This window comes from Heterodontus francisci, chromosome 21 (assembly GCF_036365525.1).
Source record: "Heterodontus francisci isolate sHetFra1 chromosome 21, sHetFra1.hap1, whole genome shotgun sequence".
NCBI classification, from domain to species: domain Eukaryota; kingdom Metazoa; phylum Chordata; class Chondrichthyes; order Heterodontiformes; family Heterodontidae; genus Heterodontus; species Heterodontus francisci.
The window spans coordinates 56,334,208-56,406,296 of NC_090391.1; the positions used below are offsets into that span (position 1 = coordinate 56,334,208).

Here is a 72,089-nt window from a genome sequence, read left to right on the forward strand (position 1 = left end):
AACTGAAAGGTTGATACTGCTTCTCTCACCATAGATGCTGCCAGAACTGCTGAGTATTTCCAGCACTTACTGTTTTTATTACCTACATTTTAAATTGTGAAACGTGGGAGCACTTTTGCATTGAGCAATGTCCCACATACAGTGATCAGATAACTGAGCAGATCATCGGTTACATGAGGGAGCTGGTTGAGGGGTAAATGTAATCCTGGAAACTGGGAGAACTGTAATGTACATCAAGTTTGTGAAATAATCAAAGACACAGCACATTGGTGAAATAACCTGTTACATCACTCACTGTCATTTTATTGCACTTGGTGTAATGGAAACTAAAATATATCTCACATTATTTATCTGGCAACAAGTTCACAGTGTTTTCTATAAAACAGCTGATCTTTGCAGAGAATTCCATTATAATTCATATTTGAACGGCCTACATTGATAACAGTTTCAATGCTCAAGAAACATTTGCATTCTATGGCACGGTTCCTGGGAGCATCTTGCTGATTCGAAAGGCGTTGAATAGTGCCCAGATTTACCCGGAAATAGATATTATATGACGAGAAGTACGAACAACTAGTCATGGTGTGTATTAAATATTTACTGGAGTGAATCTCTTTGATTCATTTGTAATTTAATTCAGACCAATAATCCCACAAACACATCTCAGAATCTTAGTGACAAAGGAGTCATGGGATCAGCAAAACTAGTGAATCAGGGACCAGTGGAACTAGTCAATGGTGCTTGACGGCTGAACGGTTGGTGTATTTCAGTTCAATTGACTGAGATGACTCACCCGTACCGATGACACTTGCATCATTTTCATGTGAGAAGCGAAATGTCCGCGGGTGAAACAGGACAATCCCACAATCGTGTCTCGTTCCCCCGACGCCAGCAATTTTCCTTCCACACTGGACCGGATCCATTCCCAAAGTCAGCTCCTCCCGGGATTGAGTTTACTGCCCCACTCTGAAGGTGTTGACATACCACGTTGGCGTCTTCCATATCAAAGTAGAGGTTACACAGCGTCCACCGCTGGTCTCCATGTAGCACCTCCACTCAGCCAGAGCATCCGTTCTTCCCACCAACGATCGAGGTTCAGGTTTCCCTGTATTGGATACAAATACAGATCCAAATGATTTATGAATCATCCTCCACATAGAAACAGCAAAATAGAAAATGAGTAAAAAAAGAAAGTAGAATTTTATCCAGACGATTAGCTATCCATACTTTACACAAATTATGTATCAAACACACTTGGAATTACTACAGCAACACAAAAGCAGAATATGCGGATGTTGGAGATCTGAAATAAAGTAGAAAATGTTGGAAATACTGAGCAGGGCTAGCAGCATCTGTGGAGAGAGCAAAAGAGTGATGTTTCAGGTCTGTATCCTTTCCTCACAATAATTACTGCAGGACCTCTTTAAGAAGTTGGCTGAAGACTCAAAAGCTAACAGCTCTTCTTTCTAACGTTAATCGATTGTTGGTCTTTATCTCTTGGGAATTAGAACATAAAACCCAGAAGGATGTGATGTTTCCGTTGTATCTGTTGTCGCTTTTGGGCACCGCACTTCACAAAACCATTGGCTTTGGAAGTGGTATCGGACAGAGTCACTAGAATAACAACAATGCTTAAAGCGTTATATTATGAAGACAAGTTGCATAAACTTTGTTTGTGGTAGATCGTGTTTAGAAGGATTAGACCTTATCCACTTGATGTGTTTAAAATGTTGAAGGGGTTTGATAGATGCGCTGTAGAAGATCACGAGAACAAATACAAAACAATGACATTTAGGAACTGCTTTTCTTCATGAGGGATGTGGACATCTCTGGCAGCATTAGCTCAACTTTATTTTCCATTGAAACCGTTGTTATGACCTTCTTCTTGAACTGAAATTTATTGCAGGGGCAATGTTCTTCTGCAAGTTGCAAGGTAGATAGATTTAAGGCAAAGGTTTTAGGCATAGATTGTACCTTTAGCTGCATGTGTTATAAACAGAGTGGGAAGTTTAGAATTTGGTAATTAGTGTGTAAGACTGAAATCTCGCCTTAACATTTAGAATTTAACTTGGAATACAAAAAAGCTGCAAGGCAGTTCATTGTTAGCAGTTAACAGTGTAAGTCAAGTTCGCAGTCAGCAGTCAATCAGATGTGATTGTCCGAACTGGGGTAATTACTGTCAGCTGGAAACTGTCTAAACTGTTGCAACTTGAATGTGCCTGAAAAGGCATAGACTTCATTGCAAGAGGGTTTGAGTACAGGAGCAGGGATGTCTTACTTCAGGGCCTTGGTGAGACCACATCTGGAGTACTGTGTACAGTTTTGATCTCCTTATCTGAGGAAGGATGCCCTTGCCATGGACAGAGGGCAAAGAAGATTTACCAGGCTTATTTCTGGGATGGCAGGATTCACGTATGAGGAAAGATTAGGTTGGCTAGGCCTATAAACTAATGGAGTTTAGAAGAATGAGAGAGGATCTCATAGAAACCTATAAAATTCGAACAGTGCAGTTAGGATGTTCCCGATGGCTGGGGGGTCCAGAACCAGGGATCTCAGTCTCAGGATACCGGGTATGCTATTTCGAACCGTGATGAGGAGAAATGTCTTCACTCAGTGGGTGGTGAACCTGCTTAATTCTCTACCGCAGAAGGCAGGGGAGGCCAAACCATCAAATATTTTCAAGAAGGAGATGGATATCTTTCTTCATGCCAAAGCGATCAAGGGATGTGGGGAACAAAGCGGAACAGGGTACTGAATTAGTTGTTCAGTCAAGATTCTTTTTCATTGTTTGGCAGGCCCGAAGGGCCGACTGGCCTACTCCTGCTCCTATTTTCTAAGTTTCTATTTTTGGACTTCTAGTAAGGCAGAGTGTAACCACAGATTGCAGTGTTAACTGAATACATTATGAACATAGTGGGAAGTTAGAGTTTTTTTTTCTCAGAGTAAGAATTCGGTGCAGAGGGGGAAAAGGAGTTTTTTTTAATTTTTTCGCCGGGAGTGGAAGTTTCTGGCTCAGCCAGCAGTTATTACCCAACCCGAATTGCCCTTGGAAAGATTGTGGTGACACCAGACAAATAGAGGGAAGAAATTGTCAGGTCCGAGTATGAGCGGAAGTGGGTACATTGCAAATAAGTGCGAAGGTAACTGGTGAGTGATTCGTGTTTCGGCGTTAGCTAACCAGTAAAATAGCTTTAAAGCTAAAAAGCAGCGACAAATAATTTTATCTCTAAAATAAAGAGAGACTCCAATTGGCAGAGCAGTTAATTTTCTCTGGATATAGGATGTTGTGGATAACGGAATTATCCCGAGGCAACATTTCTGTGGTAGATATCTCCACCTGGAAACTCTCTGCTCAGGGTCATAGAGCTGGAGTGGGAATTGGAGATACTCCAACACATATGGCAGCAAGAGTAGTATTGGACAGTTTGCTGCAGATTTCAGTCACAACTTGTAGAGAGCCGCAGGATCGGAATGAGGTTGTTGCAGCTTTTGGTGCACAGTAATGGAAATCCAGATGTGATGGAGACCGAGGATATGCAGAAAGTGAATCTATCCAACAGGAACAATGTACTGACTATTTGTGAGGATAAGGATGAAGACTGTGATACATTGGAACAGGTGGAGGAGTGGAGCATAATGTGATACTTTTAAATGATTCAATAATTAGGGTATTAGGAGCCCCACGCAGTATTTGCCCAACTTGTGCGAGGTGAGGGATTTCTCAAATCAGATTGCAAGAATGGAGGGAAAAGATGCAGTCGTTGTGGACCATGTAGGGACCAACAGCACAGGAAAGATTAGGCCATATGCTCTTTTCCGAGATTACCAGGAGCTGAAATACAAGACGATCTCAAGGATTATAATCACTGGATTATTATACAAGCCGTTTGCACATTTGAATGGGGGGTGGGAGGGAACGATTCAGGAGGTCAACACGTGGTTGAAGGTGTTAATGTTGGAAAGAGGTGTTACTTTTCATGGTACCCACCACTTGTACTTGGATATTAAATAACTGTGCTGTTGGAATGTGCTTCACCAGAACCGAGTTGGGATTAGGGTCCTAGAATAAAGGATAAATAGGGTTGTTACAGGAATCTTAAACCAATAAATGGGTGAAGGGAGGCTGGTGGGGGGCGGCGGGAAGGGGTAGAGCACAGTTGGAAATCTAACATAAATAGGCACTACCGGGAGAGGAAAAACTAAAAGATGCAACATTTGAGTAAGACGATATTACGGTTTTACACCACATGAATTTGCTCTGAAAGCAGCAGTTGCTTTCTTGAAAAAAGATTTGTTGGAAATACTGGCAGGCCTCGACGTTTTGGCCATTGTACTCTTCCCATTGCCTGGAAAAACAGCTGGAACTGGTGGAAGCTATCGGTTTATATGTAATGGAGAATTGGAATATGGACAGGATCATACTACTGATAGGTTATTACATGTTCTTGTTCTGGCTGCTATTGGTCTGTTAATGATATTCCTTGATAGGTTGGTATATGCCATTGTTCTTGCTGCTGTTTGATCAGCTACTGTGTATCGTGTCAAGTCAATTCATATTATTGTTCCGGTAGTGGTATGTTGGCTGCAGAGCAGGGGATGGTGTGTCTCTTCAGGAGAGACAACCAGATATCCACTGAGGGACAGGCCACTGTTAGGGGGACTGTATGGTGTTTATAGATCTCCATAGCTTCCCTGATGCAGTGAATGGGACAAGCCTGCCATCGACAAGCAAGCTCAACTTAATGACCACCAAATTGAATGGTCAAATTCTAAACTCATCTCATCTATTCTGGACTGGCGTGCAAGACACAGTAACATCATAATTATAAAAGAAAACAAAAACATGGAAAAATGGGGAAAAGAGCCCAGATTCTCGTGAATGGCAGGGATACAAAGAATAGCAAAGGGTGACAAAATAGATTGCAAGAGCTACAATACTTTTACAATAACTTCTAAAATAATTGTAAGTAAGAGCAATGTGGGCTCATTTAAATGACAATGGTGATATTATAAATGAAAGTATTGAAATGCCGGAAATTATACATAATTAATTTGCAGCAGTATATACATGGACGTCACTTTTATTAAGGTTCATTGTTGCCACAGTCGGCCAAATGCTGCCTTGACGTCGAGGACAGTCACTTTCATCTCACTTCTGGAATTCAGCTCTTTTGTCCATGTTTGGACAAATGGTGTAATGAGGCCTGAAGCTGAGTGGTCTGACAAACCCAGTAGTTTATTGGTAAGTACTGCTTGATAGCGCTGTAAACAACACCTTCCATCACTTTGTTAATGATTGAGAGCAAACTGCTGGGACAGTAATTAGAAAATTGCAATTGTCACACTGCTATTTAAAGAAGGTTAGCGAGGGAATCGAGGGAATTATAGATTGGTTAGCCTGACAGCTGTTGTCAGGAAATTACTAGAGTGTACATTTAAAGATGGAGTGTCTGATCACCTTGAAAAGTTACAGCCAATCAGAGAGAGCCAGCATGGATTTGTAAAAGGTAGATTATGCCTGATGAACCTGGTCAAATGTTTTGTGAAGATAACTAAAGTCGAGGACAGGGGAACCTCAATGGATGTTATTCAGATGGACTTCCAGAAAGCAAACAACAAAATTCCTCTTAACTGAATGTTGGCTAAAGTTGCAGCTCATCGGATTTAGGGCAAATTATTGACTACTTAGGACGTTAGCTAAGTGGCAGGAGACAGACAGCAGGGATAATGGGCAGATCATCTAACTGGCAGGATGTGATAGCGCCGTTCCACAGGAACTTCCACGATTTATTAATGATTTAGATGGCTGGATAGAAAGCCACATATAATTAACATATTAAATGTTGTCATTGAAAACAAATCAACGATATTGTAATCATGTATATTTTAAGCATAAATTTACAACAACAAAAAAAGAGATAAGTGACTTTGTAAAATTATTACAGTATTGGCAAGTGTGCTGTGTCCAATTTGGAATTAAAAAGTTTACAGTACTTTCTAAATGGTGAAAAGCCGGGAGCAGCACAGCGAAAATAGACTTCAGGGTCATGGGCAAGTACAGGAAAGAAAATCAAAACAGCTAATGGAATGCTGGGCTTTATATCTAGAGGAATGGAATACAAGGGGCTGGAAATGATGCTACAGCTAAACAAAAAATCATTGTCAGGCCACATCTGGTGTAGTGTTCAGCTGTGGGCAACAAAAAAATACTGTGGGCATTTCGAACTGGCAAGAAGTATTGTGCGACAAGAACTGGTGAGAAGAGTACTGTTGATCATAAATGATTTGGACTCGGGAAAGGGACGTCCAATTACAATATTCATTAATGATACCAACTGGGACAATAGTTAATATTAAGGCAGGTTGTGATAAAATACATGACGTTAACGAAATTGTAAACGAGTTTAAATGCAGATAAATGTACACTTGTGCATTTGGGTAGGAAGACTGAGAACGCATATTCCTTGGACAATGATAATCTTGGACAATGATAATCTAAATTGCATCGAGGAGCAATGGGATTCAGGGGTACAGATATAAAAATCAATACAATCGAAATACAGGGTAACAAAGCTATAGAAAATACAAAAACATTGAGGTTTATTTGCAGACAGATACATTAAAAGGTGAGTAATACCTAGCACAAGGAAAGATTTGCTGTTCATGGGAGTAGGTTGATTGGGTGCTAACTGGACAATGTTTCCCTGCTTTTCTAGGCAGTATGTAACTGGGTAATTTTCCACCATATCACTTGGAACCTAGTGTTGTAACTCTACTGGATCAGCTTGGCTAGAGTTGTAGCTAGTTTTAGAGCACTGATCTTCAGCGCGACAGCTGTATTGTTATCGGGTCCTGAGCTTTTGATATGTGCTGTGTTCTCAGCCGCTTCTTAATGCTGTGTGCCGTAATCTGCGGAATGGACCAAAAAATAGAAAGCATTTGCGCAGCGGTAGCTCATTGTCATGGATTGTCACACGATAGGTCTCACCTTTTGCCAGTCTGAATAGCTACCTTTGAATCACACTTTGTTGATTGTTTTGCAGCCAGTTTGCTACAGTCTGTCACGATCACCCTTCAAAGCCCTTCGTATGCAATTAATTACCTTGAAACCACATTCACAGTTTTACGTTTAGAAACTGGACAGACAGTTTGTGAGTATCAAGATGCAACAGTCAGCATATAATTATAGAATGTTTACAACAAAGAAGGATGCCATTCAGCCTGTTGTGCCCATGTTGGTAATCGGCATGAGCACCTCAGCTAGTCCTATGCTTCATCCCTTTCCCCATAGCCATGCAAAGAATTTCTCTTCAGCTGCTTGTCCAATTCCATTTTGAAAGCCACAGTTGAAAGTGTCTCCATCAGACTCGCAGGCAGCACATTCCAGAACCGAACCACTCGCTATGTAAGTAAGTTTTTCCTCAAGTCACGTTTGGTTCTTTCCCCATCATCCTGATAACAGTTTCCTCTGGTTATTGACCTTTCTGTCAAGAGGAACACTTCCTCTCTATTTACTCTGTCTCGACCCCTCATGATTTTGAACACCTCCATCAAATTTGCTTGTAGCATTCTCTGTTCCAAGGAGAGCAACAACAGCTTCTCCAATCTATAAATGTACCTGAAGTCTTTCATCCCTTGAACCTTCCTTCTAAATCCTTTCTGCACCCACTCTTAAGCATTCACATTCTACTAAAATGCCGTGTCCGGACTTGGACACAATACACCAGTTGAGGCGAAGCCAGTGTTTCACAAAAGTTTGTCATAACTTCCTTACTTTTGTACTCTGTGCCTATATTTAAAAAGGCCCAAATCCAGTTGCCTTATTAACGACTTTCAGAACCTGCTCTGCTACCTTCAACGATTTGATCCCAAATACTCCCAGGTCATTCTGTTCCTGCATCCACTTTAGAATTGTACGCATGAACTGAGGGAGGCACCTAGCATTAAAAGAAATCATAATGTTTTTAGAGACAGACAAATAGTAAAATGAGGATTGGGGCCGATGAGGGATCAGAAAGGGGATTTACATATGTCAGTCGCGGGCACAGCTGAGGTATTAACTGAATTATTTGCACCAGTTCTTGCCAAGGAAGAAGATGCACTCCAGGTAATGGTGAAAGAGGAGATAATTCAGACACTAGAGTGATTTAAAATTAATAAACAGGATGCATTAGATTTCCCTGATAGATATGAACATTCGAACATACGTATGACCATACGAATTAGGAGCAGGCGTAGGACACTCGGCCCCTCGAGCACGCTCCACCATTCAATAAGATCATGGCTGAACTGATTACAACCGATAACCTACCACACCCTTTCTTATCAAGAATCTAACTCCCTCTGTCTTCAAAAAAATTCAAGGACTCTGCTTCCACTGCCTTTTCTGGAAGAGAATTCCAAAGACTCACGCCCCTCTGATAGAAAGAAATTCTCCTCATCTCTGTCTTAAATGGGCGACCCCTTATTTTAAACAGTGTCCCCTAGTTCGAGATTCTGCCGCAAGGGGAAAAATCCTTTCACAACCACACTGTCAAGGCCCCTCAAGATTTTATATGTTGCAATCAAGACGTCTCTTACTCTTCCAAATTCCAGCAGATAGAAGCCTAGCCTGCCAAATCTTTCCTCGTATAACAGGCCACCCATTCCAGGCTTTAGTCTAGTAAACCTAGATGAGTCTAGTCTGTACTGTTCCAACGCATTTACATCCTTCCTTCAATAAGGAGACCAGTACTGTACACAATACTCCAGGTGTGGTCTCACCAATACCCTGTATAGCTGAAGCATAACCTCCTAACTTTTGTATTCAATTCCACTTGCGATAATTGATAACCATCTTCTAGTTTTGTGAATTATGTGTTGTACCTGCGTACTAACGTTATGTGATTCATGCACTAGGACACCCAGATCCCTCTGTATCTCGGAGATATGCAATCTCGCACCATTGAGATAATATGCTTCTCTACTATTCTTCCTGCAAAAGTGGACAATTTCCCACTTTCCCACATTATAATCCATTTGCCAGGTCTTTGCCCACTCACTTAACCTATCTATACCGTTTGCAGACTCCTTATATCCTCTTCACAAGTTACATTCTTACCGATATTTGTGTAATTAGTAAGTTTAGCAACCATGCCTTCAGTCCCTTCATCTAAGTCATTTATATAAATATGAAAACTTGATGTCCCAGCACATATCCCTATGGCACACCACTCGTTACATCTCGACAACCAGACAATGAACCATTTATGCCTACTCTCTGTTTCCTGCTTGCTAAGCAATCTTCTATCCATGTCAAAAAGAACAAAGAACAAAGAAAATTACAGCACAGGAACAGGCCCTTCGGCCCTCCAAGCGTGCGCCGATCCAGATCCTCTATCTAAACATGTCGCCTATTTTCTAAGGGTCTGTATCTCTTTACTTCCTGCCCATTCATGTATCTGTCTAGATACATCTTAAAAGACGCTATCGTGCCCGCATCTACCATCTCCGCTGGCAACGCGTTCCAGGCACCCACCACCCTCTGCGTAAAGAACTTTCCACGCATATCCCCCCGAAATATTTCCCCTTTCACTTTGAACTCGTGTCCCCGAGTCATTGAATCCCACACTCTGGGAAAAAACGTCTTGCTATCCAACCTGTCTAAACCTCTCATGATTTTGTACACCTCAATCAGGTCCCCCCTCAACCTCCGCGTTTCTAATGAAAATAATCCTAATCTACTCAACCTCTCTTCATAGCTAGCGCCCTCCATACCAGGCAACATCCTGGTGAAACTCCTCTGCACCCTCTCCAAAGCATCCACATCCTTTTGGTAATGTGGCGACCAGAACTGCAGCAGTATTCCAAATGTGGCCGAACCAAAGTCCTATACAACTGTAACATGACCTGCCAACTCTTGTACTCAATACCCCGTCTGATGAAGGAAAGCATGCCGTATGCCTTCTTGACCACTCTATTGACCTGCGTTGCCACCTTCAGGGAACAATGGACCTGAACACCCAAATCTCCCTTTACATCAATTTTCCCCAGGACTTTTCCATTTACTGCATAGTTCACTCTTGAATTGGATCTTCCAAAATGCATCACCTCGCATTTGCCCTGATTGAACTCCATCTGCCATTTCTCTGCCCAACTCTCCAACCTATCTATATTCTGCCGTATTCTCTGACAGTCCCCTTCACTATCTGCTACTCCACCAATCTTAGTGTCGTCTGCAAACTTGCTAATCAGACCACCTATCCTTTCCTCCAAATCATTTATGTGTATAACAAACAACAGTGGTCCCAGCACGGATCCCTGTGGAACGCCACTGGTCACACGTCTCCATTTTGAGAAACTCCCTTCCACTGCTACTCTCTGTCTCCTGTTGCCCAGCCAGTTCTTTATCCATCTAGCTAGTACACCATGTATCCCATGCGCCTTCACTTTCTCCATCAGCCTACCATGGGGAACCTTATCAAACGCCTTACTGAAGTCCATGTATATGACATCTACAGCCCTTCCCTCATCAATTAACGTTGTCACTTCCTCAAAGAATTCCATTAAGTTGGTAAGGCATGACCTTCCCTGCACAAAACCATGTTGCCTGTCACGGATAAGCCCATTTTCTTCCAAATGGGAATAGATCCTATCCCTCAGTATCTTCTCCAGCAGCTTCCCTACCACTGACGTCAGGCACACCGGTCTATAATTACCTGGATTATCCCTGCTACCCTTCTTAAACAAGGGGACAACATTAGCAATTCTCCAGTCCTCCGGGACCTCACCCATGTTTAAGGATGCTGCAAAGATATCTGTTAAGGCCCCAGCTATTTCCTCTCTCGCTTCCCTCAGTAACCTGGGATAGATCCCATCCGGACCTGGGGACTTGTCCACCTTCATGCCTTTTAGAATACCCAACACTTTCTCCCTCCTTATGCCGACTTGACCTAGAGTAATCAAACATCTGTCCCTCACCTCAGCATCCGTCATGTCCCTCTCCTCGGTGAATACCGATGCAAAGTACTCATTTAGAATCTCACCCATTTGCTCTGACTCCACGCATAACTTTCCTCCTTTGTCCTTCAGTGGGCCAATCCTTTCTCCAGTTACCCTCTTTCTCCTTATATATGAATAAAAGGCTTTGGGATTTTCCTTACCCCTGTTTGCTAAAGATATTTCATGACCCCTTTTAGCCCTCTTAATTCCTCGTTTCAGACTGGTCCTACATTCCCGATATTCTTTCAAAGCTTCGTCTTCCTTCAGCCGCCTAGACCTTATGTATGCTTCCTTTATCCTCTTAGCTAGTCTCACAATTTCACCTGTCATCCATGGTTCCCTAATCTTGCCATTTCTATCCCTCAATTTCACAGGAACATGTCTCTCCTGCACGCTAATCAAACTCTCTTTAAATGCCTCCCACATATCACATGTGGATTTAACTTCAAACAGCTGCTCCCATTCTCCATTCCCCAGCTCCTGCTGAATTTTGCTATAGTTGGCCTTCCCCCAATTTAGCACTCTTCCTTTAGGACCACTCTCGTCTTTGTCCATGAGTATTTTAAAGCTTACGGAATTGTGATCACTATTCCCAAAGTAGTCCCCTACTGAAACTTCAACCACCTGGCCGGGCTCATTCCCTAATACCCGGTCCAGTATCGACCGTTCCCGAGTTGGTCTATTTACAGACTGCTCTAGAATACCGTCCTGGATGCTCCTTACAAATTCTGCTCCATCTCGACCTCTAACACTAAGTGAATCCCAGTCAATGTTGGGAAAATTGAAATCTCCTATCACCACCACCCTGTTGCTCCTACATCCTTCCATAATCTGTTTATATATTTGTACCTCTATCTCACGCTCGCTGTTGGGAGGCCTGTAGTACAGCCGCAACATTGTTACCGCACCCTTCCTAGTTCTGAGTTCTGCCCATATTGCCTCACTGCTCGTGTCCTCCATAGTGCCTTCCTTCAGCACAGCTGTGATATCCTCTTTGACCAGTAATGCAACTCCTCCACCCCTTTTACCTCCCTCTCTATCCCGCCTGAAGCATCGATATCCTGGGATATTTAGTTGCCAATCATGCCCTTCCCTCAACCAAGTCTCAGTAATAGCAATAACATCATACTCCCAGGGACTAATCCAAGCCCTAAGTTCATCTGCCTTACCTACTACACTTCTTGCATTAAAACAAATGCACCTCAGACCACCAGTCCCTTTGCGTTCATCATCTGCTCCCTGCCTACTCTTCCCCTTATTCACGCAGACTTCATTATCTAGTTCCTTACAGGCTTTAGTTACTACCTCCATACTGTCAACTGACCTCTTCATTTGGTTCCCATCCCCCTGCCACATTAGTTTAAACCCTCCCCAACAGCGTTAGCAAAAGCACCCCCAAGGACATTGGTTCCAGTCGGGCCCATGTTTGGACCATCCAATTTGTAATCGTCCCACCTCCCCCAGAACATGTCCCAATGTCCCAAAAATCTGAACCCCTCCTTCCTGCACCATCTCGCAAGCCACGCATTCATCCTGACTATTCTTTCATTTCTACTCTGACTATCACGTGGCACTGGTAGCAATCCTGAGATTACTACCTCTGAGGTCCTACTTTTTAACGTGGCTCCTAACTCCCTAAACTCTGGTTGTAGGACCTCATCCCGTTTTTTCCCTATATCATTGGTGCCCATGTGCACAACGACAACTGGCTGTCCACCCTCCCCCATCAGAAACGGGCGGCACAGTGGCGCAGTGGTTAGCACTGCAGCCTCACAGCTCCAGGGACCCGGGTTCGATTCTGGGTACTGCCTGTGTGGAGTTTGCAAGTTCTCCCTGTGTCTGCGTGGGTTTTCTCCGGGTGCTCCGGTTTCCTCCCACAAGCCAAAAGACTTGAAGGTTGGTAGGTAAATTGGCCGTTATAAATTGTCACTAGTATAGGTAGGTGGTAGGGAAATATAGGGACAGATGGGGATGTTTGGTAGGAATATGGGATTAGTGTAGGATTAGTATAAATGGGTGGTTGATGGTCGGCACAGACTCGGTGGGCCGAAGGGCCTGTTTCAGTGCTGTATCTCTAATCTAAAAAAAAAAATGTTCTGTAGCCGATCTGAGACATCCCTGTCCCGTGCACCTGGGAGGCAACATACCATTCGGGAGTCTCGTTTTCGACCACAGAACCGCCTATCTACTCCCCTTCCAATCGAATCCCCTATGACTATAGCCCTTCCACACTTTTTCCCGCCCTTCTGAACAGCAGAGCCAGCCACGGTGCCATGAACCTGGCTACTGCTGCCTTCCCCTGGTGAGCCATCTCCCTCAACCGTATCCAAAATGGTATACTTGTTTTGGAGGGAGAGGACCGCAGGGGACTCCTGCGCTACCTTCCTGCTCTTTCTCAGCCTTTTGGTCACCCATTCCCTTTCTCCCTCAGCAATCCTAATCTGCGGTGTGACCAATTCGCTAAACGTGCTATGCACGATTTCCTCAGCAGCGCGCATGCTCCAAAGTGAGTCCATCATCAGCTCGAGAGCCGTCATGCGGTCTAACAAGAGCTGCAGCTGGACACACTTCCTGCACGTGAAGGATTCAGGGACATCAGCCGTGTCCCTGAGCTCCCACATTGAGCAAGAGGAGCATGACACGGGTCCGAGATCTCCTGCCATTTCTATTCTTAAGCTGAACTTAGTTAAATGAAAAAGGAAGGAACAGTTTTTACCAATCATACGATAAAACAAAAAGAGAAATAGAAAAAGCCTTACCTTATCTGCACCCCACCGAGTCCTTTCTTTTTGGTTCGAGGAGGTGTGCGGGTGGGAGACACTACAACTGTAGTGTCTCGGGTTCAGAAAGAGCTCAAATATATAGGGTTTTACTTACCCAGCTGCCCTCTGGTCTCCGCCGAAAACAAAAGGAAATGACTTTGAAACTGACCTTCCCAGCTGCTCACTCGATGGCACTCTCTGCTCCCGAAAAAGCTGCTGCAATGAAAGGCAAGTTATTTTAAACAGCCCAAATATATGGGGTTTTACTTACCTAGCAGCCCCCTGGTCTCCACCGAAAACAAAAGGAAATTATGTTTACTTTGAAACTGACCTTCCCAGCTGCTCACTCGCTCTCACTCTCTGCTCCCGAAAAAGCTGCCCCCTACACTATGAGTTTCTTTATTTTCTGCAATAGCCTTTGATGTGGCACCTTATCAAAGGCCTTCTGGACATCTAAGTACAATGCGTCTACCAGTTCCCCTTTGCCCACAGCACATGTAACTCCCTCAAAGAACTCCACTCAATTGGTTAAACATGATTTCTCTTTCACAAAGCCATGTTGACAATGCCTGATTACCTTGAATATTTCTAAATGCCCTGCTATAACATCTTTAATAATAACTTGTAATATTTTTCCTAAGACAGTTGTTAAACTAATTGGCATGTAGTTTCCTGCTTTCTGTTTCTCTCCCTTTCTGAGGAAAGGAGTTGCATTCGTTACTTTCCAATCCAGATGAACCTTCCCCGAATCTACGGAATGTTGAAAAATTAAAATTAACGCATCAACTATCTCGCTCGCCACTTCTTTTCACCCCCGTGCATCAGGTCCCGGGGACTTGTCATCCTGCAGCTCCAATAATTTGCTCACTACCTTTTCCCTGGTGCTTGCAATTGGCTTGAATTCCGTCCTCCCTTCCAGTTCCTAACATACAGCAAACACTGGGATGTTACTTTTGTCCTCAGTATGAAGACCGATGCTAAATATCTGTTTCATTCATCTGTCATCTCCTTATGATCCATTATTAATTCCCCAAATTCTCACTTTATATGTTCAACGCTCACTTTGTTACCTCTTTTCGTTTTTTAACAAATAAACGCTTACTATCTGACTTTATATATCTACCTAGCTTTCTCTCTTCCTCTAATGTTATCTGCCTTCTCAATATTTTAGTCATTCTTTGCTTTGAAAAAAAAATCTGTCCAACATTTTGACCTGCCTCCCATCTTTGTGCAATTATAGGCTTTTATTTAAGTTTGATACGACTTTGGCTGTTTTACTTAACCACGGACAGCGGGTCCCGACATTGGAATGTTTCCTTCTCGTTGAAATGTGTGTATTCTGAAATATTCCCTTAAATGTCTGCCACTGTATCTCTATGGACCTATCCCTTAACCTGATTTGCCAGTTCACCTCAGCTAGCTCTGCGTTCATGCACTCATAATTTACCTTATTTAAGTTTAAAATATTAGTCTTGGACCCACTCTTCTCTCCCTCAAACTGAATGTAAAATTCAATCATAACTTGATCGTTGCTGCCTGGGGGCGCCTTAGCTGTGAGGTCATCAATTATTGCTATCTCGTTGCACAATACCAGGTCTAGCATAGAATACTCTATGGTTGGCTCCACAACGTATTGTTACAAGAAATTATCCCGAAAAAAATTTATGCAGTCCTCATCTAGGCTACATCTGTCCATCTGATCTTTCCATTCTGTGTGCCGGTGAAAATCTACCCCATAATTATCACTGTACCTTTCTGACAAGCTGCCATTATTTATTCATTCACTTCGGAAGGAGTAACAGGATTGCAGAATACTGGGCTAATGGAAAGATTCTTGGTAGTGTAGATGAGCAGAGAGATCTTGGTGTCCAGGTACATAAATCCCTGAAAGTTGCCACACAGGTTAATAGAGCTGTTCAGAAGGCATATGGTGTGTTAGCTTTTATTAGTAGGGGGATCGAGTTTAGGAGCCACGAGGTCATGCTGCAGCTGCACAGAACTCTGGTGCGGCCGCACCTGGAGTATTGCATGCAGTTCTGGTCACCGCATTATAGGAAGGATGTGGAAGCTTTGGAAAAGGTGCAGAGGAGATTTACTAGGATGTTGCCTGGTATGGGGGGAAGGTCTTACGAGGAAAGGCTGAGGGACTTGAGGTTGTTTTCGTTAGAGAGAAGGAGGAGAAGAGGTGACTTAATAGAGACATATAAGATAATCAGAGGGCTGGACAGGGTGGCTAGTGAGAGCCTTTTTCCTCGGATGGTGATGGCAAACACGAGGGGACATAGCTTTAAGTTGAGGGGTGATAGATATAGGACAGATGTCAGAGGTAGTTTCTTTACACAGAGAGTAGTAGGGGCGTGGAACGCCCTGCCTGCAACAGTAGTAGACTCGCCAACTTTAAGGGCATTTAAGTGGTCATTGGATAGACATATGGATGAAAATGGAATAGTGTAGGTCAGATGGTTTCACAGGTCGGCGCACCATCGAGGGCAGAAGGGCCTGTACTGCGCTGTAATGTTCTATGTTCTATGTTCTATGTTCTACCCCGTCCCACAGTGTGTTGGATGTTAGGTGGCTGAATTCTTGCCTTCATGATTTCTCATCCCTTCCCAAACGGCTTCTGCATCCTGGTCTCCTGAGCTTAGATCATCCCTCACTATTGCACTAATACCATCATTACTTAACAGAGCTACCCCTCCACCTATTCCTAACGTCCTGCCCTTCCTAAATGCCATGTATACTTCAATATTCAGGTCCCAGTCTAGATATATATAAATGACACAGACCTTGGTGTATAGGGCACAATTTCAAAGTTTGCAGATGATACAAAACTTGGAAGCATTGTGAACTGCGAGGAGGATAGTGCAGATCTTCAAAAGGACATTGACAAGTTGGTGGAATGGGCAGACATTTGGTGGATGAAGTTCAAGGCAGAGAAATATGAAGTGATTCATTTTGGTCGGAATAACATGGAGATAAAATATAAAATGAAGGGTTCAATTCTGAACGGGTTATAGGAGCAGAGGGACCTTGGTTTAATAGTGCATACGACATTGACGGTGGCAGGCGAGGTTGAGAGAGCGTTAAATAAAGCATACACTGCCCAGGGCTTTATTAATAGGTGCACAGAGTGCAAGAGCTAGGAAGTTATGTTGAACTTGTATAAGACACGAGTTCGGCTTCAGCTGCAGTATTGTGTCCAGTTCTGGACGCCGTACTTGAGGAAAGACATGAGGGCATTGCTGAGAGTACCGATACTTTTCATGGGAATGGTACAGGGATGAGGAATTTCAGTTATGAAGATAGATTGGAGAAGTCAGGATTGTTTTCCTTGAAGAGGAGAAGGCGAAGAGGTGATTTGATAGAGGTATTCAAAATAACGAGGGTTCTGGACAGAGTAGATAGAGAAAAACTGTTTCCACTGGTGAAAGGATCGAGAAGGAGAGGGCAGAGATTTAAAGCATTTGGTAAAAAAAAGCTAAAGTGACAGGAGGAAAATATTTTTCATGCAACGAGTATTTCAGATCTGGAATGTTTATCTGAGAACGTGGTGGAGGCTGGTTCAATTGAAGCATTCAAAAGGGAAATAGACAGTTATATATATTTTTTTAGAACATTAGAACATTACAGCGCAGTACAGGCCCTTCGGCCCTCGATGTTGCGCCGACCATCTGACCTACACTATTCCATTTTCATCCATATGTCTATCCAATGACCACTTAAATGCCCTTAAAGTTGGCGAGTCTACTACTGTTGCAGGCAGGGCGTTCCACGCCCCTACTACTCTCTGAGTAAAGAAACTACCTCTGACATCTGTCCTATATCTTTCACCCCTCAACTTAAAGCTATGTCCCCTCGTGTTTGCCGTCATCATCCGAGGAAAAAGACTCTCACTATCCACCCTATCTAACCCTCTGATTATCTTGTATGTCTCTATTAAGTCACCTCTCCTCCTCCTTCTCTCTAACGAAAGCAACCCCAAGTCCCTCAGCCTTTCCTCGTAAGACCTTCCCTCCATACCAGGCAACATCCTAGTAAATCTCCTCTGCACCCTTTCCAAAGCTTCCACATCCTTCCTATAATGCGGTGACCAGAACTGCACGCAATACTCCAGGTGCGGTCTCACCATATGAAAAGGAAGCACATGCAGAGTTATGTAGGGAAGGCAGGGGAATGTACCTGAGTGAATTTCTCTTTCAGAGAGCCCATGCAGACATGATGGGCCGCATAGCCCCCTTCTGCACTGTCACAGTTCAGTGATTCTGTGATATTGCCTCTCCCCCTTGTTCCAACCAGAATGTATCAGTTCACACTTCTCTGCAATAAATATCATCTGCCACCAGTCCGCCCATTTCACCAGCCTCTCCTTACCCTCTTGAAGTCCATCACTATCCTCCTTACAATAAATATCCAGGATTTCAGGAAAACTCGCCGCTTTTCTTCGAATAGTTTAAGGGTGTTGGGTTTAATCGTTGCAACTGCTTCCCGAACTATCTTCGCTCTTCAGTTTAATATTCTGTGCATTTTACTTTCTCAATATTTCCCAACATTTAAATGGCAATGCGCAGGCAGTGGTGAGATCTTACAACACAGTTTCCGCTTGTGATACCCACAATAACTGCGGACCAATTACTTCGGCTCCCCGAGGCTGGGAAACCTTCCTCTCTCCCTCCCCCTGCTACCCAGTCTCAGCTTCGCAATCTGTGTGATATATCCGATCTGAGGCCAAGCGATCATTGCAGGTGGACAGCCGGGCTGACAGTGCATGCCCGGTAGCGGCTGTTGGGTTGATGAATGGAGAGCTTGATTGAGATTGTGACATTCCCAGCAGTTCAGATCATTCACTGCGACTTTAGGGAAAATCTCAATGGAAACTGCTCTGTCTGAATTGTAAATGTGCTGAGTATCAGGTATTTGCTGCTCCCGGTGGAGAATGTTTATTAAATATAGTACTAATGATATACTTTCAGACAGTGATCCTAATATTAACATTAATTCAAACCAGAGATTACTGGAATTATTATCGTCTGACTTTCCGGGTACTGACCATCCTGGATTGTTTTACGTACACGTCTTCCCAGGTTCTATCAGACATGGCGGGAGATGAGAGACTGAGAACGACTTTTACCTGAGCAGGTGACGCCGGCATCCCTAGAGTTTGGCATGGTATAGTCACTCCATGTAACTGACTTACAGTCCCGCAGAACTGCCTCCGTCCCGCTGCACTGTACAAGCAACGTCACACTGGGTCCAGACCCTTCCCCAAAGTGAGCTCCACTCGGTACAGAAACCGCGTTCCCGCAGTCCAGCTCCAGACACACCACAGAGGCGTGTGGCAGGTCCCAGAGAAGGGCAGCCACATTCCCCCACTGTCCCCTGTAATGAATCTGCACTCTCCCAGCGAACCAGCTGCCCTCATTCACCAGTTTCAGCTTCACCGTCTCTGTAAAATATCAGATATATCATCAAGCGCTTATAGTGCGTTAAACCCACAGGTTCCCAGCGCAGGACCCTCCCCATTCACCAGGCATGAGATGATAGGCCCATCAGTCTGTGCCCCAAACCCTGATAAAATCCGAAGTAAATATGAAACAAGAGAGGGAAATACTAATAAACGGTGCAAACGAGCAGGGAACCGGTAGACAGCTGGATATTTCCACCAACACAGCGGCTCCAATGGGAACCGTGTGGAGACAGGCTCAGAATAGATATAACCTGTAGAAGTGGACTGTTCCTACAGATTGGAGGGTAGCTAATGTAACCCCACTATTTAAAAATGGGGTTGAGAGAAATCAGTGAATTACAGACCAGTCTGCCTGACGTCGGTAATGGTTACATTTCTACAGTCCATTATCGAAGATTTTCTAGCAGAGCATTTGAAGAACAGTTTCAGAATCAGGCAGAGTCAGCATGGATTTACGAAAGGGAAATCATGCTTGACAAATCTACTGGAATTCTTCGAGGATGCAATTAGTAGAGATGATGAGAGGGAGCCAATAGATGTGGTTTATTTGAACTTTCAGAAGGCTTTTGACAAAGTCCCACATAAGAGATTAGCGTGTAAAAGTAAAGTGCATAGGTTTGGGAGCAGTGTATTGCGATGGATAGAAAATTGGTTGGCGGAGAGGAAACAAAGAGTAGGGATAAGTGGGTCTTTTTCCAAATGGCGGACAGTGACTATTGGGGTACCACAGGGATCGGTTCCAGGAACACACTCACCTCATTTACACTGTTCACCTGGTAATATGTCCCGTGTGTATTAAACCATCAGGGGAACACACTCACCTGGCTTATACTGTACACCTGATAACATGTCCCATTTGGATTAAACCTTTCTAAAGTGCGATGACCAAAACTGGACGTAAAACTCCACCTGGGGACTACCCAGCACAATTTCCATACTTATGTACTAAATGCCTTTATTTAAGAAGCCCAAGATGACAGATGTTTTGCAATCACTCTATCAATGTGTCCTGCCACCTTCAACTGTCTATGTACATGCACCCACAGCTCCCTCTCTCCCTGTATCCTCTCTAGAACTGTGCCATTAAGTCTGCATAGCCTCACACTGTCCCTTCTGTAAAAATGGATTGCCTCACATTTATGTCCCGTTGCAGGCGGTTTCTATCATCCTCACTGGTCTGCCACTCCTCCAAGATTGGTATCGTCAGAAGATTCATAGATTCTATTCTGAATTCCAAGATCCAAGATAAAGGCAAAAAAAAGGTGGAGCTCCTAGCACTGACCGTTGGAAGACACCATGGCTGACCATTCTCCAGTCTGATAAACAACCATTTCACACATTTCCGTCCTTAAGCCACTTTTTGATGCAATTGTACACTAACCCTCCTATTCCATGAGGCTCAACTTTTTAACCAGTCTTTTATGTGGTGCCTTCTCCAACGCTTTCATAAAAACTATATACGCAGCATCTACTGCCTTCCCTGACTCTCCACTGATATTAAAGTAACTGACCAGTAGGTACGAGGCTTGTGTGTTGCCCATTGATAAATCTGGGAAGTGAGGGTGATTATCTATATCATCATTTTGTTCATCAGCAGGGAGAATCAGGATGAGAGTTCCCGTGTCAGGACAGCAGGATTCCTGATGGTGTAGGTGACTCTGCGGGGTCCCCATATCAATAGGCAGAGCTATAGGAGATACAAGAACTCTGGCAAGGCTGTTGTTGAATGTGGTGGTGTTTTTTTCTCCTGCTGAGGTCGTTGAACGTTTGGTGTTTTTTCTCCTGACGAAGTTCTTGTTGAATTGGTTGGTGTTTTTCTCCTGCTGAGGTTGTTGACTTTTTGGTGTTTTTTCTCCTGTTGAAGTTGTTGTTGAATTTGTTGTTGTTTTTATCCTGATGCGGTTGTTGTTGAATTTGTTGGTATTTTCCTCCTGCTGAAGTTGTTCTAGAATTTTTTGCTCGTTTTCTTCTGTTGAAATTGTTGTTGAAATTGTTGGTGTTTTTTCTCCTGTTGAGGTTGCTGTTGAATTTGTTGGTGTTTTTCTCCTGTTGAGGTTGATGTTTAATTTATTGGTGTATTTCTCCTGCTGAAGATTTTTTTACTGTTGTTGTTGCAATTGTTGGTGTTATTTTTTCTCCTGCTGAGGTTTTTGTTGAATTTCTTTGTGTTTTCCTCCTTTTCAGGTTGTTGTTGCAATTGTTGGTATTCTTTTCCTGGGGACGTTTTTGTTGCATTTGCTGATTTTTTTTCATCTGCTGAGGCTGTTATTAAAGTTGCTGTTGTTTTTCTCCTGCTGAGGATGTTGTTGCATTTGTTGGTGTTTTTCCCCTCAAGCTGTTGTTGAATTTGTTGGTGTCTTTCTCCTGAAGTTGTTGTTGAATTTGTTCGTGTCTTTCTCCTGCTGAAGTTGTTGTTTTATTTGTTAGGCTGTGCTCTTGCTGAGGTTGTTGTTGGTGTTTTTGTTCTGCTCAATTTGTTGTTGAATTTGTTGGTGTCTTTCCCCCGAAGTTGTTGTTGAATGTGTTGGTGTCTTTCCCCGAAAGTTGCTGTTGAATTTCTTGGTGTCTTTCCCCTGAAGTCATTGTTGAATTTGTGGATTTGCTGCTGTTGCGGCATCTACTGCTTACACCTGGTGGCGGGGAATGAGCATTGCACGCAGGTCTTTCGACCTGTGGACCCAAAACTGACTTTACACTGACTGGACTGTGGTTGCCGGAATTAATCCTCTCGCCTTTTTTGAAAGGGTAACCTTTGCAATCTTGCATTCCCTTTTACCTGCTTTGCACTGTACTTGTACAGGAGCCGACATTGAGACAGACACGGTCTGCACAGGACCTGAGGGGTGTGAAACATTCCCTTTTGTTCAGTGTACTGCACATGTACAGGACCTGAACTGGGACCCACACGGCCTGTTCATTACCAGATGGGAGTGAATCATTCCCCTTACATTCTGCTCTGTCTGTCCATCTATCTCTTGTTCCCTTTTTCTGTGCCTCTCTCTCGCTATCTCTTTCCCTGTCTGACACTCTATCTCGTTAGCTTTCCCTGTCCTTCTTTCTGTTCCCTCCTTCTTTGTTCCCGTTCTATCCTTCTCTCTCTCCCTGAGTGTCTGTCTCCCTCTGTCTCCCTTTCTCTGCTTCTCTGTATTTCTCATTCCATCTTTCTCTCTCAATCCCCCTCTCTCTGTCTCTATGACCCGATGTCCCTGTGTATCTCTGTCTCACTATCTTTCTCTGTCCTACGCTCTCTGTCTCTCTTTCTCTCTCTCCCTATTTCCATCCCTCTCTCGCTTTATCTCTATGTGGCTCTCGCGATGCCTTGCCGTTTCATTCTCTCTATGGCTGCCTCACACTGTTATTTCTCTATCCCTCAATCTCTGCATCTCTCTCTGTCTTTCACTCTGTATTTCTGGGACATCATCTGTCTCTTCTCACTCATTCTCACTTCCCCTCTCACTCCATCACTCCGTCTCTGTTTGTCTCTCTCACTCCGTCTCTGTGTCTTTCTCTCTCTCTGTCTCTGTCTCTCTCTCCCTGTCTCTCTTTTTGTTAGTCTTTCTCCGTCTTTCTCTGTCTCTCTCTGTCTCTTTCTTAGTCTCTCTCTCTGTCTTTCTCTCTGACTCTCTGTCCAGAATTCTCTTTGTTTTGCCTCTCTCACTGTCCTACTCACGCTCCCCCTGTCCCTATCTCGTTTTCCCTTTCTCGTGATCCCTCTCTTTCTGTTCTCTCTCTCTCTGCCACTATCTTTATATCTGTCCAAAATTCTCTCTCGTTCTCTGTTTCTCACCTTTTCTCTCTTCATTTTTTTCTTCATCTCCGCCTTTCTTGCTTTCTCTGTCTCTCCCTCTCCCTCTCTATCTTCCTCTCTGTCCGTCTGCATCTGTCCATGCCTCTCTAGCGTTGGGTTTTTAAACTGATCCTTTTGATACACATATCACCACAGTGCAGTTGGCTGCTGCTAATGAACTGAGATCACTGAGGGGACAATAGCCTTCAAGTTAGAGCTGGACCGTTGAGAGGTGATGTCAGGAAGCAATTCTTTACATAAAGGGTAGCGGAAAGCTATTGAGGCTGGGAGTCATTTGAACATGTCGACACTGAGATTCATGGGCACTTAATCAGGAATGAGATTAAGGGTTGCAATACAAAGGCAGCTCAATGGAGTTAGGGTACAGATGAGCCAGGGTTGAACTGAATGGTAGACCAGGTTTGAGGGTTTGAATTTCCTCCTCCTGTCCCTATGTTACTGACAACTCTCTGCCTACTCGGTCTTGTTTTCATAACTTGCTCAGTCTGCCGTCTTGGGAAATCTGTACCTCTGACGTGGGCAGTGCAATGCCCTCAGTCACTGCCAAACACGACAACCTCAGACTTTGTAAAGGCTCTCAAGGTCTCGCCTCTGACACGCAGCATTGAATAGTCAAATCTGTTGGTCACAGGGCCACGTTCATGTCGGCTAGCCTCATAATGGACAATGGATGCACAGTGGGTTGGAAGAACCTCCTTGTATCCCAGTATTATCTGCAGTATCGGCAATTCAAGAGCAAAATGCAAGCTGGAGTAGTCCAGAGGGGAGCTGCAGCCTGCTCCACCATTCAACAAGATCGTGAGTGATCATTGGCTTCAGTTCCAATCTCCCAGACAATGGATTCCCCATATCTCTATCAGTCTCAGCCTTGGGTATACCCACAGATTGGGCATCCAGAGCCCTCTGGGATAAAAAATTCCAAAGAATCACAGCTCTCTGAGTGAAGAAACTCCACTTCATCTCAGCCTAAAATTATCGGGGATTATCCCGAGAATCCCTCCCCCCGGCCAGTGTTCTAGATTTTCCAGCCAGGACAAACAGTGCTTGGTAACCAGCTGGGCAAACTGGAGCAGGTTATGAAAACAAGACCGAGTAGGCAGAGAGTTCTCAGTAACATAGGGACAGGAGGAGAAAATTCAAACCCTCAAACCTGGTCTACCATTCAGTTCAACCCTGGCTCATCTGTACCCTAACTCCATTGATAAACAGACCCTGTCCAACACCATCGAATCTGAGAGGTTTTACTGATATCATCTTTCATACCATAATGGACCTGGTGTTGGGGAATGAGCCTGGCCAGGTTGTTGACGTTTCAGTCGGGGACTACTTTGGGAATATTGATCATATTCCGTAAGTTTTAGAATACTCATGGACAAAGACGAGAGTGGTCCTAAAGGAAGAGTGCTAAATTGGGGGAAGGCCAACTATACCAAAATTCGGCAGGAGCTCGGAAATGTAGATTTGGAGCAGCTGTTTGAAGGTATATCCACATTTGATATGTGGGAGGCTTTTAAAGAGAGGTTGATTAACGTGCAGGAGAGACATGTTCCTGTGAAAATGAGGGGTAGAAATGGCAAGATTAGGGAACCATGGATGACAGTTGAAATTTTGAGACTAGCCACGAGGAAAAAGGAAGCATACATAAGGTCTAGGCGGCTGAAGAAAGACGAAGCTTTGAAAGAATATCGGGATTGTAGGCGCAATCTGAAACGAGGAATTAAGAGGGCTAAGAGGGGTCATGAAATATCTTTAGCAAACAGGGTTAAGGAAAATCCCAAAGCCTTTTATTCATATATAAGGAGCAAGAGGGTAACTAGAGAAAGGATTGGCCCACTCAAGGACAAAGGAAGAAGGTTATGCGTGGAGTCAGAGAAAATGGGTGAGATTCTAAACGAGTACATTGCATCGGTATTCACCGAGGAGAGGGACATGACGGATGTTGAGGTTAGGGACAGATGTTTGATTACTCTAGGTCAAGTCGGCATAAGGAGGCAGGAAGTGTTGGGTATTCTAAAAGGCATTAAGGTGGACAAGTCCCCAGGTCCGGATGGGATCTATCCCAGGTTACTGTGGGAAGCGAGAGAGGAAATAGTTGGGGCCTTGACAGATATCTTTGCAACATCCTTAAACACGGGCGAGGTCCCGGAGGACTGGAGAATTGCTAATGTTGTCCCCTTGTTTCAGAAGGGTAGCAGGGATAATCCAGGTAATTATAGACCGGTGAGCCTGACGTCAGTGGTAGGGAAGCTGCTGGAGAAGATACTGAGGGATAGGATCTATTCCCATTTAGAAGAAAATGGGCGTATCAGTGATAGGCAACATGGTTTTGTGCAGGGAAGGTCATATCTTACCAACTTAATAGAATTCTTTGAGGAAGTCACAAAGTAGATTGATGAGGGAAGGGCTGTAGATGTCGTATACATGGACTTCAGTAAGGCGTTTGATAAGGTTCCCCATGGAAGGCTGATGGAGAAGGTGAAGCCGCATGGGGTCCAAGGTGTACTAGCTAGATGGATAAAGAACTGGCTGGGCAACAGGAGACAGAGGGTAGCAGTGGAAGGGAGTTTCTCAAAATGGAGACGTGTGACCAGTGGTGTTCCACAGGGATCCGTGCTGGGACCACTGTTGTTTGTGATATACATAAATGATTTGGAGGAAAGTATAGGTGGTCTGATTAGCAAGTTTGCAGACGACACTAAGATTGGTGGAGTCGCAGATAGTGAAGGGGACTGTCAGAGAATACAGCAGAATATAGATAGACTGGAGAGTTGGGCAGAGAAATGGCAGATGGAGTTCAATCAGGGCAAATGCGAGGTGATGCATTTTGGAAGATCCAATTCAAGAGTGAACTATACAGTAAATTGAAAAGTCCTGGGGAAAATTGATGTAAAGAGAGATTTGGGTGTTCAGGTCCATTGTTCCCTGAAGGTGGCAACGCAGGTCAATAGAGTGGTCAAGAAGGCATACGGCATGCTTTCCTTCATCGGACGGGGTATTGAGTACAAGAGTTGGCAGGTCATGTTACAGTTGTATAGGACTTTGGTTCGGCCACATTTGGAATACTGCGTGCAGTTCTGGTCGCCACATTACCAAAAGGATGTGGATGCTTTGGAGAGGGTGCAGAGGAGTTTCACCAGGATGTTGCCTGGTATGGAGGGCGCTAGCTATGAAGAGAGGTTGAGTAGATTAGGATTATTTTCATTAGAAAGACGGAGGTTGAGGGGGGACCTGATTGAGGTGTACAAAATCATGAGAGGTATAGACAGAGTGGATAGAAGCTTTTTCCCAGAGTGTGGGATTCAATTACTCGGCGACACGACTTCAAAGTGAAAGGGGAAAAGTTTAGGGGGGATATGCGTGGAAAGTTCTTTGCACAGAGGGTGGTGGGTGCATGGAACGCATTGCCAGTGGACGTGGTAGACGCGGGCACGATAGCATCTTTTAAGATGTATCAAGACAGATACATGAATGGGCAGGAAGTAAAGAGATACAGACCCTTCGAAAATAGGCGACTGGTTTAGATCGAGGATTTGGATCGGCGTAGGCTTGGAGGGCCGAAGGGCCTGTTCATGTGCTGTAATTTTCTTTGTTTTTTGTTCTTTATCGATACAGTTCATCCATTGTACTGCAAGGGGCTCCTGAATGGGGAGAGGGAGGAGCAAGGCGGAGAGGCTGAGGGAGCTAATTCCTTCGGGTGCCCTCAAGGGAAGATTGCCGGAGTCAGCAGGGAAGACACTGCGGGAAATTCTCTGGCAGTTTAGAAGAATAAGAGATGATATATAGAAGCAGCTCAGGTCCTGGGAGGACTGGACAGGGTGCATGTTGAGAGGATGTTTCCCCTTGTTGAGGAGTCTGGAACGAGGGGACACAGTTTAAAATGAAGGCTCTCCCATTTAAGACTGAGATGAGGAGAAATGTTTTTTCTCTCAGAGGCTTGTTAGTCTGTGGTATTCTCTTTCCCAAAGAGCAGTGGAGGCTGGATCATTGAATGTATGCAAGGCTGAGTGAGATAGTTTCTATTCAACCCGGGAGTCTAGGGCTATGGGGGGCAGACAGGAAAGTAGCAGTTGAGTTCACAATCAGATCAGCCATTGAATGGCAGAGCAGACTCGAGGGACCGAATGGCCGAATCCTGCTCCTAATCCATTTGTTCTTGTAATGTTTCAATTCACCAGACTACCGCTATCCTCCTTAAGTCTGTTACTAGTCCCTTCCCTGTTTATTACATTACAGATGACACAAACATTGGCAAACATTGAAGTTCTGCACTGTAAACCCAAGTCAAATTCATTCGAATATTTCAAAAAGATCAGTGGTCCTAATATGATCCTCCACTATTAAACTCCCTCCAGTCTGAAGCAACCATTGTCCACTGTCTCAGCCAATGTCGTATCCACTCAATCACTGCCCTTTTCATCCATGGAGCACCAGTATTGCTAACTAGTCAATTCGGAGGCACCATTAAGTCCTCCCCATGAGGACACTGTTCCGAGACCTATGTGTTTGCACTCTCCCATTAAAATTCCCCAGACAGGAACAGCATGGATTGGATACAGAGTTATGCTCCTTCTACACTATCCCATCCAACACGCCCAGGGCAGGAACATCGTGGGGTGGATACAGAGTGAATCTCGCTCGCCACTGTCCGAAACTGACACAGAGAGAGACAGAAAGAGAGAAACTGAGAGGCAAAGACAGACAGGGCTACTGAGAGAGAAAGAAGGATATTTAACATCGGAAATAGGAAGAGGAGAAGGCAATTTAACCCCTCAAGCCTGTTCCAGCATTTAATGAGATCAGGGCTGACCTGTGATCTAACTAACACCATATATACCGCCTTTGCCCCTTATCTCTTAATAACTTTGGTTAACAAAATTCTATCAATCTCAGATTTAAAAAAATTAAAAATAAGCCAGCGTGAATTCCTCTTTGCAGAAGAGAGTTTCAAAATTTCAAACAAATCCAAAGATTTGGACAGGCAGGGGATGTTTTCTTTGAAACAGAGTAGGCTGAGGGGAGATTGAGTTGAGGTGTATAAAATTATGAGGGGCCTACATAGAGTGGATAGGAAGGACCTATTTCCCTTCACACAGAGGTCCACAAGCGGGGATTTCGATTTCAAAATGTCCATAACCAATATCATGAGGGTGAGATGGCTGCCACAGTGGAATAGCTTGCTGGATGTTTAAAATGGAGGATATTCCCTCTGGATCTCTCCCGATGTTTCTCATTCCATATCTATCTCTTATATGCTTGTGCACACAGCAGTGAAGGATTATATCAAATTAATAGACCTTACATTCACCCTTTCAATCCACCACAACAATATCTCTCTCTCCAACCTTGTCTCTCTCTACAGCCCCCTTTCTCTGCCTGCATATCTAACCCTCTCTCCCTCTGTCTCTCTCCTAGTGTCAGAGATAGCATGAGGGAGAGATAGAGAGAGGGAGGGCAGAGCGAGACACAGAGAACAACCCCAGCTTCTCCAATCTATCCACGTAACTTAGGTCTCTCATCCCTGGAACCTTGCTCGTGAATCGTTTCTGCATCCTCTCTAATGCCCCCACATCCTTCCTAAAGTGTGGTGTCCAGAATTGGACAATACTCCAGTAGAGGCGAAGCCAGTGTTTTACAAAGGTCCATCATATCTTCCTTGCTTTTGTATTCTACGGCTCTATTTAGAAATCTCAGGACTGACCCGTTATGCCTTTTAACCACTTTCTCAACCTGCCCTGCCACCTTCAGTAATTGGTGAACAAATACCCCTCAGATCTGTCTGTTTTTGCACCCCCTGTTAGAATTGTATTCTTTACTTTAGATTGCCTCTCCTCCTTCTTCCTGCCTGTGGAGGTGGAAAATGTGAACATGGTTCAGAATGAAGATATTGCATCTCTCTTCACAAAAGAGGGGACGACACAGACATTGTAGTCAAGGAGGAGGAGTTTGAAATATTGGATGGGATAAACATATTGAGAAGAAATATTAACGGGTTTAACATCCTTGAAAGCTGATAAGTTACCAGGCTGTTAAGAGGTGTAAGGAAGGAAATAGCAGAGGCTCTGATCATCATTTTCCAATCCTCTCTGGTTACAATCCAAACTAGTGTCTTATACAAGTTAAACAGAACTTCCTTGCTCTTGTAATCTATGGCCTTATTAATAAAGTCCAGGATACTGTATACTTTATGAACCACTCTCTCAACTTGTAATGCTGTTTTCATCGGCTTTTGCACATATACACCCGGGTCTCTCTGCTCCTGCACCAACTTTAGAATTGAAACCTCTATTTTATATTGTCTCTCCATGTTCTTCCTACCAAAATTAGTCACTTCACATTTCGGTGATCTAACTCCATATCCCCGTCTTTGCCCCCTATCACTTAATACCCTTTGTTAGTAGAAATCTATCACTTTCAGATTTAAAAATTAACAAGTGTTTCAGCATCAATTCCTGATTGTGGAAGAGAGTTCCAAACTGATACCACACATGGTGTGTTAAAATGTTTCTTCATTTCACTACTGAATGGTTATTAGACTATGTTTAGATTTTTAGACTATGTCCACAAGTTCTAGACTCTGCAGCCAGTGGGAATAGCTTCTCTCTGTCTACCTAATCAGTTTCCCTTCATATTCTGCAAACATTTTTTCAAATCAAGCCTTAACCTTCTAAATTCCAGGGATACAGAGTAAAGCTCCATCTACACTGTCCAATTAAACGCTCCCAAGCCAAGCACAATGTGTGGTTAGACACAGAGTAAATTTCCCTCTGCACTGCCCCATCACATACTCCCAGGGCAGGGGCAGCATCGGGTTAGATGCAGAGTTAGGACAGGGCCCATTGTGTTATAAACAGATAAATGGTCTTGTGCAGTACAAACTGAGACCGGGTGAAACGCAGCAGAAGCAGAGACCACTCGCATGGCAGGAACATCATGGAGTGGATACAAAGTGAATCTCACTCGACGCTGTCAGAAACAGACAGAGATAGAGACAGAAAGAGAGAAACAGTGAGATCAGACAGAGTGACTGAGAGCGAAAGAAGGATATTTAACATCGGACATAGGAAGAGGAGGAGGTAATTTAACCCCTCAACCCTGTTCCAGCATTCAATAAGGTCAGGGCTGATCGATGATCTACTTCAACGCCAGGAGCATCTGGAATAAGGTGGGTGAGCTTGCAGCATGGGTTGGTACCTGGGATCTCGATGTAGTGGCCATTTCGGAGACATGGGTAGAGCAGGGGCAGGAATGGATGTTGCAGGTTCCGGGATTTAGATGTTTCAGTAAGAACAGAGAAGATGGTAAAAGAGGAGGGGGTGTGGCATTGTTAATCAAGGAGAGTATTACAGCGGCAGAAAGGGCGTTTGAGGATTGTCTACTGAGGTAGTATGGGCCGAGGTTAGAATCAGGAGAGGAGAGGTCACCCTGCTGGGAGTCTTCTATAGACCTCCGAATAGTTCCAGAGATGTAGAGGAAAGGATAGCGAAGATGATTCTCGACAGGGGCGAGAGTAACAGGGTAGTTGTTTTGGGGGACTTTAACTTTCTAAATATTGACTGGAAATACTATAGTTCGAGTACTTTAGATGGGTCAGTTTTTGTCCAGTGTGTGCAGGAGGGTTTTCTGACACAGGATGTAGACAGGCCAACCAGGGGCGATGCCACATTGGATTTGGTACTGGGTAATGAACCCGGCCAGGTGTTAGATTTAGATGTAGGTGAGCACTTTGGTGATAGTGATCACAATTCGGTTAGCTTTACCTTAGCGATGGGCAGGGACAGGTATATACCGCAGGGCAAGAATTATAGCTGGGGGAAAGGAAATTATGATGCGATTAGGCAAGATTTATGATGCGTAGGATGGGGAAGGAAACTGCAGGGGATGGGCACAATCGAAATGTGGAGCTTATTCAAGGAGCAGCGACTGCGTGTTCTTGATAAGTAAGTACCTGTCAGGCAGGGAGGAGGTTGTCGAGCTTTGGTTTACTAAAGAAGTTGAAGTGCTTGTCAAAAGGAAGAAGAAGGCTTATGTTAGGATGAGACGTGAAGGCTCAGTTAGGGCGCTTGAGAGTTACACGCTAGCCAGGAAGGATCTAAAGGGAGAGCTTCGAAGAGCGAGGAGAGGACACGAGAAGTCATTGGCGGATAGGATCAAGGAAAACCCTAAGGCTTTCTATACGTATATCAGGAATAAAAGAATGACAAGAGTTAGATTAGGGCCAATCAAGGATAGTAGTGGGAAGTTGTGTGTGGAATCAGAGGAGATAGGGGAAGCGTTAAATGAATATTTTTCGTCACTATTTACAGTAGAGAACGAAAATGTTGTCGAGGAGAATACTGAGATTCAGACTACTAGGCTAGATGGGATTGAGGTTCACAAGGAGGAGGTGTGAGCAATTTTGGAAACTGTGAAAATAGATAAGTCCCCTGGGCCAGATGGGATTTATCCTAGGATTCTCTGGGAAGCCAGGGAGGAGATTGCAGAGCCTTTGTCCTTGATCTTCATGTCGTCATTGTCGACAGAAATAGTGCCGGAAGACTGGAGGATAGCAAATGTTGTCCCCTTGTTCAAGAAGGGGAGCAGAGACAGCCCTGGTAATTAGAGACCTGTGAGCCTTACTTCGGTTGTGGGTAAAATGTTGGAAAAGGTTATAAGAGGCAGGATTTATAGTGATCATGAAAAGAATAAGTTCATTAGCGATAGTCAGCACGGTTTTGTGAATGGTAGGTCGTGCCTCACAAACCTTCTTGAGTTTTTCGAGAAGGTGACCAAACAGGTGGATGAGGGTAAAGCAGTGGATGTCGTGTATATGGATTTCAGTAAAGCGTTTGATAAGGTTCCCCACGGTAGACTATTGCAGAAAATATGGAAGTATGGGGTTGAAGGTGATTTAGAGCTTTGGATCAGAAATTGGCTAGCTGAAAGAAGACAGAGGGTGGTGGTTGATGGCAGATGTTCATCCTGGAGTTTAGGTACTAGTGGTGTACCGCAAGGATCTGTTTTGGGGCCAATGCTTTTTGTCGTTTTTATAAATGACCTGGAAGAGGGTGTAGAAGGGTGGGTTAGTAAATGTGCGGATGACACGAAGGTCGGTGGAGTTGTGGATAGTGCCGAAGGATGTTGTAGGGTACAGAGGGACATAGATAGGCTGCAGAGCTGGGCTGAGAGATGGCAAATGGAGTTTAATGCGGAAAAGTGTGAGGTGATTCACTTTGGAAGGAGTAACAGGAATGCAGAGTACTGGGCTAATGGGAAGATTCTTGGTAGTGTAGATGAACAGAGAGATCTTGGTGTCCAGGTACATAAATCGCTGAAAGTTGCTACCCAGGTTAATAGGGCTGTTAAGGAGGCATATGGTGTGTTAGCTTTTATTAGTCGGGGGATCGAGTTTCGGAGCCCCGAGGTCATGCTGCAGCTGTACAAAACTCTGGTGAGACCGCACCTGGAGTATTGCGCGCAGTTCTGGTCACCGCATTATAGGAAGGATGTGGAAGCTTTGGAAAGGGTGCAGAGGATATTTACTAGGATGTTGCCTGGTATGGAGGGAAGGTCTTACGAGGAAAGGCTGAGGGACTTGAGGTTGTTTTCGTTGGAGAGAAGGAGGAGGAGAGGTGACTTAATAGAGACATATAAAATAATCAGAGTGTTAGATAGGGTGGATAGTGAGAGTCTTTTTCCTCGGATGGTGATGGCAAACACGAGGGGACATAGCTTTAAGTTGAGGGGTGATAGATATAGGACAGATGTGAGAGGTAGTTTCTTTACTCAGAGAGTAGTAGGGGTGTGGAACGCCCTGCCTGCAACAGTAGTAGACTCGCCAACTTTAAGGGCATTTAAGTGGTCATTGGATAGACATATGGATGAAAATGGAATAGTGTAGGTCAAATGGTTTCACATTTCGGCGCAACATCGAGGGCCGAAGGGCCTGCACTGCGCTGTAATGTTCTAATTCTAATTCTAATAAATGGGTGGTTAATGGTCGGCACAGATTTGGTGGGCCGAAGGGCCTATTTCAGTGTTGCATATCTAAATCTAAAATCTAAAACAAATCTAAAAAATCACAGAATCATAGAACAGCTCCAAATGAGTCATAGAGTCGTACAGCACAGAAACAGGCCATTCGGCCCACCGCATCCATGACGACCATAATGCCTATCAAAACTAATCCCACCTGCCTGCATTAATTCCATATCCCTCTATGCCTTGTTCATTCAAGTACCTGTCCAGATGCCTCTGAACTTTTGCCACTGTTCCTGCCTCCGCCACTTCCTCTGGCAGCTCATTCCAGATACCCACTACTCTTTGTTTGAAAAATGTAACCGTTTGATAGCCTTTAAACTCCTCCCTCTCACCTTAAATCTGTGACCTCTAGTTTTAGTCACCCCACCATGGAAAACACACTCTGGCTATCCACCCTATCTATGCCTCTCATAATTTTAGATACCTCTATCATGTCCCCTCTCAGCCTCCTTCGCTACAGGGAAAAGAGACCCAGCCTATCCAATCTATCATTTTAACTCAAGCCCACCAAACCAGGCAACATCATTGTGAATCTTTTTTGCATCCTCTCTAGTTTAATCATATCTCTCCTTTGGTGCAGCGATCAGAACTGCACACAGTATGCCAAGTGTGGCCTAAGCAACGTTATGTACAACTGTATAATGACGTCCCAAGCCTTGTACTCAATGCCTCGGTGATGAAGGCAAGCATGCCATACGCTATCTACATCATTCTGTCTACCTGTGTTGCCACTTTCAGGAACTATGTACTTGCACCCCAAGGTCTCTCTGCTCAACAACGCTCCCAGGGCCCTGCCATTCACTGTACATGTCCTGCCCTGGTTTCACTTTCCAAAATGCATCACTTCACACTTGTCTGCGTTAAATTCCATTTGCCAATCCCATGTCCTCTTTACTAGTTGATCTATATCCTGTGGTAACCTCCTTAACTGTCCACTATACCATCAATTTTGGTGTGATCTGCAAACTTACTGATCGTGCCCCCTACATTTTCATCCAAGTCATTATTATATATGACAAACAACAGAGGGCCCAGCACCGATCCCTGTGCCAGTCATTTGGACTCTCTTGTCCTTGCTGGCTCTTTGCTAGGACCACTCACCTAGTCCCAATCCTCTGGCTTTTCTCTGTAGCCCTATTCTTTTTCTGCATAATTGTCCAATTCTCTTTTGAAAGCCACGATTGAATCTGCCTCCACGACTATCTCAGACAGTTTATTCTAGATTCTATCCACTCGCGATGCAAAGGTTTGCCCTTTTGGTGCTGTTATTTCGTTTGTCAATCACCTTAAAACGGTGCCCTCGCCGACTCGATCCTTCCACGAAAGGGAACAGTCTTTCACTATCTGCACTGCCCAGACAACTCTTGATATTGAACACCTGTATAAAATCATCTCTCAGCTTTCCCTTCTCGAAGGAGAGCACGCCTAACTTCTCCAATCAATCCACATAACTGAATTCCCTCTTTCCTGGACCTATTCTATTGAATCCTCTCTGCACCCGCTCTAATGCCTTCATATGCTTCCTAAGTTGCGTTGCCCAGAACTGGACACAATACTTTACTTAAGAGGCAACCAGTTTCTCATGCAGATTTGTCTTAACTTCATTGCTTTTGTAATTTATGACCCAGCTTATAAAGCTAAGGATCCTGCATGCTTCATTCAACGTTTTCTTAACTTGCCCTTTCAACTTCAATGATTTGTGCACATATACCCCCAGGTCCCTCTTCTCCTGCAGGCCAATTACAATTGTACCCGTTATTTTATATTACCTGTTCTCGTTCTTCCTACCAAAATGAATCACTTCACAATTCTCTGCATTAAGCATCATCTACCAAGTGTTCACCCATTCCACCAGGCTGTCTCTGACCTCTTAACCTTTATAAATATTCTCCTCGCAGTTCACAATACTACCAAGTTTTCCAAGTTTGAAATAATCCCCGAGACACCCAAATCTAGATCATTAATATATATCTGGAAAAGAAGGCGTGCTACCACTGTCTGCTGGAGATCTCCACTGTATACTTCACAACAGTCATCACTGCTTTCTGTTTCCTATCACTCATCAAATTTCATGTTCAGTCCACTACTGTAATTTTTACAACTGGCCAGACTGAGTAAATGGTCTACTTTATCGTTGTACAAAAAGTGTTGGATTGAAAGGAGTTAACTGAACCTGTTTGTTCAGTTTGTAATTAATATCAGTCTCAATGGACCCTAATTTTGCCACTGGAGGGTTTCCCTCTTCTACTAATAAGGGACTCTTTACAATGTGTTGTACCATCGTGTCAGCAGAGGCATCACGCCTGGCACTAACAGGGATAAGCGGCTCAGGAGAGAGGTAAAGGATACATCGGAAACTGAGAGTAATAGATTGGAGTGTTAGAAAAATGGGTCAGAATTTGAAAACAATAGATTGGAATGTTACCGCAATGGATCAGAATTTGAGAACAATGGATTGGAATGTTACAACAATGGTCAGGAGTTTCTCCTCGGCCTTTGACATTCTTTCTGCATTTTATGATTGGTTATCATTGGATCGTCGAATCTATTTCGCCCTTTTAACAATGCAAACGATTTATTATCCGATCCTTGCTATTGTTGGTGTCCCTGGTAAGTGCCTGTCACAAGTTATTGATTCTATAAATTAAGCATACCTGCAGTACTGTTCTTGTCATTTGCTCTGTCCTGCTTGTTGCTATAATTGTTCCTGGTAATTCCCTGTATCCAGCTGTTAGATCTTTATATTTGTTTTCACTGTATTGCTTTTCTTGGCCCTTACATTTTGGGAACACTAAATCCATCGTCATTGATTTCCATCACAAATTCTGTTCCCAATCCACCCACTCCCTCTCACGTCCTGGCCAGTGTCTGAGAATGAACCAGACAGTTAACAACCTCGCTGACGTTTGAACCTAAGCGAAGTTCGAAACTCATAGCCTCCCCATCAGCAAACCTGCCTACTCCCACATCCATAATATTGCCCGTCTCCACCTCTCTCTCAGCTCATCTGCTGCATAAACCGTCATACTTGCCTTTGTCAAATCCAGTCAAATATTCCACTGTTTTCCTGGCCACCATCACAATTACAAGCCTCCTTAAACGTCAGTTCATCCAGAACAATGCTGCCTAACTCACACCAAGTACAGTTCACCCATCACCCCTGTGCTCATTAATCTATCTTGGCTCCAGGTCTGGCAGTGTGACAATTTAAATTTGAAAAAAAATTCTTGGGTGAATATCTCTCAATGGCCTCCACCCTCCAATTAGCCCAATTCCCCTGTACATTTCCCATACTCCAGGCATTTACTGTATTTTGATTATTTATCAATTCCATTTTTAAAATGAATTTCTTTCTCTATGGATCTCTCTGCCATGATTTTGACATCAATAGAGTCACTTGGTGCAGTTCCTGTGGAAACCACACCAGTGCTCACTTCTGGTGTGGCCTGCACGCTACCCATGATGGAGAGGGTGCTAGTCCCGGAGTAACCTGCATGGACCGGTAGCGTGAACATGGTCTGAACTTGGCATCAATCAGGCATTCCAGAAGCTTTCAAACTTGGTCTGTATGTGTACACTGACCACCTGTGTCAGTCACTCTCAGCTGAACATACTATAGTTACTGTGCATCTCTGTCTGCAACATGACAAACAAATGGAGCAGAGGTTGGAGCGAGGGGAGACTCTGCAAAGAGGGAGGAGGAGGGGGCTCTGCCCCAGCCAGCCGGGTTTCCCAAGAGCACTTTTCCTCCCTATACGTAACCCAGGAGCAGTGTGTGAGGCGTCTCTGGTTCAATAAGGAGTTGGTTACAGAGCTTTGTCACCTACTACATCACGACATGGAGCCTCACACAAGGGTGAAGACAGAGCTGCCAGTGGCCGTTACGTTCACAGTTTCATTGAACTTCTGTGTATCTGGATCTTTCCAGGGAGAAGCAGACTACGTATTCAACATCTTCCAATATGTAATCCATCGATGTAGCCGGGAGGTGATGGAGGTCCCCTATCTGGTTTTTCCCCTCAGCTGGGAGAGGCAGGATGAGCAGACCTGTGGGTTTAACAGGATAGCAGGATTCCCGCTGGTGTAGGTGGGGTCTCCATGTCAACGGGGAGAGGTACAGCAACTGAAAGAACTCTCACTCCATTAATGTACAGTTGGTGTGTCACCATGCCCAGTGCATCTTGTTGGTGAATGTCCACTATCCTGGCAGCAGCCACGGTCCCTTCATTCTGAAACAGACAGCGTCTTCGGCTCTCTGTGTAAAAAGAGGAATTGGCTCCTCGGAGACATAGTTCATTTCCCACCCACCCACCAACCATTACCCCTACCCAATCACCCAAAATTGCAAGGACAAGTATATAGCTAGAGCAATGTAGTCACTAAGAACATCATGGAACGGACCATCAGCTTCCAATGCCTGAACCGCTCGGGGGGAGCTCTCCAGTACAGATTGGAGCAGGTGTCCAAGTTCATGGTGTTCTGCTCCGCCCTTCATATCATCACTGTCATGAGCACACAGGGATTGGCACCAGGAATCCGAAGGCCACCTCAGCATGAGGAGGCAGAGAGAATATTTCTTGGATGCCTTCCACCCGGACAAACTGTCAGAGAATTCCTGATAAGATTCTGGTTCCAATACGATCATACGACCATATAACCATACGAATTTTGAGCACAACTAGGCTATTCAGGCCATCGAGCTTGCTCCGCCATTTAATAAGATCATAGCTGATCTGTTTCAATCTCAAATTCCACACTACCACTTATTCCCGATAATCTGTGATCCCCCTTCCCAACAAGAATCGATCTACCTCAGCCTTAAAGGTATTCAATGTCTCCGCCTCCATCACTTTCTGAAGCAGAAAATTCCAAAGCCGCACAACCCTCTGAGAGAAAAGAACATTCTCCTCGTCTCTGTCCTAAAAGAGTGACGCCCAATTTTAAAACAGTGGACTCTAGCTCTGGACTCACTCACAAGAGGAAACATCCCCTCCACATTCACACTGTCAAGACCGTTCAGGATCTTATGAACTTCAATCAATTATCCCCTCACTTTTCGAAACTCCAGTGAAAACAAGCCCAGTCTGTCCAATCTCTCCTCATAAAACAACCTGATCATTCCAGGTATCAATCTCGTAAACCTCCTCTGAACCGCCTCCAACGCATTTACATCCTTCCTTAAATATGGAGACAAAAACTGCACGCAATATTCTCACCAACGTCGTCCATAACTATAGCATAACATCCTTGCTTTTATTTTCAATTGCTCTCGTAATAAAGGATAGCATTCTATTAGCCTTCTTTATTACCTGCTGGAGCTGCATACTAACCTTTTGTGACTCATGCACCCGAACACCTAGATCCCTCTGCACCTCAGAATTCTGCAGTCATTCCCTGTTTAAGTAATGCTCTGCTTCTTTATTCCTCTAGACAAAGTGAAAAACGTAACATTTTCCCACATTATACTCATCTGCCAGATTTCTCCCCACTCCCTCAACCTATCTATATTGGTCTGCAACCTCCTCATGTCCTTTCCCACCATGGGTTCCCGATTCTTCACCAATACACCCATCGGAGATGCTCCATCACAGCGTCTCCTTGGTCATAATCCCACAATAATAAATACCAACAATATCCTTTACATTAACATATTTATCCAACAACATTTTCAGTTATACAAATAAAACTGAACTATTCACCCTCGTGTATTCTCTTAGTGCCTGTCTTGTGGGTTCCCTCGACTTGCCTCGTGCTCCTACACAGTGGTTTCCCCAGTGGCTGCAGCATGGCTGATGGAAGGCTGCTGACGTTCACTGGGGTAGACTGCAGACAGCCTTGCAGGACGCTGTCGAGCAGCTCTGGGCCTTGAGGGCTCGGATTCGGACTGCACCAGCTCGTCATGTGAAACAGCAGCCTGGGCTGGCTGATGGGTTACAGTAAGGACACTGGTGGAGTGGCGGTGAAGAGAGAACAAATACTGACATCCTGAGAGAGGACAGCAGGTTTGTGCTCCACGGAGCCACTGCCAATCGCATGGGGTGACACATCAGCAATCCTAGTAATCTGCTGGATCACAGATTGCTGGACTGCTGTGAGAGCCTGTAAAACCCTTTGAGCACTGAGATCCACAGCCATGAAGGCAGCCGACTGATCCTTCATGCGGCAGCAAGTATGGATCTCATGATCCCATTCTGAGATTCCACTGTAGCACTGAAACGTTGTGTGTCTGCCACCTGTGCTGCAGTGGAAGCTGAGATAATGGCCGACAGATGCTGTGTCATGGCTGGGTTCGCGAGTGCTATCATAGAGTTAGTGACCACCTCCACAGGAAAAAGAATGGGCTTCATGTGCCATATCCTCTGTGACGTTGGAACCAGAATCCTCTATGTTTCTTGGCGGTGGCAACAGACTATCTGACAGGCCTGTCAATGGATAAAATATCTCAGTGTACATATCCATCAGCATTCTCCTGTATGCGGTTCCAACAATATTCTGATCTGAGTTTTGTGCATTATAACTCTTTTGTGACCTCCCCCTCCAGTGATCGGACACACGAGCTATCATTTAATGTGGCCTGGCTGCAGCCCACACGTGTTTGGTGACACACCACGTGATAATTCCGACACTATACCAGCCTCTAAAGTAAACGCAGTGTCAGTATTTGAGCTGGTGGCTGTAAGCATCAGACCAAGCGATGGGGCTCCGCGCTCAGTGCTGTGCTGTTGCTCTCTCTCTGTCTCCTGGAGCTGCTGTGACTGGGAAGCTGGCAGTTTGGGTTAATCATTGGAAAGTATAAAATCAGAAGGGGAGGGTTGGAGTGCAGTATTTGGGTGGGATGGAAAGCCGGAGGCCCATGGGCCCACCTTCTGCAGCTTGTCCATCAACCAAGAGAGCAGGATGAGAGAGAGGTGGTGGGACCATAGCATCATCCTGAATGCTCTCATTGATGTAGGATGCTAAATGTATTGTCACATCTAGTCCCATGATGTGTACAACCATCTCCTCCAGCAGACTCAGGGCATGAAGGTAGGCCTGGACTATATTGCACTGTGTTTGCTTGATTTTCCTGCAATGGCTGAATAGCTGGAAGTATGTGGATGCAGTGAAAGGTGTGTGTCCTTTAGGTAAGGTAATTTGCTGTCCTTACCTTCTCTGGCCTACATGTGACTCCAGATGCACAGCAATGTGGTTGACTCGTAACTTTCCTCTGAAACGGCCAAGCAAGACATTCAAATGTCAAGTGAAATTAGGGATGGGCAACAAATGCTGGCTTTGCCAACGCCGCCCATATCCTAGGAAATATATTTTTTCAAAAAGGTCTAGGAATGTTCTTTCAGAGTATTTCACAAGGTTTGTTATCTCGTCAAGGACATAAATATGGGCACAGGTCTATGTGTAGACATTCCTAGACCTGATAATGCGCAGTCTCATGTCCACATATCCAAAGATATGATACTTATAAATTGTAATGCTCTACCCTTGACTGTTTTTTGCCATGGTTCGAACAAGAGGATAAGAACATAAGAAATAGGAGCACTCGTAGACCATTCAGCCCATCAAGCCTGCCCTGCCGTTCAATAAAATTATAGCTGATCTGTCCTGGGCCTCAACTCCTCTTTCGGGCGTGCTGCGCCGAACCCTCTACTCCCCGAAATCTATCTACCTCCTCCTTAAATACATTTAGTGACTTAGCCTCCACAACTCTCTGAGGCAGAGAATTCCAGAGATTCGCCGCCATCTGAGAGAAGAAATTCCTTCGCATTTCAGTTTTAAATGGGTGCCTCCTTATTCTGTAACTATGTCCCCTAGTTCAAGATTCCCCCACTAGTGGAAACATATTCTCAATATCGACCCTGTCAAGCTCCCTTAAAAGCTTATATGTTTCGATAAGATCACCTCACATTCTTCTAAACTCCAATGAAGAACGGCCTAACCTGTTTAGCCATTGTTCCTAAGACATCCCCTTCATCCCAGGAATCAGTGGAGTGTACCTTTTATCTGAACTGCCTCCAATGATAGTATATCCTTCCTTAAATGCGGGGACCAAAACAAAAGCTCTCACCGCTGCTTCTGGCCTCGGGCCTCCGCTCCTTTTATCTCCCAGCTCCTCTCGCCTGTTCCCGCTCTCACCGCCGCCGCTCTCACTCCTGCACTGGTTTTCTCACTGGTGAGAAATAAGGAGACAACACTCAAAGGTCAAATTAAACACTAATGACTTTAGCACATTCAGCAGGAATACTACTAGTTAAATACAATGTAAAACATTAGTCAGCAATACACCTGTTGACAACACGCCCATTAGTCACAAATATGTTGCAGAGAATCATACATAGATGAGCACCCAGTAGGCGATCACCTCCCTGCCGATTGTTCAATAGCTGACCAAACTATGACCATGTTTGGAACAAGACTGGAAGGATTTCAGGAGCTGAGTGGTCCTGGCAGAGCCCAAACTGAGCATCAGCCAACAGATGATTGCTAAGCAAGTGCTGCCTGATATCACTGTCGACAACCCCTTCCATCACTTTATCGATGACTGAGAGTGGACAGATTGAACATTAGCCTGGGTCTCTGCATTAATAGTCGAGCGACATTACCGTGACCTCTGCATTTTTCTGTGAATGTAAAGTTTGTCCAAAGTTCTGACTTGGCATCAAAGTGAAACATAACTTTAAAGTAAGTCTTTATTGGTCATTACACATTTTTAAGATTTTTCTGCTTCTTATTAAATATTACATCGACTTAAAGTGTATGTTTTCACGACTGCTAAGCTATAATGTGTGAGATGCTCATGCAACATCGTCAGCAACGAGGAGTTCTCTGATGAGGACTATCCGTACTTTGGTCTTAGCTTTTAGATGGGCAATGTTGAACAACCTGTCACCAGATCTTGTGTGGGGGAAAATTCCTTCTTCTGATGACTTGAACGCATGTCAGAGCAGCATGGAGAAGAAGATCCCAAACAGTGTAGGTGCAAAAACACAGCCCTGTTTCACGCCACTCAGGATTGGAACGGGGTCTGACGAGGCGCCGTTATGCTGAATTGTGCCTTTCATATTGTCATGGAATGAGGTGATGATACTTAGTAGCTTTGGTGGATATGCAATCTTTTCTAGTCGTCTGAAGAGACCACCTCTGCTGACGAGGTCAAAGGCTTTGGTGAGTTCAATGAAAGCAACGTCGAGGGACATCTGTTGTTCACGACATTTCTCCTGTACCTGGCGAAGAGAGAACAGCATGTCAATGATGGATCTCTCTGCTCGAAAGCCACAATGTGCCTCAGGGTAAACACGCTCAGCCAGCTCCTGGAGCCTGTTTAGAGCGAAGACTTTCCCCGCTGTGCTGAGCAGGGAGATTCCACGGTAGTTTTTGCAGTCACAGCGGTCACCCTTGTTCTTATAGAGTGAAGAGTTATGAAGAGTGTCTGCAGAGACTCATCGACAGGTTTGCGGCTGCTGCAATGAACCATCAACCTCAAGAAAACGAACATCTTGGGACAGGGCGACAGAAATGCCCCAGCCATCAATATCGGCGACCATACTCTGGAGGTGGTTCACGAGTTCACCTACAAGGGCTCAACTACCACCAGTAACCTGTCTCTCGATGCATAATTAAACAAGCACATGGGAAAGGCTTCCTCGGCTATGTCCAGACTGGCCAAGAGAGTGTGGGAAAATGGCGCACTGACACAGAACTTAAAAGTCCAAGTGTATTAAACCTGTGTCCTCAGTACCTTGTTCTATGGCAGCAAGGCCTGGACAACTTACGTTGGACAAGAGCAGCGTCTCAATTCATGCGATCTTCGCTGCCTCCGGAGAATCCTTGGCATCAGGTAGCAGGACCATATTTCCAACACAGAAGTCTTCGAGGCGGCCAACATCCCCAGCATAGATATCCTACGAAGCCAGCGGCGCCTGAGATGGCTTGGCCATGTGAGCCACATGGAAGATGGCAGGATCCCGAAGGACACATTGTACAGCGAGCTCTTCACTGGTTCCAGCCCCACCGGCCGTCCATGTCTCCGCTTTAAAGACGTCTGCAAACGCGACATGAAGTCCTGTGACATTGATCAGAAGTCGTGGGAGTCAGTTGTCAGTGATCGCCAGAGCTGGCGGGAAACCATAAAGGTGGGGCAAAAGCGTGCCGAGTCGAAGAGACTTAGTAGTTGGCAGGAGAAAAGACAGAATCGCAACGGGAGAGCCAACTGTGTAACAGCCCCGACAACCAATTTTATCTGCAGCACTTGTGGAAGAGTCTGTCACTCTAGAATTGGCCTTTATAGCAACTCCAGGCGCTGCTTCACAAACCACTGACCACCTCCAGGCGTCTACCCATTGTCTCTCGAGACAAGGAGGCCAAAGAAGAAGAAGAACCTGTAATGAAAACAGCTTACAGCTGTTAACAGGTTACCTTATCTCGGAAAACCCTTCTGGTCTTCAGAATGCATGCTGGTCAGATTCAGTTCATTCTCTGCACACCTCCACACAATGACACAAGAGCAATTTGGGATGGGGAACAAATGCTGGCCTTGTCAGCGATACCCAGATCCCATGAAACAGGATAAAGAAAGCCACAGCTTCCTGTATTTCATTTAAACTATCAATTCTCCTGGATTGAAAAGTCCCACATATCTCAAACAGGAACAGATCAGTATGGCAGACTACAGAAATAAGACCATTCCATACATCCGATCCGGGATGGAAATACATTCTCTCCTGTCACAGGTCAGAGAGAAAAGACCAGGCCAATCCATGCATCCGTTTAGTTTAGTTTAGAGATACAGCACTGATACAGGCCCTTTGGCCCACGGTGTCTGTGCCGCCCATCAACCACCCATTTATACTAATCCGACACGGATCGCACATTCCTACCACATCCCCACCTGTCCCTATGTTTCCCTACCAACTACCTATACTAGGGGCAATTTATAATCGCCAATTTACCTACCAACCTGCAAGTCTTTTGGCTGTGGGAGGAAAACGGAGCACCCGGAGAAAACCCACGCAGACACAGGGAGAACTTGCAAACTCCACACAGGCAGTACCCAGAATTGAACCCCGGTCGTTGGTGCTGTGAGGCTGCGATGCTAACCACTGCGCCAAAGTGCCGCCCGTTCTAGGACAGAAAACTATTCTCACCTGTCACAGGTCAGAGAGAAAAGACCAGGCCAATCCATCCATCAGTTCCAGGATTGAAAACCACTCTCACTTGTCGCAGGTCAGACAGCAGAGACCAGGTCAATCCATCCATCCTTTCCAGGATATAAAAACCATCTCATCTGTCACAGGTGAGACAGCAGAGACCAAGCGATTGCATCCATCCAACGAAGATATACAAACATTCAAATTAGGAGCAGCAGCAGTCAACTCGACCCCTCGAGCCTACTGCACCACTCAATCAGTTCATGTCTAAACTGTTTCTGTTGGAGAAAATCCAGATTGTGCCCAATTGTTGAACAAATTCTCCGGACTCAGACGTTGAGAATCAAACACTTTATTGCATGATATCATGGGGCTGACACCTTACCTAAATGCGGTCCAGTGCTACTCCCGACAGCTACAAATCGTCGTGGACTTATATAGTATAGAAGAAGCAGAGCTAGCAGTTTCACAATTAAGCATTAACCACAGGACAACCACAAGACCACCTGCAGCTCTGTGCCCTTTGCAAAGTCCGAGGTCAGTACAGCGTTAGTTCGAGCATAACAAGCTATTGTTCCCTATTTAACGTACACACTCCAGGTACTATATTTGGCCGTTACTTCTGGCTAGGTTGCACAAACATGATAAAAGCAGAAGAGTCAGTAACGAACAGTCTGTGTTCACTTCCTCAAAATCCATCATGAGCTCTGTCACTTTCTAAGCCAGATGATTGTGGTCAGTTGCTTGGTCTACATTTCCTGCCCATTGGTTAGGTTAGCTACAAGCTGCGTCTTGTTTTTCTATTTCTACAAAGTTAAGTAATAATTAGCAAAGCTCAGAAAATTCTCCAACAGTTTCCTCCACAGTTTCACCGACCACCTCCCCCGTTAAGCTTGTACCCCTTGCTTAACTAGAATCTATCTATCTCTGCCATAAAATAGTCAAAGACTCTGCTTCCACTGCCTTTAGAGGAAGACAAATCCAAAGACTCACGACCCTCAGAGAGAAAATAAAATCTCCTAATCTCTGGTTTAAATTGGCGACCCCTTATTGTTAAACAGTTACCCCGAGTGCGATATTGTCCCAGAAGGGAAGACATCTTTTCCACATCCACCCAGTCAATACCTCTCAGGACCTTAAATGTTTCATTCAGTCGCCTCTTACTCTTCTAAATTCCAGCGGATACAAGCCTAGCCTGCCCAATCTTTCCTCGTACGACAGCCCACCCATTCCATGTATTAGTCTAGTATACCTTCTCTGTACTGCCTCCAACGCATTTACATCCTGCCATAAATAAGGAAACCAGTACTGTACACATTACTCCAGATGTGGTCTAACCAATACCCTGTATAGCTGAAGCATAATCTTCTTACTTTTGTATTTAATTCCACTCGTGATAAACAATAACATTCCATTAGCTTTCCCAATTACGTGCTGTACCGGCATAATAACTTTTGCGATTCCTGCAGTAGGACACCCAGATCCCTTTGCATCTCAGAGCTATGAAATCTCTCACCATTTAGATAATGTGATTATTTGACATTCTTCCTGCCAACGTGGACAATTTTACGCTGCCCCACATTATCCTCCATTTGACAAGTCCGTGCTCACTCACTAACCTATCTATATCCCTTTGTAGCCTCCTTATGTCCTCTTCACAAGGTACTTTGCTACTTATCTTTATGTCATCAGCAAATTTGCAACCATACCTTCGGTTCCTTCATCAAAGTCATTTATATAAATCGTAAAAAAGTTGAGGCCCCAGCACAGATCCTGTGACACACCACTTGTTACACCTTGCCAACCAGAAAGTAACCTATTTATGCCTACTCTCTGTTAACTGTTAGCTACCCAAAATTCTAACCATTCCAATATGTTACCCCCCCCCCCCCACCCCAGCATGAGCTTTTTTCCTGCAATAACCTTTGATGTGGCACCTTATCAAATGCCTTCTGGAAATCTAAGTGCAATACATCCACAGGTTCCCTTTATCCACAGCATATGTAACTCCCTCAAATAATTCCAATAAATAGTTTAAACATGATTTACGTTTGACAAAACCATGCTGAAACAGCTGGATTACCTTGAATTTTCCGAAATGACCTTCTCTTAAATCTTTAATAATCTTCTCCTTCTTTGGCCTCCTTGTCTCGAGAGACATTGGGTAAGCGCCTGGAGGTGGTCAGTAGTTTGTAGAGCTGCGCCTGGCGTGGCTATAATAAAATAGCTTGTACCATTTGCCCTAAGGCAGATGCTAAGCTACCTGGCCTTTAGTTTCCTGCTTTCTGTCTCAAGCCCTTTTTGAATTAAGGTTTAACATTCGCTATTTTCCAATCTAAAGGAACCTTCCCCGAGTCTAGGGAATTTTGGAAAATTAAAATCAAAGCAATAAACTTTCCTCCTGATTTAGGCAAGACAGCAGAGAACAGGCCATTCCATCCATCTGATCCGGCGGAAAAAAAAACATTCTCACCTGTCACAGATAAGAAAGCAGAGACCAGGCCATTCCATCCATCTGATCCAGGATAAAAAAACATTCTCACCTGTCACTAGTCAGACAGCAGAGACCAGGCCATTCCATCCATCTGATCCGGGAAAAAAAAAACATTCTCACCTGTCACAGATAAGAAAGCAGAGACCAAGCCATTCCATCCATCTGATACACGATAGAAAAACATTCTCGCCTGTCACAGGTCAGACAGCAGAGACCAGGCCATTCCATCCACTTGACCGGGATAGAAAATCATTCTCACCCGTGACAGGTCAGACAACAGAGACCAGGCCATTCCATCCATCCGATCCGGGATAGAAAACCATTCACAGCTCTCACAGGTCAGATAGCAGATCCTAGGTCATTCCGTTCATCTGATCCTGGATAGAAGACCATTCTCACCTGTCACAAGTCAGAAAGCAGAGACCAGGCCATTCCATCCATCCGATCCTGGATAGAAAACCATTCTCACCTGTCACAGGTCAGACAGCAGAGACCAGGCCATTCCATCCATCCGATCCGGGATAAAAATCCATTCACAGCTGTCACAGCTCAGATAGCAGATCCCAGGTCATTCCATCCACCCGATCCGGGATAGAAAACCATTCTCACCTGTCACAGGTCAGACAGCAGAGACCAGGCCATTCCAGCCACCTGACCGGGATAGAAACCCATTTTCACCCGTTACAGATCAGACAGCAGAGACCAGGCCATTCCATCCATCCAATACGGGATAGAAAACCATTCTCACCTGTCACAGGTCAGACAGCAGAGACCAGGCCTATCCATCCATCTGATTCGGGATAGAAAACCATTCTCACCTGTCACAGGTCAGAGAGCAGATTCCAGGCCATTCCATCCAGCCGATCTGGGATAGAAAAGCATTCTCACCTGTCGCACGTCAGACAGCAGATACCAGGCCATTGCATCCATCCGATCGAATATCGAAAAACATTCCCACCTGTCACAGGTCTGACAGCAGAGACCAGGTCATTCCATCCATCTGATCCGGGATAGAAAACTATTCTCACCTGTCACATGTCAGACAGCAGAGACCAGGCCATTCCATCCATCCGATCCTGGATAGAATACCATTCTCACCTGTCACAGGTCAGACAGCAGAGTCCAGGCCATGCCATCCATCTGATCCGGGATAGAAAACCATTCTCAACTGTCACAGGTAAGACAGCAGAGACCAGGCCCTTCCATCCATCCGATCAGGTTGAAAACCATTCTCACCTGTCACAGGTCAGACAGCAGAGACCAGGCCATTCCATCCATCTGATTCGGGAGAGAAAACCAATCTCACCTGTCACAGGTCAGACAGCAGAGACCAGGCCATTCCATCCATCCGTTCCGGGATTGAAAACCATTCTCACCGTCACAGGTCAGACAGCAGAGACCAGGCCATTCCATCCATCCAATCCTGGATAGAAAACCATTCTCACCTGTCGCAGCGCAGACAGCGGAGACCAGGCCCTTCCATCCATCCGATCCGGGTTGAAAATCATTCTCACCTGTCACAGGTCACACAGCAGAGTCCAGGCCACTCCATCCAAGTGATCCAGGATGGAAAACCATTCTCACCTGTCACAGGTCATAGAGCAGAGACCAGGCCATTCCATCCATCTGATTCGGGATAGAAAACCAATCTCACCTGTCACAGGTCAGACAGCAGAGAGCAGGCCATTCCATCCATCCGTTCCGGGATTGAAAACCATTCTCACCGTCACAGGTCATACAGCAGAGACCAGGCCATTCCATCCATAAAATCCTGGACAGAAAACCATTCTCACCTGTCGCAGGGTAGACAGCAGAGACCAGGCCTTTCCATCCATCTGATCCAGCAGAGAAAGCCATTCTCACCTATCACAGGTCAGACAGCAGAGTACAGGCCATGCCATCCATCTGATCCGGGATAGAAAACCATTCTCACCTGTCACAGGTCAGACAGCAGATACCAAGCCATTCCATTCATCTAATCCAGGATAGAAAACCATTCTCACCTGTCACAGGTCAGGCAGCAGAGTCCAGGCCCTTCCATCCATCCGATCAGGTTGAAAACCATTCTCACCTTTCACAGGTCAGACAGCAGAGTCCAGGCCCTTCCATCCATGTGATCCAGGATGAAAAACCATTCTCACCTGTCACAGGTCATAGAGCAGAGACCAGGCCATTCCATCCATCTGATTCGGGATAGAAAACCAATCTCACCTGTCACAGGTCAGACAGCAGAGACCAGGCCATTCCATCCATCCATTCCGGGATTGTAAACCATTCTCACCGTCACAGGTCAGACATCAGAGACCAGGCCATTCCATCCATCCAATCCTGGATAGAAAACCATTCTCACCTGTCGCAGGGCAGACAGCAGAGACCAGGCCATTCCATCCATCCAATCCTGCATATAAAACCATTTTCACCTGTCGCAGGTCAAATAGCCGAGACCAGGCCATTCCATCCATCCGATCCTGGATAGAAAACCATTCTCACCTGTCACAGGTAAGACAGCAGAGACCAGGCCCTTCCATCCATCTGATTCGGGAGAGAAAACCAATCTCACCTGTCACAGGTCAGACAGCAGAGACCAGGCCATTCCATCCATCCGTTCCGGGATTGAAAACCATTCTCACCGTCACAGGTCAGACAGCAGAGACCAGGCCATTCCATCCATCCAATCCTGCATATAAAACCATTTTCACCTGTCGCAGGTCAGATAGCCGAGACCAGGCCATTCCATCCATCCGATCCTGGATAGAAAACCATTCTCACCTGTCACAGGTCATAGAGCAGAGACCAGGCCATTCCATCCATCTGATTCGGGATTGTAAACCATTCTCACCGTCACAGGTCAGACATCAGAGACCAGGCCATTCCGTCCATCCAATCCTGGATAGAAAACCATTCTCACCTGTCACAGGTCATAGAGCAGAGACCAGGCCATTCCATCCATCCATTCCGGGATTGTAAACCATTCTCACCGTCACAGGTCAGACATCAGAGACCAGGCCATTCCATCCATCCAATCCTGGATAGAAAACCATTCTCACCTGTCGCAGGGCAGACAGCAGAGACCAGGCCATTCCATCCATCCAATCCTGCATATAAAACCATTTTCACCTGTCGCAGGTCAGATAGCCGAGACCAGGCCATTCCATCCATCCGATCCTGGATAGAAAACCATTCTCACCTGTCACAGGTAAGACAGCAGAGACCAGGCCCTTCCATCCATCCAATCCGGGTTGAAAACCATTCTCACCTGTCACAGGTGAGACAGCAGAGACCAGGCCATTCCATCCATGTGATCCAGGATGGAAAACCATTCTCACCTGTCACAGGTCATAGAGCAGAGACCAGGTCATTCCATCCATCTGATTCGGGATAGAAAACCAATCTCACCTGTCACAGGTCAGACAGCAGAGACCAGGCCATTCCATCCATCCGTTAGGGGATTGAAAACCATTCTCACCGTCACAGGTCAGACAGCAGAGACCAGGCCATTCCATCCATCCAATCCTGGATAGAAAACCATTCTCACCTGTCACAGGTCAGACAGCAGAGACCAGGCCATTCCATCCATCCGATCCTGCATAGAAAACCATTTTCAGCTGTCGCAGGTCAGATAGCCGAGACCAGGCCATTCCATGCATCCGATCCTGGATAGAAAACCATTCTCACCCGTCGCAGGTCAGACAGCAGAGACCAGGCCATTCCATCCATCCGATCCGGGATAGGAAAACATTCTCACCTGTCGCAGGCCAGACAGCAGAGACCAGGCCATTCCATCCATCTGATCCTGGATAGAAAACCATTCTCACCTGTCGCAGGTCTGACAGCAGAGACCAGGCCATTCCATCCATCTGATCCAGGATGGAAAACCATTCTCACCTGTCACAGGTCAGACAGCAGAGATCAGGCCATTCCATCCATCTAATGCAGGATAGAAAGCCATCGAGGACCTGTCGCCACCCCAACGCCGGGTGATCTTGCCGGGAGTAGGCTAGGCTGATGATGACCTTCCCACCCAAAGGCAATTGAGGACCCAACTTGCTCACATCAGGGCCAGTTCCCGCTACCTCTGGGATCTAACGAGCCACGTGTGGGCGGGGGCCGGAGTGGGGTTACCTCTGTCAAGAGGGAAGTACCCTATATAAGGGCTTGGTGGGATTTCCTTCCTCCAATGGCAATCTGTGGCTCATGGAGGAACCTGATGGGAAACATTGATCCTCCCGTGACCCGCCTTCCTCTGAGCTTTATGTCCACCCCTTCAATCCACCTCATCAGAAACATTCAGATTGGCCCTGGTTCCCCCACCTCACTTACCTGTGGTCCAGGTTCCAGCGCTGGGCTTGTGTCCATGACATCTACACTACTGAAAGTGGCCACTACTCACGGTGCCAGTGCCGATACTGCTTAGCTGACAGTTTTCTGCTTGGCCAGAAGCTGGAGGGAGTTGGATCTCCATCTTAAAGGGGACTTGGATGCCAGGATTAGACATTTACATATAAAAACGCAGGATCGCTCTTTCGTGGGTTAGGGGTGGGTTTCATGTAAACGCCGAGGTGCTGTTACCCCCGCCTTTCTGGCCCAGCGCTGGCAGCCCGCCTCCTACACATGCCCAGTCCCATATCGCTGTAATCTCCTCCTGCCCCACCACACACTAAAATATCTATGTTCATCTAAGGTTGTAATCTCTGGATTACTCCCTGTGCCACGTGCCAGTGAGGCTAGAAATAGGAAGATAGTGCAGCTGAACACGTGGCTGAGCAGCTGGTGCAGAAGGGAGGGTTTCAGATATCTGGACCATTGGGCTCTCTTCAGGGACAGATGGGACCTGTACAAGAAGGACGGGTTGCATCTAAACCGGAAGGGCACTAATATCCTGGCTGTAAGGTTTGCTAGCGTCACTCCGGAGGGTTTAAACTAGTGTGGCAGGGGGGTGGGAACCAGATCAGTAGGACAGCTGGTGAAGTAAAAGAGGAGGAGATCGTAAATAAGTCCATTAGGACTAAGAGGAAGAGCAGGCAGGGAGATGTTGCTGAGCGCAGCGGGACTGGTGGTCTTAAGTGCATTTGTTTCCATGTGAGAAGTATAACAGGTAAGGCAGATGAACTTAGAGCTTGGATTAGGACTTGGAAATATGATGTTGTGGCTATTAAAGAGAATTGGTTGAGGGAAGGGCAGGATTGGCAGCTAAATGTTCCAGGCTTTAGAAGCTTCAGGCGGGATAGAGGGGGATGTAAAAGGGGTGGGGGAGTTGCATTACTTGTTAAGGAGAATATCACAGCTGTAATGCGGGAGGACACCTCAGAGACGTCATGCAGCGAGACAATATGGGTGGAGCTCAGGAATAGGAAGGGTGCAGTCACGATGTTGGGGATTTACTACAGGCCTCCAAACAGCCAGCTGGAGGTAGAGGAGCAGATATGCAGACAGATTTTGGAAAGATGTAAAGGGAACAGGTTTATAGTGGTGGGTGATTGTAACTTCCCAAATATTGATTGGGACTCACTTAGTGCTCGGGGCCTGTATGGGGCAGAATTTGTGAGGAGCATCCAGGAGGGCTTCCTGAAACAGTACGTAGATATTCCAACTAGGGATGGGGCCATTCTGGACCTGGTATTGGGGAATGAGCCCGGCCCGGTGGTCGAAGTTTCAGTGGGGTCGCATTTCGGAAGCAGTGACCATAATTCCATAAGTTTTAAGGTACTTGTGGATAAGGATAAGAGTAGCCCACGGGTGAAGGTGCTAAATTGGGGGAAGGTTAATTATATCAATATTAGGCAGGAACTGAAGAATTTAGATTGGGGGTGGCTGTTTGAGGGTAACTGAACATCTGCCATGTGGGAGTCTTTCAAACGTCAGCTGATTAGAATCCAGGACCAGCATGTTCCTGTGAGGAAGAAAGACAAGTTTGGCAAGTTTCGGGAAGCTTGGATAACACGGGATATTGTGAGCCTAGTCAAAAAGAAAAGGAAGCATTTGTAAGGGCCAGAAGGGTAGGAACAGATGAAGAACTTGAGGAATATAAAGACAGTAGGAAGGAACTTAAGCAAGGAGTTAGGAGGGCTAAAAGGGGTCATGACAAGTCATTGGCAAACAGGATTAAGGAAAATCCCAAGGCTTTTATACATATATGAAGAGCAAGAGGGTAACCAGAGAAATGGTTGGCCCACTCAAGGACAGAGATGGGAATCTATGCGTGGAGCCAGAGGAAATGGGTGAGGTGCAAAATGAGTACTTTGCATCAGTATTCACCAAGGACGGCTTGGTGGATGATGAGCCTAGGGAAGGAAGTGCAGCTAGTTTCAGTCATCTCATTATCAAAAAGGAGGAGGTGTTGGGTGTCTTGCAAAGCATTAAGGTAGATAAGTCCCCTGAGCTTGATGGGATCTACCCTAGAATACTGAGGGAGGCAAGGGAAGAAAATGCTGGGGCCTTCACAGAAATCTTTGCATCCTCATTGGCTGCAGGTGAGGTCCCAGAGGACTGGACAATAGCCAATGTTGTTCCTTTGTTTAAGAAGTATGGTAAGGATAATCCAGGAAATTATAGGCCGCTGAGCCTTACATCAGTGGTAGGGAAACTATTAGAGAGGACTCTTCGGGATAGGATTTACTCCCATTTAAAAGAAACGAAATTATCAGCGAGAGACAGCATGGTTTTGTGAAGGGGCGGTCGTGTCTTACTAATTTGATTGAGTTTTTGAGGAAGTGACGAAGATGATTGATGAGGGAAGGGCGGTGCATGGTGTCTATATGGACTTTAGTAAAGCCTTTGACAAGGTCCCGCATGGCAGACTGGTGCAAAAGGTGAAGCCACACAGGATCAAATGTGAGCTGGCAAGATGGATACAGAACTGGCTCAGTCACAGAAGACAGAGGGTAACAGTGGATGGGTGTTTTTCTGAATGGAGGGATGTGACTAGTGGTGTTCTGCAGGGATCAGTGCTGGGACCTTTGCTGTTTGTCGTATATATAAATGATTTGGAGGAAAATGTAGCTGGTCTGATTAGTAAGTTTGCGGATTACACAAAGGTTGGTGGAGTTGCGGATAATGATGAGGATTGTCAGAGGATGCAGCAGGATATAGATCGGTTGGAGACTTGGGCAGAGAAATGGCAGATGGAGTTTAATCCGGACATATGTGAGGTAATGCATTTTGGAAGGTCTAATGCAAGTGGGAGGTATACAGTAAATCGCAGAACCCTTAGGAGTATTGAGAGGCAGGGAGATCTGGGCGTACAGGTCCACTGGTCACTGAAAGTGGCAACGCAGGTGGATAAGGTGGTCAAGAAGGCATACGGCATGCTTGCCTTCATCGGTCGAGGCATAGAGTATAAAAATAGGCAAGTCATGTTGCAGCTGTGCAGAACCTCAGTTAGGCCACACTTAGAATATTGCGTGCAATTCTGGTTGCCACACTCCCAGAAGGACGTGGAGGCTTTGGAGAGGGTACAGAGGAGGTTAACCCGGATGTTGCCTGTTCTGGAGGGTATTAGCAATGAGAGGAGGTTGGGAAAACTCGGATTGTTTTCACTGGAACGACGGAGGTGGAGGGACGACATGATCGAGGTTTACAAAGTTATGAGCGGCATGGACAGAGTGGATAGTCAGAAGCTTTTTCCCAGGGTGGAACAGTCAGTTTCTAGGGGACATAGCTTTAAGGTGAGAGGGGAAAAGTTTGGAGGGGATGTGCGTGGCAAGTTTTTCACACAGAGGGTGGTGAGTGCCTGGAACTTGCTGCCAGGGGAGGTGGTGGAATCAGATACGATAGTGACGTTTAAGAGACATCTTGACAAACATATGAATAGGATCGGAATAGAGGGATATGGGCCCTGGAAGTGCAAAGGTGTTAGTTTAGGCAGGCATCAAGAGCGGCGCTGGCTTGGAGGGACGAATGGCCTGTTCCTGTGCTGTACTGTTCCTTGTTATTTGTTATCATGGCCTCTTGTGCATCCTTGATTTTAATCTCTTCACCATTGGTTGTTGTACCTTCAGATGCATGGGCCCTGAGCTCTGTCATACCCTTTCCACAAGTCTCCACCTCTCTTTCTGCCTTTAAGTCACTCCTTAAAACATACCTCTGTGATCCGGCTTTTGACCATCTTACCAAGAATCTCCTTATGTGACCTGGTGTCTTATTTTGTTATATAATGCGCCTATGAAACATCTTGGTACATTTTAATACATTAAAGGCGCTATAGAAATGCAAGTTTTGGTTATTGTTTCTGCCCAGTCCATCACCCTGTCTACGCCTTCCTGAATTTTATTACTATCTTCCTCGCACATCACCATACTTCCACGCTTCATGACATCTGCAAATTGCGACAGTGTGAAATGCACCGTCCTCCATAGGTTATCTGTGCCCCATGGATTGACCCCTGGCAGCAAATGTTGCTTCTCCCTAAAACACCCCCGCACTAAGCGAGCATCATCACCCACCTTCCAAGGGTTACCAGACTGGCATTGACAATCCCACACAACTTCTCTGGGGTCTGGGGCTCCAAGGCAGCTCCTAGTCCCAGGTCGGGTGCAGTACCAGCAGTTGTCCCTGCGCCCTGACTGTCTAAAGCTGTAACACTTCATGTACTTGGAGTCCGGGGCTCTAGCAATGGGTCTGGTGCCAGACCTGGTGTATTACCGACAGTGGCCCCGACCAGCTGACTGAGCCTGGCGTCATCGCCAGACTTATGGGTCTAGGGCACTTGGAATGTTCCAGCATTTATGCCTGGTATAATGCCGGCATGCCCAAAGCTCTCAATGGTGTTGCCGAAACTACTGAGCAGCTGGTCCTCTGCTTGTTCAGCAGCTTTGGCAGGTGGGATCCCCATCCTTTAAGGGATATGGAAACGGCACGAGGCAGTTGATTGCTGAAGAGCCACTGAATTGCACAGGGTGCAGGCTCCGAATTGCTATTTTCAGCCCGCCACCTGGAACCCCGCTGGCTGCACTAAATTGGAGTCATAGAGTCGTGCAGCATAGCCAGAGTCTGCTTCCCTGCCTATCTATACTAATCCCACCTGCCTGCATTAATTCCATATCCCTCTATGCCTTGTTTATTCAAGTACCTGTCCAGGTCTTAAATGTGGCGACTGTTCCTGCCTCCACCACCTCCTCAGGCAGCTCATTCCAGATATCCACTATTATTTGTGTGAATGTTTTACCCTTTTGATCCCCTTTAAACCTCCTCCCTCTCACCTTAAATCTATGCCCTCTAGTTTAAGTCATTCCTCCCATGGGAAACAGACTCTGTCTATCTCCCCTCTCAGCCTCCTTCGCTCCAGGGAAAACAGACGCAGCCTATCCAATCTCTCTTCATAACTCAAGCCCTCCAAACCAGGCAACATCCTTGTGAATCTTTTCTGCACCCTCTCTAACTTTATCATATCTTTCCTGTAGTGCGGCGACCAGAACTGCACACAGTACTCCAAATGCGGCCTAACCAAAGTTATTTACAACTGTAACATGACGTCCCAACTCTTGTACTCAATGCCTCGGCCGATGATGGCAAGTATGCCATACGCCTTCTTCACTATCCTGTATACCTGTGTTGCCACTTTCAGGGAACTATGTACCTGCACCCCAAGGTCTCTCTGGTCAACAACACACCCCAGGGCCCTGCAATTCACTGTATATGTCCTGCCCTGGTTTCACTTGCCAAAATGCATCACTTCACACCAGTCTGCATCAAATTCCATTTGCCAATCCCTTGCCCACTTTCCCAGTTGATGTATATCCTGTTGTAACTTTGGACAACCTTCTTCACTGTACACTATACCACCAATTTGGGTGTCATCTTCAAACTTACTGATCATGCCCCCTACATTCAGATCCACGCCATTAATATATATGGCAAACAACAGAGGGACCGGCATCAATCCCTGTTGCACACCACTGGTCACTGGCCTCCAATCTGAAAAACAACCCTCCACTACGACCCTTTGCCTCTTATCACTAAGCCAATTTTGTATCTAATTTGCTTGGTCACACTGGATCCCATGTGTTGGAACCTTCTGGACCAGCCTACTATGCTTCCATTCTTCGGCAGAAATTCCTGACGCTGGTAAACAAATTTGATATACACTGAATGCAACAGCAAATGGGCAAATGTCATCCTAAACTCCTTGAAACTGTTGTTTATGCTCCCAACCTGGAGGAAAATGTCCTGATAATTTCCCTTGTTTACATTTGACATAGTGACGGTTGAGATTACTTGTTTTATTGATTTTGCAGTGGACTCATTCTCAATTTTTGTTTTGAAATCATTAAATTCCGTGCTGCCGGTCACAGGTGAGGGAATCTCCCAACCAGTCCAACATCTAATTTTCTACTCAAGAGCAATGTGCAGCAGACATTGCAAATCTGAAATAAAAACAGAAAATTCTGGAAATATTCATCAGGTCTGGCAGCATCTGTGGAGATAGAAACCGAGTTATTGTTTCAGGTCAATCACCCTTCATCAGAACTGGGAGAGATTAGAAATGGATCAGAGTTTAAACCAGAGAGGGAAAGGAGGGAGGGGGAGGATTATGATCAACATTGATTTTAACATTTCAGCATCTTCCACTTTTCATTTAACCTCTCCTGCCTTCCACCCTATTACAACGCTTCTCTTTGTTCTTTCAGCTTCCATCATTTCAGTACATCACTGGATATAGGATCGCATTTGTAAATCTCAATAAGTCCTCAATCAAACTGGTAACTTGGCTCCTCGACTGATGTTTAATTTCTCTACTTATTTCCCTTCCTCACAGTTAACTTGTTGACAATTGGGACTTTATCTCGGGGAAAGTGCGGTCTCTCCAAATGTGTCACTCGCTACCTGGTGGCCATGGCAACGGCGGACCTACTGGTCATTATCCTCGACCTGATATTGAGGCACATTCCCATTGTTTATCAGGAACAGTTTCAGTCCCTGTATTACATCCCCATATGTAATATCCACGCTGTCCTTCTTTATGCTGCTACAGACTGTTCTGTCTGGTTCACCGTCACTTTCACATTTGATCGATTTGTGGCCATTTGTTGCCAGAAGCTGAAAAGTAAATATTGCAGTGAGAAAACAGCGGCTGTGGTTCTGGGAACATCGACTGTGCTCAGCTGTTTAAAGAACATCACCTGGTATTTTATGTTCACAGGTCGGTATTTGCTGTGGAACATCCCATGGTTTTGTCATGCAACAGAGGATGCTCGGAATTCTCGTGTCTGGGGAACAATCGAGTTCCTCCATTACATTCTAACCCCGTTTGTCCCATTTATGGTGATTCTACTGCTCAATGTTCTCACCATCAGACACATTTTAGTCAGCTGCAGAGGACGCAGGAGACTCCTGGATCATAGCCGTGGGGAGAGACACAGAGACCCAGAGATGGAGAGCCGAAGGAATTCTATCATTTTACTGTTAATTATCTCGGCAAATTTCATTCTGTTATGGGCCGTGTTAATGGTGTTTTCGATATGGAGCCGGATGTGGTATTTGGGCTATCACTCTGTATTTCTACCCGAGTTTCTGCGGGAATTGGGTTTCATGCTACAGCTGCTGAGCTGCTGCACAAACACTGCGATTTATGCCGTGACCCAGACTCAGTTCAGAGAGCAGTTGAAGAATGTGCTGAAATATCTAATTTCACCAATTTTTAAATTCATTCATTGCTGTGGTGAACTGAATCACTGACTATATCCGTCATCAGGGGTAGGGGGTCTGTGGTTGTGGTGAAGGTGCGGGCGAGGCCTGTCGTCTTGGTGACGGGAGAGTGGGGCGGATCCTGTAACTACAGTGACGGGTAGTGGATCCGGGTCTTGTTCCCCATTGTGACACGAGAGTGGGGCCGGGGCCTGTTCCTATGGTGATGGGGAATAGGGGACCTGTTCTCATGGTGACTGGGCTGTTGGGAAGAAGCCAATTATCCATGGTGAGGGGGAGTGGGGGTGGACCCTGTTCATATAGCGACGGGGAGTGTGGGAGGAGCCTGATACTCATGGTGATAGAGTGGAGCGGGGCATGCTGCCATGGTGACGGGGGAATGGGGGTGGGACCGGTTCCCCATGGTAATCATTTATATCCTTTAGGAGCTTTATAATATCGAGAATCCTTTATAAATGTTTGCAAACATTCGTAAACACTTATAATCCTTCACAAACATTCATAACGTTTGGCATATCTGATGAACATTTAAAATCCGTTTTGCTGCTTTGTAGCCTCTTATAATCCTTTGTAGCCATTTAGAATTCTCCATAATCCTTGTTATCTGTTTATAATCTTTATAATTATTTATAATACTTTGTAAAACTTTACAATCTTTTAGGATCGTGTGCAACTCTTTATAATCTTTTGTAATATTTGATAATCCTTTAAAACCCTTAGAAACCCTTTAATACCCTTTATGAGCCTTTATATAAATTTATAACCCGTTATATCTCACACATTCACTGTCCTGGACAGGTGGCACATAAAATGAACACCGTGGATTTCTCTCATTTCAAACAGGCCACAGAGCATATCATTTAAAATGGCCGCAGTGAATATCATTTAAAATGGCTACACTGCATGTCACTTTAACTGGCCTCACTGCATGTCACTGCCTGGGTTGTGATCTCCGTTTGTGTGAGTCTGTGTGTGCCTGTCTCAGTGCCTGGGGTGTGTTGTGGGTGGGTGGCTGTTTGTTTCTGTGTGCGTTATTTTGTGCACCTATGTGTTTGGCTCAGTGTCTGGAGTGCAATGCGTGTGTGTGTCTCAGTGCCTGGCCTGTGATTTGTGTACATGTTTGTAATCTCTGCGTGTATGTGTGTGCATCTGTGTATGTGATTGTGCGTGTGCCTATGTGTGTGTGCCTGCATCAGTGTCTGTGATGTCATTTATGTGTATGTCTGTGGGTGTTGTTCTGTGCACGTCTGTGTCTGGCTCAGTGCCTGGGGTGTGATGCATCTGTGTGTGTGTGTGTGTCTGTCAGTGTTTGTATGTGTGTTTTTGTGCCTGTGTCTGTGTGTCTGTCCCAGTCCCAGTCCCCGGGTGTGATGTTTCTGCATATCCGAGTCAAGGCCTGGGGTGTGATGTATGTTTGTGTTTGTATGTTTCTGTGTGTTATTCTGTGTACGTGTGTTTCTGGCTCGGTGCCGATAGTGTGATGTGTCTGTGTGTGTGCCGTGTGTGATGTGTGCGTGTCTCTGTGTTTCTGGCTCAGGGCCTGGGATGTGATGTGTGTGTGTGTGTTTGTGTGTGCGTGCGTCCGTGCGTGCGTGTGTGTTCTTATGACCGACCATTCAAGTGGAAGCTCCCAAATCAAAATATATGACACTGATTGAGGTGGCAGAAACGCACTGTCAAATCAGTCCCATTGCTCCACAAATCGCTGAACATATCACTTTAAGCTTTCTGAATTAAAGAAAACCACAGCTAAATTTGAACCACGTATTAACTCCGAATGAGGCCAAGCAAACCAGGCATCTTTAGATCAGCAAATTAGCTATTAATTCGGAAAAAGGAACTAAACTCTGAAACACAACTAAGATAAAGAAAACAGCATTTTAAATTGAAAATGTATTCTCCTTGCAGATTTACACATCCCAATAAACAATCCGTTAATTAAAGCCCACTTGCCGTCCTCCAGGGTTCGATGAGGGAAGGAAAATGTCCAACATCCAAAACGTCAACTCCTCTTTCATCCAGTAATGACCTCAGCCAATCAAAGACTCGCTAACACTTCAAAAAATCAATTTGGCATTAGAATTTTCTGTGTGTGCTTGTGTCTCATTATATCTGTATGTGTGTGTGTCTCTCTCTGTGGGCATGTGTCTGTGTCTCTCTGCATGTCTGTGTCTATGTCGTTTTGATTGCTTCTGCCTCTGTGTGACTTCGCGTGTGTGTTCCTAACTCTGTCTCCCGGCCACCTCTCTCTGTCTGCATGTTTGTCTCTCTCTGTGCAAGGGTGCGTGTGGGCATCTTGCTCCATGTGTATGTGCACCTTTCATTGTTTGCGTGTGTGTCTCCATGTGGCTGTGTCTGTGCCTCTCTCTCTGTGATTCAGTGTGTGTTTATCTGTCTGCCTCTCTCTATGTTTGCGTGCATGCGTCTCTGTCCTTGTGCCTGTTGGTGTGTGAATGTCCGTTTCTCTCAGTCTTTCACACAGTGCACATCCGTATGTAAATGTTTGGCTTTCTTTGTGTCCCTGTGTCTGTATGTGTGCCGCTCTCTTCCTCAATGTGTTTGCGTGTCGTTGCCTGTGTGAGTGCGTCTTGCTCTGTATCTGTCTGTTTATTTTTCTCCATTTGCCTGGTGTGTGTATGTGTATATATATATATATATATATATATATATATATATATCTTATTCTCAGTGATTCACGCAGTGAGCGTTAATATGCCTCTCTCCGCATGTATCTGCACATATACATCTCTTTGTCTGTATACGTCTTTGTGCCTCTGAATGTGTGTGTTTGTCTTTCTCAATTTGTTTGCATGTCGCTGTGTGTGCGTGTCACTCTTTCTCTGTGCGTGCATCTGTGTTTCGCGTTGTATCTCTGTGTGTCTATGTCTCTCAATGCGTGTTTGTCTCATTCTCTGTATATAGATAATTATTTGTGTGTGTGATCGCTGTCTGCATACGTTTCTTTCTCCATTGGTCTCTGTGTGTGGGTGTCTGCCTCAATGCGTTTGTGTGGGCATCTCTCTTTCTGTGTGTATGCCTGTGTCGTTTTTATTTTAGGAGACACATCACTGAAACAGGCCCTTCGGCCCACTGAATCTGTGCCGACCATCAACCACCCATTTATACTAATCCTATATTAATCCCATACTCCTACCACATCCCCACAATTCCCGTACTTTTACTAGGGGAAATTGACAATGACCAATTAACCCGCAAGCATTTGGCTGTGGGAGGAAACCAGAGCACCCGGCGAAAACCCACACGGTCACAGGGAAAACATGCAAATTCCGCACCGGCCATACCCAGAACTGAACCTGGGTTGCTGGAGCTGTGAGGCTTCGGTGCTATCCACTGCACCACTGCGCCACTGTGTACGTCCACTTTTGTATGTCTTTGTGGTGTCCAGCTCTCGTTCTGTATCTTCTGTGTGTATGTCTCTCTGCGACTACATGTCTCTATGCGTCCTCTCTCTCCCTCTCTCTCTCTCTTTCTCCCTCTTTCTCTCTCTGTCTTTGTGTTTGTGTGCTCGTCTCGCTCGTGTGTGTGCGTTTGTGTGTGCACGTCTCTCTCTCTTTTTGCGTGTGTATTTGTGTCTGTGTTTGTGTATGTGGCTGTGTCTGTCTGTCTCCCTCTCTCTTTGACTTTCTGTGTGTGTCTCTCTCTCCATTTGTGTGTGTGTGTATGTGTACCGCTGTGTGTGTCTCTCTCAGTCTCTCACACAGTGTATGTCTCTGTGTGCATGTGTTTGTGTGTCTCCCTCTGTATGTATGTGCGTGCATAGGTCAGTGTGTTGGTTTGTGTGTGCCTGTCTGTCTCTTTCTCTCTCTCTCTCTCTCTCTCTCTCTCTCTCTCTCTCTCTCTCTCTCTTTGTCTCTGTGTCTGTCTGTGTCCCCCTGTCTGTGTCTGTGTGAGTGTGTGTATGTGTGCTTCTGTGTCTGTGTGTGTCTTTCAATGTGTGGGTGTATGTCGCTGTGTGTGTGTGTGTGTGTGTTTGTACATGCATGTGCATGCGTGTGTGTCTCTCGCTGTCAATGTGTTTGTGTTTTGCTCTGTGTATGTGTCTCTCTTGTTGTGAGAGAGCGTTTCTGTACGTGTGTGTCTCTCTGTGTATCACACTCTGTGTGTGCGCCTGTGTGTGTGTATGCCTCTCTCTCTCTCTCCCTCTATCTATCTATCCATCGATCTCTCCTTCCATGTGTTTCTGTGTCTGTGTGTCTGCGTGTCTGTGTGTCTTTGTGTATATATGTCTGTGCGTGTGTTTGTCTGTATGTATGTGTGTATGTCTTTGTGTGTGTGTGCGTTTCTATGTGTTTGTCTGTGTGTGGCTGCCTGTCTCTCTCTCTCTCTCTCATTCTGCCTGTGTGTCTGTGTTTGTGTGTCTGTGTGTCTGTGTCTGTCTGTCTCTGTCTATATGTCTGTCTGTCTGTCTGCACTGAGTGTAAAGAAGGGAGTTTGTTAAAGAAGCATGAGTCTCACCTGAAAAGCGCTCCTGTGTTTTTGAGTAGCGGGCATTGGTAATGGACGAGCAAGTTGAATTGGAGGAGGTGTGGGTTCGTACTCGGTGTTGAGATCCTCTTTCGACACATGACAGCAGCAGTTACCGTGGGATCAACCTTCCTCTTTCCTGCCACATTGACAGATGACAAGAGCACTTCTCCTCTTTTCCAGATATTTCATATCTCCATCCCACTGCCCTGTGATAGCAGCCAGACCTGGAGCCCACACTGGGAGATGGCGCTGTCGAGCCAGTCACTGCTCTGTCATCGTGCAGGCAGAATTGGAGACCACACCAAAAACTGACCATGTGGTGACTGGCATTGCACGGTGAAGCAGCGAGTAACATAAGAAGTCTGAGAGCAAGTGATTAAACATGGGATGTATTCAAATGTTACCCACACTCCTTCCTCCCACCCCTGCACCCAGTGATCCACGAACATCATTATTCTCTTATATTTAGCTCAGATCTCCACTGCACCTGGACAGCGAAAATCCTTGCATGTGGTATTCACTTGCCCACATACTGTGAAGTCCCTAAAGTTATCTACAAATTATTAGCGGTCTGTCTCTGTTTATGTGTGTGAGTTAGTGTATCGTAGGGTCTGATTGGTGTGTGTGTGTCTCTGTCTATCTGTGTGTACGTGTTTGTATGTCTATCTGTCTCATTGCATGGGGTCTGATCGGTGTGTATGTGTGGGTCTGTGGTTTGTGTCTGTGTTTGAGTGTATGTGCTTGTAAGTCGGTCCGGTTCAGTGCCTGGGGTCTGATCAGTGCTTGTGTCTGTGCGTTTGTGTGCGTGTGTTTGTGTGTGAATGTATATCTGTCTGGCGCAGTGCTTGTGGCCTGATCTGTGTGTTTGTCTGCGTGTGTCTGTCTGTCTCTCTTTGTGAGTGTGTGTTTGTATATCTGTCTGGTTCGGTCTCTGGGCTCTGATGTGTGTGTGTGTGTGTGTGTGTGTGTGTGTGTGTGTGTGTGTGTGCGTGTGTGTGCGTGTGTGTGTGTGTCTGCCTCAATGCCGGGAGTCTGATCGCTGTGTGGCTGTGGGTTTGTGGTGTCTGTCTGTGTGGCTGTATTTATTTTTATATCACCCCAGCTCACAGCCTGGGGTATCATAGGTGCGCGCGCGTGTGTGTGTGTATCTGTTTGGCTCAGTGCTTGTGATCTGATCAGTGTGTGTGTGTGCCTGTGTTAGTGAATGTGTGTGTGTTGGGTGTTTGTGTCTGTCCGTCTCTTTTTGTGATTGTGTGTTTGTATATCTGCCCGGCTCAGCGCCTGGGTTCTGATTGGTGTGTGTGTGTGTGTGTTTGTCTGTCTGTCTGTGTCTGTGAGTTTGTATATCTGTCTGGCTCAGTGCCTGGGGTTGCATCGGTGTGTGCATGTGCCTGTGGTGTGTCTGTGTTTGAGTGTCATGGAAACATAGAACAAATAAGAGCAGGAGTAGGCCATTCGGCCCTTCGAGGTTGCTCCACCATTCTTTATGATCACGGCTGATCACCAAGCTCAGTAACCTTTTCCTGCTTTCTTCCCATATCCTTTGATCCCCTTAAACCCAAGAGCTATTTCTAACTCCTTCTTGAAAGCATACAATATTTTGGCCTCAGCTGCTTTCTGTGGTAGCAAATTCCACAGGCTCACCACTCTCTGGGGGAAGAAATTTCTCCTCACCTCAGTCCTGAAAGGTTTATCCCGTGTCCTTGGACAATGACCCTGGTTCTGGACTCCCCCACCATCGGGAACATCCTTCTTGCATCTACCCTGTCAAGACCTGTTTGAATTTTATTGGTTTCTATGAGATCCCCTACACTCTTCTGAACTCCAGCGAATACAATCCTAACCGACTCAATCTCTCCTCATACCTGAGACTCGCCATCCCAGGAATCAGTCTGATAAACCTTTGCTGCACTCCATCTATAGCAACAACATCCTTCCTCAGATGAGGAGACCTAAACTGCTCACAATATTCCAGGTGTGACCTCACCAAGGCTCTGCATAATTACAGCAAGACATCCCTGCTCCTGTACTCTAATCTTGTCGCTTTGAAGGCCAATATACCATTTGCCTTTTTTTAAGCCTGTTGCATCTGCATGCTTCCCTTCTGCGACTGGTGTACGAGAACAGTCAGGACTCGCTTCATATCCCCCTCTCTCAGTTTATAGCCGCCCAGATTAAAATCTGCCTTTCTGTTTTTGCTACTAAAGTGGATAACCTCACATTTATCCACATTATACTGCATCTGCCCACTCACGCAGCATTTCCAAATCACCCAGAAATCTTCCTGCATCCTCCTCACAACTCACCCTCCCACCCAATGTTGTGTCATCGGAAAATTTGGAGATATTACATTTAGTTCACTCATCTTAATCATCAATGGTATTGTGAATAGCTTGGGTCCTGGCACCGATAATTGTGGTACCCCACGAGTCACTGCCTGCCATTCAAAAAAAGACCCATTTATCCCTGCTCCTTTTTCCCTGTCTGCCAACCAATCTTCTATCCATCACAATGCACTACCCTAATCCCATGCACTTGAATGTTACACGCTAATCGCTTATGTGGGACTTTGTCGAAAACTTTCTGAAAGTCCAAACAAACCACATTCACTGGCTCCCCCTCAACATCTCTATGAGTTACATCCTCGAAGAATTCGAGTGGATTTGTCAAGCATGGTTTCCCTTTCGTAAATCCATGCTGACTCTAACCGATTCTACCACTGTTCTCCAAGTGCTCTACTATAAAGTCTTCAGTAATGGACTCTAGAATTTTCCCCACTACCGACGTCTGGCAGACTGGTCCATAATTTCATGCTTTCTCTCTACCTCCCTTTTTAAATCGGGGGGTTACATTAGCTACATTCCACTCTATAGGTACTGTTCAACTGTCTACAGAGTCTTGGAAGTTGACCACCCATGCATCCACAATTTATAGGGCACTTGGTTAAGTACTCTGGGATGCATACCATCAGGCTCTGGGGATTTATTGGTCTTTATTTCCATCAATTTCCCCAACACCAATTCTCAATTAATACTGATTTCTTCAGTTCTTCTCTCTCACTAAACCATGTGTTCCCCAAATTTCTAGTATGATATTTGTGTCCTCCTTTGTGAAGACAGAACCAAAGTATGCATTTAGTTAGTCTTTGTTCCCCATGATAAATGCCCCTGTTTCTGACTGCAAGGGACCTACACTTGTCTTCACGAATCTTTTTCTCTGCACATACCTGTCGAAACTTTTACAGTCAGTTTTTATGTTTCCCGCAAGCTTGCTCCCATACTCTATTTCCCTTTCTTAACCAATCTCTTGGCCATCCTTTGCTGAATTCAAAACTGCTCCCAATCCTTAGGTTTATTGTTTTTTCTGGCGAATGTATATGCCTCTTCCTTGGATCTAATGCTATCTCTAATTTCCCTTGTAAGCCGTGGATTGGCTTCCTTTCCCGTTTTACTTATGCGCCAGACAGGAATAAACAATTGTTGCAGTTCATGCATGCGCTCTTTAAATGTTTGTCATTGCCCATCCACCGTTGTCCCTTTCGGTAACTTTTTCCAATCCATCATAGCAAACTCGTGCCTCATACCTTCGTAGTTTCCTTTACTAAGTTTTAGGACCCTAGTTTCAGAATCAACAATGTCACTCTCAACTCTACTACACTGTTAATTATTCCTCTCATTACACAATACATAGTATAGGATGGCCTGTAATTGCAATTGTTCCTGTATTGCATGCGTCTTTAATGCCATTCTGAATATCACCACTACAGTTTGGGTCTATATACAATCCCCACTAACGCTTTCTGCTCCTTAGTTTTTCTCAGCTCGTCCCATAGATATTTCACATCGTCAGAGCTAATATCCGTTCTCACTATTGCGGTTTTTCCTCTTTAACCAGCAATGCACCTCCACCACCTTTTGCTTTTTGTCTGTTCTTCCAAAATACTGAATACCCCTAGATGTTAATTTCCCATCCCTGGTCATGGTGCAGCCATGTCTCCGTAATCCCGACTCTATTATCCCCTTTTACATCTATTTGCACGATTAATTCTTCCACTTCATTGCGAATGCTCTGCGTGTTGAGGCACAAAGCGTTAAGACTTGTCTTTTTTTTAACATTACCTGGCCCCTTCCCACTATTTTCCACAGTGGCTGTGTTTGATTCTGGCCGTTGATTTCTCTGCCTATCACTTTTCTTAAACTTCTTACTGTCTTTAGTTCTTGCCTTTGCTCGCCCCTCCTCTGACTCTTTGCAAAGGTTCCCATCCCCGTGTGTGTGTGTGTGTGTGTGTGTGTGTGTGTGTGTGTGTGTGTGTGTGTGTGTGTGTGTGTGTGTGTGTGTGTGTGTGTGTGCTTTTGTATATCTGTCTGGCTCAGAGCCTGGGGTCTGATCGGTGTGCATGTGTGCGATTCCGTCTGTCTGTGTGTATGTGATTGTCTTTCTGTCTGGCTCAGTGCGTGTGGTCTGATTGGTGAGTGTATGTGTTAGTGTGTGTGTGTTTTACCAACACTCTTGCTGGGAGATTTTCTAGTGCTGTTCGGGGTGGGGTGCAGGGGTTAAACTGATTTGGCAGAGCAATGGGATACCCAGTGGAGGTACAGTCACTATTGTGCTGTGTGGCACTGCCACCATGCTATGTGGCATAGATTTTAAACAGATTTCACAACTCAAAATTGACTATCCATGAGGCACTTTGTGTCATAAGCAACAGCAGAATTATATTCAACCACAATGTGTAACTTCCTGCACGTCACATCCCCCACTCTACCATTACCATCAAGCCGTGGGATCAACCCTGGTTCAATGAGAGTGTAGGAGGGCTTCCTCGGAGCAGCACCAAACTTACCTAAAAATGAGGTGTCAGCCTGGTGAGGTTGCAACACAGGACTACATGCATGCCCAGCAGTGGAAATAACATGTGCTAGGCAGAGTTAAACAATTTGACAACACACAGATCAGTTCCCAACCCGATGCCTTCTCCACCCGTCTTGCCAGCCCTGCTGATTCCCAGGCCATCTCCACAAGACCTGAGAGCAAGGAGTGGACTGTAGTTCAACAGATGGTGGTGCAACAGACGTACCAGGGAGAAATATTAAGAAAGGCTCACCGACTAAAATTGCTGTACATGCCAATATACGAAAGACCAAAGGCCATATCAGACAGCATTGTAACTGGCCAAAATTTCACAAATATGTGGTGGGGTAGTGTAAGAGTTGTCACATGTGCCAGATTGAGGGGAAAACCCAGCCTACAGTAAAACCAGCACCCTTAAGTCCCATACTGGTGTTAGGAGAGTCCTCCAGCGGAGCGCTGGTGAACTTTAAGGGACCCCAGCTGAAATTAAAGAGGGTCAGGTGCGCACAAGGCTGGCAAAAGGTTAGACAGGGAAAGGGGGAAAGTGACCAAGAGGGCATATTACAGGAAATCCTGGCGGAATCCTGGATAAAAGCGCCTAATGCCATGTCAGCAAACCTCAAAAAGTGTGAAATGTGAGACCCCACATCTTGCAATGTAAATGCAGACACTAGAATAACTCCAGCAGAGTTGTTGACAACATTTAAAGGAACCTGCAGTGACAAAGATATATCTCTAGGGTCAGGTAAACTGTAAATGGTGATGACTCACCTGGTGGAAGTGCCACAGGAGAGTGCAGTCGAGTCTGCACAAATGCCTGTACGCAGGAAGGCACCAGAGGACAAAAGGAGATTAGCATAGAATCCTCCCCCACAGTCAGACAAAAAACGGACCAACCATCTCTGAAGTCAAAAGCCTTTACATGACTCAGCAAAGAACTGAAAGAGAGTTCAGGATAGGCCCACCCATTACTGACTCTCCTGGAAAATAAATTCAACTCAGTGATGCTTAAACCTAACCATCGCAAATATCCTAGGCAGCCATGGAAATGGGCAAAAAGTAGATGAAATGTCCCAAAGAATCACATGTTTACTGGGATGCCAAAAAGGGGGCAATTAAATCGGCACTGGCACCAAAAAAATATAGGCTGTAATAAGTTTTAGGATTTATGAATGAATGGGAATGATTGAGAAAAATGCGTGCATATTTTTCTATATCTTATGTTTTCTATCGACTCTTTTAACGAATAAAATTTTTTCTCAGCTCGCACTTCATTCTGCTGGGTGTGCAGGTACCATGCAAGCCCCCACCTGCCAACAATGAGGCATATTGGTTTTACCGTGTAAATATTGATTTTGAATTGTTGCTGGAGTGAGGAAATGACTTGTTGAACAGATCAGCCGTAGCTGGAAAAATCATTTACATACTAACAGACGGTGCTTGCATCGACAAAGGACGATTCCCTGACACATTTCAACACACAATGGACGTTTATCACCGTACAGTGTGGGGCAGGAAAACGCATTTCAGGGCCAGCTGGGGTGATGCAATCTATAGGTACCAGGACTGGGCGGAGCAGCTGATCACTTGACTAACTGGCTATTCCAAGGTTTTTTGAACTGGCCACAGAGAGTTTGAGGAGAAAGACTGTTTGCTCCTGGACTGAGAAGATCTCTCCTGTCTGCTCCCATCTCTTTCTCACAAGCCTCTGAATCCACATGAACGCCAAGAGAGAAAAGTCTCCAACAGTTAAGAAGAATACTGGGCCCCAACGTAAAGCAAGATCTACCTACAATCAAGGACTCTACAGTGAGCTCGAAGAACCGTAAAACAAACTCTTCAGAAATTGCCTCAAGCTTTACCACTTTATTTTTTCTTCTGCTCTTTTCTGTCTCCATTTGCATGTGTGTATTACGTATGCATGCAAACGTGGGCACATCATGTATCCATTGGGATCATCCGAATTAGAGTTTAAGTTTAATAAATTTCAACTTTTATTCTTTAAACCCAAGAAAACATGTTTGTGCTGGTTTATTTACCTTATAATTGGAAAGCATTGAACCAAGATTCTCCAAGGGGGGAGCTGATAACGCGGAGTGTTTTAAAATAAACCCTGTTATGGAAAGTCCAGGTGAAAGCTGAGCGCGATCCCGAGATACATTTTCCAGCTGGTCGTAACAGGGCTGCAGGGCAACTATTTTACATGTTATGCACTGCGGCCATTTTAATTGAAATGCAGGACAACCACTTTAAGCAAGATGTACTATGGCAATTTTAAGTGATATGCAGTGGGACCATTTTAAGAGATATGTATTATTACCATTTAAAGTGATATGCACTGTGTCCATTTTGAAATGAGAACCGTCCATGGAGGACATTTTAAGTGTTATCTGCTTGTGGCAGCAATTGTGTTCGATATAAAAGGGTTAGAAATGTTTAATAAGGTACATACAGAATCTTAAAGTGTTACCAAGTGTTATCAAGGGTGATAATCGGTCACAGAAGATAATAAAGTTTTACAAAGTATATAAAGATCACCATTGGGAACAGATACCATTCCCACCTGCTAGAAATAGTCAGTGTTTCCATTTCTCTCATCATTGAACCAATTTAACGATTGGAGAAAAGGGATATGCCAGTATATTCTTCAACTGCTCTCTGAACTGTGTCTGGGTCACAGCATAAATTTCAGTATTTGTGCAGCAACTCAAGAGCTGCAGCATGAATGCAGCCTCCCTCAGGAACTGAGCTAAAATGCAGATTCTAACCTCAAAATCCACATCCGCCACTATATTGAATGCACGAGAAGCACTGCCCAAAACAGGACAAATTTGGCCGAGATAACTAACAGTAAACTGGGTGGCACAGTGGCGCAGTGGTTAGCACTGCAGCCTCACAGCTCCAGGGACCCGGGTTCGATTCTGGGTACTGCCTGTGTGGAGTTTGCAAGTTCTCCCTGTGTCTGCGTGGGTTTTCTCCGGGTGCTCCGGTTTCCTCCCACAAGCCAAAAGACTTGCAGGTTGATAGGTAAATTGGCCATTATAAATTGTCACTAGTATAGGTAGGTGGTAGGGAAATATAGGGACAGGTGGGGATGTTTGGTAGGAATATGGGATTAGTGTAGGATTAGTATAAATGGGTGGTTGATGGTCGGCACAGACTCGGTGGGCCGAAGGGCCTGTTTCAGTGTTGTATCTCTAATCTAATCTAAACTGATGGATTTCCTTCGGCTGTCCATCTGTGGGTCTCTGCGACTCTCCCCACTGCTGTGAGCCGGGAGTCTCCTGCGTCCTCTTAAGCTCACTAAAATGTGTCTGACGGTAAGAGTATTGAGCAGCAGTATCACCACAATTGGGACTGCCGGGGTTAGAATGTTATGAAGAAACTCGATTGTTCCCCAGACACGAGAGTAATAAACACCCACTGCGACCGTACAAAACCAGGGGAAGTACACCAGCCGATACTAACATGTGAACATAAAATACCAGGTGATGTTCTTTAAACAGCTCAGTACAGTCACTGTTCCCAGAACCACAGCCGCTGCTTTCTCACTGCAATATTTACGATTCAGCTTCTGGCAACAAATGGCCACAAATCAATTAAATGTGAAAGTGACGGAGAACCAGACAGAGCAGTCTGTGGCTGTGTAAAGCAGGACTGCATGGATATTATACATGGGGATGGACCACAGGAACTCAAAGTGTTCCCGATAAAGAATGGGAATGTGTCTCAATGTCAGGATAACGACGAGTAGATCTGCCACTGCCATGGCCAACAGGTAGCGAAAGACACACTTGGAGAGACCGCACTTTCTCCGAGACAGGATCCGAATGGTCAGCAAGTTAACTGTGAGGAAGGGAAATAAACAGGGAAATTATATGTCAGGCTGAAGCGAAATTATCAGTTTGATTCAGGACTTATTGAGCTTTACAAATGTGTTCCTGTGCCCTGTGATGCATTGTAATGATTGAATATGAAAGGATGAATGGGAAGGCCTTTCAGAGGGTGCAGGGAAGAACAGGTTAAATAACAAAAGGATGATACTGAAAGTGTTGAACTCAATAATGAGCATGCTAGTCCCGCTCCCTCCTTTCCATACCTGGTTTAAAAACTGTTCCATTCTGAAGCACTCCCAGATCTGTTGAAAGGTCACCGAACTGATACCTGAACTCAGTTTATCTCTCATTCCCGACCGCCAATCCATTGCACCCCTGCTGTTCCGCACCAATCTCGCATGATGATCCGTCCCCTCATGCACGCTGGCAGTCCTTCTCTGTCATACACTTTCCCTCCCCCTCACCATTACTGTCCCCTTCCCCTTTTTCACATGATACAACGCAATGCTTTTCTTCTCCCCTGTCCCATGCTGTCTCACTCCCTCATACACGCTGTACCCCTTCTCTTTGCCAATATTCCCCTCTGCTACTCCTTCCTACTCCCC

The 72,089-nt window shown here is 45.3% G+C and overlaps 1 protein-coding gene across 1 annotated transcript; it reads left to right on the forward strand.

Annotated features, from left to right (window-relative positions):
• Positions 1-23,655: 23,655 nt before the first annotated feature.
• Positions 23,656-58,339, forward strand: LOC137381136 (uncharacterized). Its single transcript, XM_068053523.1, has 7 exons — positions 23,656-23,812; positions 24,393-24,707; positions 26,627-26,733; positions 33,612-33,776; positions 34,207-34,277; positions 35,376-35,641; positions 57,420-58,339. Exons 1-7 carry the CDS (start codon positions 23,656-23,658, stop codon positions 58,337-58,339), a joined length of 2,001 nt encoding a protein of 666 aa, XP_067909624.1.
• Positions 58,340-72,089: the final 13,750 nt, after the last annotated feature.

Bases quoted from the DNA above. Each gene is read 5' to 3' on its own strand.
- LOC137381136 (XM_068053523.1), top strand. From the start codon at position 23,656: ATGTCGGCTAGCCTCATAATGGACAATGGATGCACAGTGGGTTGGAAG. The intron at 26,734-33,611 runs GTCAGCAGGGAA...CCTTTGGTGCAG, and splicing joins CTCAAGGGAAGATTGCCGGA to CGATCAGAACTGCACACAGT. The intron at 34,278-35,375 runs GTTTGCCCTTTT...AGAGAGGTAAAG, and splicing joins TATCCACTCGCGATGCAAAG to GATACATCGGAAACTGAGAG.